Source organism: Rhinolophus sinicus, linkage group LG15 (assembly GCF_036562045.2).
Source record: "Rhinolophus sinicus isolate RSC01 linkage group LG15, ASM3656204v1, whole genome shotgun sequence".
NCBI classification, from domain to species: domain Eukaryota; kingdom Metazoa; phylum Chordata; class Mammalia; order Chiroptera; family Rhinolophidae; genus Rhinolophus; species Rhinolophus sinicus.
This window is the reverse complement of record NC_133764.1, coordinates 19,297,802-19,359,635: the sequence shown is the minus strand read 5'-3', so window position 1 is coordinate 19,359,635 and position 61,834 is coordinate 19,297,802. Positions and strand designations below refer to the sequence as shown.

General features: G+C 40.8%; 2 protein-coding genes and 1 long non-coding RNA gene across 4 annotated transcripts; all 3 read left to right on the top strand.

Annotated features, from left to right (window-relative positions):
* Positions 1 to 1,477: 1,477 nt before the first annotated feature.
* On the top strand, positions 1,478 to 25,424 carry UTP6 (UTP6 small subunit processome component). The gene is made up of 19 exons (XM_019750725.2): positions 1,478 to 1,683; positions 2,907 to 2,991; positions 5,978 to 6,019; positions 6,261 to 6,353; positions 7,021 to 7,068; positions 7,524 to 7,587; positions 8,929 to 9,047; positions 11,724 to 11,801; positions 12,996 to 13,077; positions 13,598 to 13,679; positions 14,516 to 14,697; positions 15,265 to 15,344; positions 15,708 to 15,785; positions 18,105 to 18,284; positions 19,250 to 19,330; positions 19,600 to 19,709; positions 20,594 to 20,660; positions 23,092 to 23,164; positions 23,939 to 25,424. Exons 1-19 carry the CDS (start codon positions 1,592 to 1,594, stop codon positions 24,094 to 24,096), a joined length of 1,794 nt encoding a protein of 597 aa, XP_019606284.2. The 5' UTR covers positions 1,478 to 1,591; the 3' UTR covers positions 24,097 to 25,424.
* A 1,987-nt stretch (positions 25,425 to 27,411) lies between these two features.
* Positions 27,412 to 33,903, top strand: COPRS (coordinator of PRMT5 and differentiation stimulator). 2 transcript variants are annotated; one of them, XM_074319466.1, is made up of 4 exons: positions 27,412 to 27,636; positions 29,989 to 30,059; positions 32,747 to 32,961; positions 33,469 to 33,903. In XM_074319466.1, exons 1-4 carry the CDS (start codon positions 27,538 to 27,540, stop codon positions 33,636 to 33,638), a joined length of 555 nt encoding a protein of 184 aa, XP_074175567.1. In that variant the 5' UTR covers positions 27,412 to 27,537; the 3' UTR covers positions 33,639 to 33,903. The 2 variants fall into 2 exon arrangements, with proteins under 2 accessions (XP_074175567.1, XP_019606285.2); XM_019750726.2 differs by having other exon boundaries at positions 27,432 to 27,636; positions 29,989 to 30,055; positions 32,743 to 32,961; positions 33,469 to 33,770.
* Positions 33,904 to 36,712: 2,809 nt separating this feature from the next.
* LOC141568856 (uncharacterized) lies at positions 36,713 to 52,227 on the top strand. The gene is made up of 2 exons (XR_012492090.1): positions 36,713 to 39,230; positions 39,423 to 52,227. It is a non-coding gene; the product is annotated as an uncharacterized LOC141568856 (long non-coding RNA).
* Positions 52,228 to 61,834: the final 9,607 nt, after the last annotated feature.

Sequence of the window (61,834 nt, the reverse complement as noted above, 5' to 3'; positions counted from 1 at the left end):
CAACCGGTTAACACCTCCAAAACCTGCCTTAACAGTCTCAGACCCGCCTAGGGTTATTTCAGGGAAAATCTAGGTGTTCCTCCAGAGGCTAGTGAAGGTTCCTGGGGGTCTGCATGGAGCCTTCCCTCTGGCAATGTGATTCTCTGGTGGGATGGCAACCCAGGAACAATGATGGGAGTAGCCTACCTAGTAGTGGGATCTATAAGCCTAAGGGTATTAACCACAAGTTTCAGGGTAATTTTTTAAAACAGGGAACTGGGTGGGACGGGACATTCCGACCTCAAGCCCACAGGGGGATGATCTATTGTTAGGTCAAGGAAAGGTGAGAGGCCTCTATTCTGTGTGTGCCAACCAGGCCCTGCTTCAGTGTCCCCACTCTTACTGTTAACACAGGCCCCAGAGATTTTCCTATTACAAACAAATGATTTCTTTCCACTTCCCTCATGTCTTAAAGTTGAGGGAATCAGGAAATGATGAAGCTAAAGCCAACCTTTGCCTCAATTCTGAGACCAGTGGGGTAAAATGTGAAAGGGGAAAAAAAAGAAAGGAAAAGGCACAGAGGTGGAATGTGTTTAATTGCTAAAGCCTATTACCCTTCCATAAATCACACAGAAGAACAAGGTGCTAATGCGAATGTTGAAATAAACAGGTCTAGCAAGAACTCCTGCTTTGGTTTTTTTTTTAACTTTCTTTCAGGACTTAAAAATAACTGAGCCATGTAGTTATCATTTTAGGTTTACTAATTGCACCAATAATGTCGCTTCCAAGCTGGGTTGTCTGACGGTTCTCTTAGAAATGCTAAGTTGCTCGGGCAGTGGTTTAAGGAGGGTCTGTATCTATTGATTTACTTCCGTAACTCACAAACTTTTCAATATAGTTTCTGATATCCACCCAGGGCCCTTGTGTTTTGAAAGATGTCTTCAAAGCCAGGATAATTATTTAAATGTCTCCCCATTTAAAAATTAATCTGCCAATTAGAGATTCTAATTGGCACCTGAAAAAATACCAAATCTAGCCGAAAGCAAAGACCTTGTGTTTTGGACCGCCTGGTCAGTTTTAGCGCCCCCTACGATCTTCCTTATTGACTTTTTGAAATGTTTACTATAATTATAGGAAATCCTCTAGCCTTCCATTTGCTTTTTAAAAATTTTTTTTTTGTTCTTGGTGTCGCAAAGCGAGGATGTGGGATGGGAGCAGAATAAAAGGAGACACTATTCTGCAAAACATGCGTTTCGTGCTACTTTCACGTAACCTCTACAGACCCGACGACGCTTTTCCGCCCCCAGCCCTCGTCTAACGTTGCTCGGCCTCGGCCCCGCCCCTCCACCCCAGTCCACTTGGGTCCTCCGGAGAGGGAGGGACCCTCGCTGCAACCCCACAGTCAGCCACAGGGAGGTGACAGCGGCCGCAAGAACCAGAAGGCCTTCTCCAACAGCGGAGGCGGCGGAAGCGGAAAAGGCGGGACCTAAGGCGCACGTTACGTCAGCACGTGCGAGCGTAAGCGCCAGGTCTTGGGAATAGATGGTGGGTCCCTTCGGCGCGTGCTGGCGGCTAAGAGGCTTTCTCGGTTGGGTTCTGCAGTGTTGACCTCATGGCGGAGATAATTCAGGAACGCATAGAAGATCGACTTCCTGAATTGGAACAGCTGGAGCGCATTGGACTGTTCAGTCATGCGGAAATTAAGTGAGTTTGCTGAGGAAGAGCTGGGGCGGGCTGAGGGGAGTTGCGGCGTGTGTGTGGCTGGGAGAGGGATGGGGAGCCCTTGAGTTGTGTTTATTTTTTCCTCACATGACGGAAGCCCACTTTCAGATTTTGATGATGTCCAAAATCAATTTTTCATTTATTGCAAGGTGATCCGTCCATTTATTCACCAAAAATACTGACAGCTCTTCAAGGGGCCAGGTCTTGGGGCAGTAAGGATGATAAAACCGGGATTTCTGCCCCTCAAGAGCTAACTGCCTTGTATATGATGGGAGAGACAGACTAATTAAACATTTTGATTATAGTGCGGTGTACTGTAAGTTGATTATAGTAGAGTGTACTGTCTAGAGATGCGAAGAGAAGGCTGTGGGAGCCCAGGAGGGGTAGAGAAATCTTTATAACAAGACTTAAAGATGGGGAATCATTTAATTGAATTTCGCATTTTTACCCCAGAGCTTAGCCAACAACGTCTGGCATAAAGTTGGCATTCACTAATTTGCTAAAATTAAGTTGAATAATTTTTTATGGTTTTCTCTATTTCTTAATTTTCAATGACTGTGAATGTAGTAAAGTAACTATGGGAGTCTTAAAGTAAACCTTTGTTAAACACAACACAACAGTGTAAATGTTATTAACTAGAGACAATTATTGGTCTTGCACAACTTGCGTTAAATTCTCCTAATATGCACATGTTGTGTGTTCATTCCTTAGCTAAATACAATGAGTGATTCTTCTCCCGTAAGTCCTTTGTAGTAGTAATAAACTTTTCTAAGTAAAAACAGTCTGGGTTGTTTTTTTTTAATCTGCATGGTGAAAACTCGGGAGAGGAATTTAGGAAAGAGATTTGATTATTATTAAAGCCTAAGTGACCCGAATTTGGAGGAAAGGAAATCTTTACTAATACCGTATATAAATAATATAAAGTACTTAATATTATTTGCTTTGCTGGTGCGAATGTTAGTGGTCCTGGCAATTGATTAGGATGATTTTTATGAAAGTTTTAAAATACATCCTGATGCCTTTAAGGACACAGAAGTAATATATAAGAGAATACTTACTTATGAAAGATAATAATTTGGGAATTATATGTTTTGGTAAATATGTGTTTTAAATATATTAAAAATAAAGAAACTTAACAAAAACCCTAAAGTTACTTAACTTTTGCTCTTTCTTAAGTGTTACATTTTAAGTGGCTTTCTCCTCAGGGCTATCATTAAGAAGGCCTCGGATCTAGAATACAGAATACAGCGAAGAGCTCTTTGTAAGGAAGACTTTATCAATTATGTTCAAGTAAGTGAGTAATTTTATTACCTTTTAATCTTAGAAATTTTAAATCAATTATAGAACGGAGAGCTTGATGTCAATTTTCTACAATACTCTAGAATTGATGATTAGACAGGTAATTTTTGAACAAGTGCAGAGATGATTTGGGAGTAGCATTGCTCCACTAAGTCTTTAGTCCTTGGCAAACTGAACTTTTTTTTTTCTTTTATGGGGTTAATGGATCAGAGACTGCCAAAGACACAGTGTATCAGGATTTTAGCAAGAGATTTGATAGACTACCTCTTGTGGGGGAAAGATAAAGGAGAGTGAGTTTGATGATAGTAGCTGGTTGGAAAGTTAATAATTACGTGTCTATAAGTCTGTCAACTTAGAGATGTCCTGCAAGGTTCTTCAGTCCTTTATTGAATGGACCATTTCAGTGAAGATAAAATATACATGCTAGACCTGTTTTCAGGTGGGGGAAGAATAGCTAATATATTGGATGACAAAATGAGGATTCAGAAAGAACCCAATAACAAGATGAAATGTTATAAGACTAAAGTTTCTGAGCTTAGATTTAAAAAAAAAAAAATCAACAAACAATATATGAGACCTAGCTAAGAATCTTGTATTTGGAAGAGGTCCTAGGGCTCATAGTAGATTGCTCTTTTAAAATGAGCTGAGAACATATGTCAAAAATATAATCTAATTGACTATATTAACTAAAGTAGGGTGTTAGGTAAGTTAGCTGAGGAGAGGACATGGCAAACAGTAGGCCCTCAGATGTTGGTTTGAAAACAGTTTTGCACTTATTAGACCATGTCTAGAGCACTGTGTTAGGCTCAAGACTACATTTTAAGGACTTTGAGAGGTTGGTTGGGAGGCAGCCAGCACGGAAACCTTGTTCTAAGAGGAATCATTAAAGGAAATAGGGATATTTAACCTTAAGGAGACTTAAGTGGCAAATAATTTCCTTCTTCAAATATTTAGGAGTCACGTGCAGATTAGATTGATTTGTTTAGTTTTAGAGAGCATAACTGAAATAAGATTAAAAACATGTACATGCACATACTCTTACATATGTATTCCCCTGCCTGCATACAACCATGTAAACTTGCTGTGAGACATAAGTAGCATTTTAAACCAGTGAGGTCCTGGTTATCCATATTATAAAAGTAAAATTAGATCCCTTCCTCACATAACACAGAAAAATTCCTGCTGCATCAAAAGGCTGAATGTGGGGGGAAAGCTTTAAATCTTCTACAAAAAATACGAAAGAATGACTTCAGTTAGGGAGAGATTACTTAAAATCAATGAGACTGTGAAATCACAAACCATGAAAAGAAGATTGATTTGACTATGTTAAAAGTAAAAATTTCTGTACAGACAAGACACCATGAATAATGTAACAAGACAAGTCACATGATGGGAGAAAATTGGGGAAGGGGTTATTACTTTGTGAGGGGTATAAATGTCTTGTTTTGTACACCTGAAACAAACAAACAAACAAAATATTTGGGACACATGTAATTAGGCTCTAGATTATATAAAGAACTGCAAATCAAGAAAATGAAAACAACTGGAAAAATGTGAACATGTAAATCACAAAGGGGAAACATTATTTGTTGATAAACTTATGAAAAGATGTTGGCCTCATTAGTAATCAGGTAAATACAGAGTAAAACCAGGATGCAGAGCTACTTTATATCCATCATATATTAACAGATGTTTTAAAGGTTGACATTATCAGTATATAATTGGTACAACCACCTTGCAGAGTAATTTGGTAATATCCCATAAAGTTAAAAATACGTATACTCTGTGACCCAGCAATTTCATTCAGTCATACAGTAAATATTGAGTACCTACTATGGTACTGATTCATTCTGATGGGGTTACACCAATAAATTAAACAGACAAAAATCATTCCTTCAGGAACTTACATATTAGTGGTGGAAGTCTGTATATACTTTGGAAAATTCCTGGATATGTCCACAAGAAAAGTACAAGAATATTAATTGCAGCCTTTTGTAATAGAAAAATTGGAAACAAATGTCAGCAGAAGAAAGAATAGGTAACTTGCACATTCATTCAGTGAACTGTACAGCCGTTAAAACGAATGGACTTAAATTTTCGTGTGCTAACGGATATATCTGAAGTCATAATGTTGAATAAAAATATGGAGTGATGGGTACAATATGATGCCATTTATAATATAAAGTTTAAAAGCATTCAAGCAGCATTATAATAAAGTTCAAAGTCATGCTTGAGAGTGATACAGTCAAGATAGTCATTTCCTCTGGGGAGGGAGAAGAGTGGAATCAGATATGGCAATAGGGGGCTTCACTTGTATTTCAAACGCTTTCTAACAAAGCTTTGAAGCAAGTAAAGTAAATGTAGGCTTTGATGTAGCAATGTAGGAGCTAGTTTCACGAGTGTTCTGTGTGCTTAAAATATTTAATGAGGAGTTTTAAAATGAAGCATGCAGTCTTGTGAGGTCCTGAGCTTTCTGTCTCTAATAGTCTATGCTGAGGTTTAGACAGGAATTATATAGTAGTGGGTTTTAGAGAGCCTTAGAGGTTCTAAGTGGTTCTTTAGAGAGGAAGGAAGGGAAAGCCAATTAGGCACCCTGTTGCAGCCAGTACAGAGCTATTATCTGCTTTATTTGCTTGTACATTAGCTAAAAATTTTGAATGGTTAATTTACTAAAAGTTTGAATACACTTGTAGACTAGAAAGTTAGATTGGTATTATACATCTTATAAGTTTGTATCTAAGATGTTTATGTGTATATATTGCTAATGTATATATTTGTGAATTTTACAGATATAAGGTGAATTTTCAGTGAGTGCTAGACATTTACTGTAAATTATGCTTTTTGATAGCAAATTATCTTGTTTTATATTCTTGACTTTTATTTGCTTTATGATTTTAAATGCATTTCCTGCATATTTAAAAGGTTATAATTTTTCTTGTCTTTTTTTTTTTTTTTTTTGTATGTTTTTCTTCCATAGTATGAAATTAATCTTTTGGAGCTGATCCAGAGAAGAAGAACTGTACGTAGATGATTTTCTGGAAGTTAGAAAAAATATAGAATTAAGTAGTGTGGCTCTATAGCTAGAACTTGTATTTGGGGAGCAGTTGGCATTGATAAATTGTGGGGTGATGTGCTTATAATGGATATTTGTAATTGTTTAGAGAGGAATTGCTTTATCAGTTATTTAATGACCTAGTAGGAATGCTTCTTTGGATAAATGTGAATAAGCTGAGGCTTTGTATTTTTATGTTCCTTTTTAGCGCATTGGGTATTCATTTAAGAAGGATGAGATTGAGAATTCTATTGTACACCGGGTACAAGGTGTCTTCCGACGTGCTTCAGCAAAGTGGAAAGTAAGTGATCAGAGAATCATCAACTGAAGATATATATTATACATATTATGAGTTGGATATTCAAATGTATGGTTGTATATTCTTACCTTGGGTGTCTTAGTACTTATTCTAATGATGGAATCAGTATCATTACTTGAAACCAGTTATCAAACCGTTAAGAAAATTGATCTCATTATTCTTTGAGGATGATGTTGAAAAGAGGGGATTTGATACATAATTAAGGATAAAAAAATTGGGATTTGTTTGGATATATCTCTAAGTAAAGTACACCAAAGATTTGGAGGGGGAAGATAAATGGTTAGAGTAGGGACAGTACCTTAATGACTTGATTTTCTTCAAGTTCGGTGCTGGGACGGGGACAGTATGATATGGGAAGTAGTTTGGGTTCCTGGGAATGACACATTTTGGGTTGCTACCCTTTATTGAGATCATTTAACAACGCCATTGAACAAATTGGATAGACCACAGATTTTGTCTTGGAGCATAGTAGGTGGGAGTGGGGGAACAGATTGAGTTATAGTTAAGAGAGCTCAGGGCATGATGAGGAAGAACCTAATAGGCTGAGGGGTGTTGTAACACAGTGGATATTCTGAAATCTGCCTGTTTCAAAGGTGTATTATGTATACAATTCAAATTCAGGCAGCTTACTACATTGCTTTTCTTGCAGGATGATGTTCAACTTTGGCTATCCTATGTTGTCTTTTGTAAGAAATGGGTGAGTATTTGGGCAGCCGTGTCTTGCTCTCTCTTTCCTTCTTTTGGTTAGTTGACTTTTTAAGCCCCACACTTGATTACTGAACTCCATGTTTTCTCCGAAGGTGTAGGGTTAACAAATGGGAAAAGAACCCAAGAAGGCTGAACTTCAGTGTAACAACATTAGCCTAGCTGAATCACTAAATGGTTTTCAAGTCAGTTGAAAAGAAAATGATCTTTATGTGCATTTGTTCATTAAAGTTGAATTTTTTTTTTTTAATATTTAGAATGTTTATGTAGGATGGTTTAGGTAGAAGAAAACTATGAGCACATACATATTTGTTTCTATGTCCCTAGCAATAGCAGATCTTGCCCCTTAGATTTTACAGTTGGTAAGCATATAGAACAGATCATTTAAGAGATTAATGACAATGATTTCGCTGTGTAGGAAGTAGAATTTTTCTTCCTCTTTTACAGGCTACCAAAGCTCAACTTAGCAAGGTATTCTCTGCCATGTTGGCCATTCATTCAAACAAGCCAGGTATGGTGAAATCCTTGTCAGGTCTTTTTTTTACCTTTTATGTAGACTCAAGCTCTTTTGGAATTTGGAATTTATTTTGCTTGATAAACCTAAAAGAAATTATTTTAAGAACTTGGCCTTCGCAGTTTTCGTTCCTGAATTTCTACATCTTAGTTCACCCCTGCCTGCTGTGTACTAGTTACTGTGTCAGTTGTTATGTGTGCAAAAAGGACTACGTTTCTTTTTAGTTGCTGGTAAAAAAACTTTTTTGGTCCTTTGAGGGACATTTTGTTTAGAGGCAGTCATATTTAAGGGATTTTAAAAACATAAGGGAAAAAGATTAATACAGATTTTACAAGAGTGACTGACACTGAGTAGGAACTCATGTTTTGTAAGAGAAAGACTTCTCTTGTGATACTGTCTGTGTGGTACATTATTTTACAGTGGAGGTACTCCATTGCCTATGCTCAAGTATCAGGCTCAATGAGACATTTTACACTACACAAGACTCAAATAGGCTACATTTGGCACCAGTTTGTTCAGAAAGATGCAGGATAGCATTAGGTGTGTTTCTTTAGTAGAGTACTCTTAGCAGTTCAGAAGGTAATGACAGTTCAGGTGTGAGGGGATGAGACCACATGAGTGGGTAGAAGAGCCACTCTGGCTTAGAAGACCCACGGATGAGTGTAGTTTCCAGGGATCCTAGAAAGGACCGTTCTCAATTTCAGGAGGCACATGCTCAAAAAAGCCCAAAGCGATGGCTCTCTACTATTTACAGCCCTCCTAGTCCAGATGTGATTACCAAACCATGGGTCATTTTTACCAAAAGCAGTCTTGCCTGGTAACATAGCTGACCATTGTTTCTAGGGAAATAGTTAGAATGCTACCTCAAGGTTAATTTCCCATGTCATAGGACAAAAAAAATTTCTTTTAAACCCTTTGTTCTCAACAAGTATAAAAATATTTTGAAAATTATGAGGCATTAAAAAAATTAGACTATTTTAAATAGAGAAAAGAGCAAAATAATTTTATTTCATTGATTCTAAGATGCACAATTTTTCCAGCATTTGAACACTTAAAATTTGTATGTGACTTACAATGATGTTGACCTTACATCTGATGAAATACAGTAATAGGCACATAAGTACTTTTAGATATTAACATTTACCTGTTTGCTTCAGAATACTCTTTTTTAATCTTAGACAAAGCAACAATACAGATAATCATTAGAAACTCCCTCATCCACTTCCTCTTTCAGTAGGATTAAAAAAAAATTCTTTGACTATTGAAATGGGAGCATTAGTCTTTTTTGTCTGACTTGATTAATTTATTGAAATGAAGCCTCGTGTTCCTCCTTTATAGCTTTGTGGATTATGGCTGCCAAATGGGAAATGGAAGATCGCTTGTCTTCAGAAAGTGCAAGACAACTATTTCTTCGAGCTCTGCGCTTTCATCCACAATGCCCGAAACTTTATCAAGAAGTGAGTGTGTAAAATAAAAATAAAATTGTCCCTTTAGAAGAAGAAAAAAGAAGTGAGTGGGTGTGCACATAACGTGAGAGAGTGATGTCTCGGTTTGGTCCTCTGGAGACATATTCAAGTTAAAAAAGACTTCGATTTATGGAGGCTAGGGATAAGTAGGGGAGCTGCTGGGGAAAGGGACCCAGCAGGGTATTTCTTGGCCAGTAGTAAGTCAGCTTTGACCTTATACATCTTCCAGGTTCATAGTGACAAATTGGAACTCCTACCTGTCCATTTGGTTCGGAGGGATAGGGAACTGGACCCTACCTTTTTTTTTTGTTGGGGGCCAGGGTTTAGCCATCCTTATACCTTTGTTCTTATGTTTTTTTCTTCTCCCTCTTTCTCTTTTTTTTCCCCTTCCCTCCCTCCCTCTTTTCTTTTTCCTCTCTCCCTTCCCTCCTTTGTCTTCTCTTCCCCTTTTTTCCCGTTCTCTTTGTTTCTTTTTCTTGAAATGGATACTTCCTTCCCCTCTTGGTGGATTTATTTCTGCTTGAAGGGATGTATTAGAAAAATGATGGCCATACATTTGATTAAAAAAATAAATTCTGGAAAAAGCCTAGGTGCTAAGGGGGAAAAAATACGGCTCTTCATGCAAATGGGTTTTGTAGCTGTCCCAACTGTATTTTTGGTCTTGTAGTAATTTAATGATGTTTTATATTGTAGTCTTGTATCCTTTTGTTATTGTATGGTGTTATTTATGGTTTTTGGAGGCTTTCATAAATGCCTATGGTTGTATTTTCCAAAATGGAAACAGATTTGCTTTTTCTTATGAAAAGTTATTAGAATTTATTATAAATAGTTCAGAGAAAATAGTTTAATGAAAAAGTAACAGAAAAAGTACTCATAATCTTATCACCCATACTTTTATGAATATTATAGATATTTAAACCAGGTTTTATTTCTGAAAAGTGGGATTTTGCTACATATTCCTGTGTTCTGTATTTTTACCTAACACATCATGAATGTAGTTTAGTGTTATAATAGTATATATATTGGTGGTGTTCATATTTTCTGGTCTTAGGACCTCCTTACGATCTTAAATTACTGAGGAACTCTAAAGATTTTTTGTTTGTGTGGGTTATATTTATCAGTTTTTAATTTTATTGAAAATTAAAGCCATGAAATCTAAAAATAATAATTTAAAAATAAATTTTACATGTTAATGTAGATTACTTATTTTTAAATGAAAATAACTCTAAAACAAAGTTTAAAGAGAAGAATCGCATTATACATTTCTGCTAATCTTTTGAATATCTGACTTAATCAGGGACAGCAGGGTTCTCAGATCTGCTTTTGCATTGATTGTGGGTGATAGCACCCATCATGTTGTTCTGAAAAACCTTGAACTCTTGACATAATAAGAATGAAAGGCAGATAACATACTAGTATTATTATGAGAATAATTTTGAAAGGGTGGCGGGATCACCCAGGTATCCCCAAGTTACATTGTGAGAACCTCTAATGTACATTAACTGTTCTAATAGTTGCTTTAAAAAACAACTAAATACTGGTTTTTATTTTAAAAGTAGTACGTATTTGTAGAAAGCCTTGGAGAAAAAAGAAGGAAAAATGTTTGATTAAGGACAAATGCTATTAACAAAATGGTGCATTTTTTTTTCTGTGTACATTTTTCCCATAGTGGTAATTGTGTTATATGTAAAAGTTTGTAGCCAGCTTTAAAAACAACGTAGAATAACATTAGAATTGTAGTGCACCATTACTAAATTGTTGTAACTATTTTATGACTGCATTAGCAGTCTGCTTCTTTTATAACCTATCTTACTGTTGTGGGGCGCTTAGATTGTTTCCAGTATTTGCTCTTACATCTTTGTGTGTGAAACTTTTAGGTATTTAGGATTATTTCCTTATGATAGATTCCTAGAATCAATATTGCTGGTTTAAAAGGTATCAACTTTTTTATTTTTTTTAATCTTTTATTTATTTAAGTGTGTTTTTCCAGGACCCATCAGCTCCAAGTCAAGTAGTTTCACGCTAATTGTGAAGGGTGCAGCTGACAGTGGCCCAAGCGGGGATCAAATGGCAATCTTGTTGTTAAGAGTACCGTACTCTAACCAATTGAACTAAGCGGCTGCCCCTAAACTTTCTTTTTAACTTGGCATTTTAATATGTCTTGTAATAGAATTCAAAGTAGTTATAAAAGTTGTGGGTAAGCCCAACTTTACAGTAGATGTTAATCATGCATTAGTTTCTGTTTATATAGCTTGATATAACATCGTTACCATGGATTTGTTTTTCCAAAATAGTTATAGATTCTCAGGAAGTTACTAAGATAATACAGTGAGGTCTGGTGTAGTATTTACTGTTTCTGATGGTTACATTTTATAAAGTTAAAATATTAAAGTCAGGAAATTGACATTGGTATAATGTGCAAATTGTTCACTGTCACTTTTTTCACGTGTAGGTTTGTGTAACCACCACAGCAATCAAAATACAGAACTGTTTACATGATCACAAATTTCTCCCTCCTTATCAATGTCAGCTGATTTTATAACAAATATACTACTCCCCCCAAACTTTCTCAGATCTGATATTTATGTGTAAAAAATGGCATCTTATGTATTTCTAATTTAAAAAATTATCTCCAAAGATTTTCAATTCATTATTTCCCTTCTGTAGTACTTCAGGATGGAGCTGATGCATGCTGAGAAATTGAGGAAGGAAAGGCAAGAATTTGAAAAAGCCAAAATGGATGTGGTAAGATCCTAATGTATTGTCACTTGTTAAAAATGTATAGTGTTTTGAGCCTGCTTAGGAGTAAGAGAAAATCTTTGAAATGTATTTTTTTAATGTTTTATTTTATTTTATTTTATTGGGGAATGTTGGGGAACAGTGTGTTTTTCCAGGGCCCGTCAACTCCAAGTCAAGTCATTGTACTTCAGTCTAGTTGTGGAGGGCACAGCTTAGCTCCAAGTCCAGTCGCCCTTTTCAATCTTTAGTTGCAGAGGGCACAGCCCACCATCCCATGCGGGAGTTGAACCGGCAACCTTGTTGTTAAGAGCTTACGCTCTAACCAACTGAGCCATCCAGATGCCTCTCCTGCAGCTTAGCGGCAGCTTGTTGTCTTCAATTTAGTTGTGGAGGGCGCAGCTCACTGGCCCATGTGGGAATTGAACCGGCAACCCCGTTGTTCAGCGCTCTCGCTCTAACCACCTGAGCCATCCAGCTGCCCCCACAATATATTTTTCTTCCAATTTAATGTCATAGTTTGAAACTTTTAAAGTGAGTCTAGGGTTGACTTAATTAAATGGGCTTAGTAATAAAAATGGAATTTTGTGCTTTAAAAATAGACATTTGGATTAGTTGATGTTGTCCTCAAAATCATTACTGATGGAATGGCCAAATGCTAGTCTTTTTTTTTTTTTCCCCAAATGCTGGTCTTTAATACTTTATGATTTTGTTAAATGACATAATGGGTTGAAGGAACTCAATAAAAGTTGTGAAATATGTGGTTTTTAGCCTCCTTTTTTATGTATTTTTTTTTACATGACAATAATTTTAAAGATGTTTTAGAATGTTAGAGCTGTAAAAGGATCTTTGCTATCATCTGTTATTGTGGTTTCCAGCTCTGGCCTTTTTTATCCAATTAAAGTCTTACACAGAAGGGTAAACAGGGCATGTAGAACCTGACCTGTTCTGGTCCAGATGCAGAGTAAGGCCTTAAGCCTTGTGCTCTTGCCACCACTCTAGGAGCCTGAGCGAATACAGTTCGAAGATCAGTGGTCTTGTTCAAGCTACACATTTTACAAGTAAGGCAACTGGCCCAGAGAGAGACGTGATTTGCCAGAGGTCAGGTGGCACAGGTAGCCTCGGACTGTTCATTTTGATTCTAGTGCTTTTTCTACTTACTGGCACTATCTGTTAAGTGATATTTAATATGACATTCTTTAGGGACACCTTGATTATCCTGAAGAAATCCTTACAGGCGAATTGGCACGGATCATCTACAAAAATTCTGTAAGCATAATTAAAGGTAGGTATCTTTTGAAAGTTTATTTATGGTGAGAAAGTGAAACTATAATGAGGAATACCTTTAAATAATTTTGAAAAATTTCTGTTAGAAATTCTGTTAGAATGTGTATAAAACCCTGATGGTAGGAATAGTGTCTTATTTCTTTCAGAAAAGACATATTTCTCCTTAGGGTATACTTCAACATTTCAGTAAGTTTTTATTGAGTACTTAATTCATGTGGGGAGTGGAAAAGAAATAGATGATTTAATACATTCCTTTATGCCCTTAGGAAGTGTAGAATAAAAGTTAGAATAAAAGTTACGAATACTCCAAAATAATAATAATAATAATATTAATAATATGGCTTTGCTTGTGTAATGGAACTATGGGTGTTTTTTTTTCTTCCCTATTTTGTCCTGTCTTCCAATTAAAAACAAAAAAAAACAAAAAAACTAAGTTCAGTACATCAAGAAGGTGGTACATTTAGAGTAAAGTGATACTTTTAGAGTCTTACTTCCCTCCCCCACTTTTTAAATTTTAGGTGCAGAGTTTCATGTGTCACTGCTTTCAATTGCACAGCTATTCGACTTTGCCAAAGATCTGCAAAGAGAAATTTATGAAGAGTAAGTAAAATAGTGGAAAGATGAATATGTCTGTTTCTGATCTTGTGATAAGGGTTTGAGGTTGATTATTTAGAAAGTGGGAAAGAAGATACCACACTAAATCTTTGGCAGAAAGCTAAGTTTTAGGACTATTGTGTCATAGTAAATTATATAAAAAATATATTCCTAGAGAAGTTTTTTGACTCACTATTGGCTTCCCTTGGGAAATATTTTCCCTTTATTCAATCACAAATAAATCCTATAGTTTATAGAAAAATCTATATTTCTGCTTTCCCGGCATGTCTTTTGTCCATAAAATGAGAGTTGCACACATGAATGCACTTTGGAATGTTCATAGTGAATGCTGTAGGTGTATTTATTCTTTAATGTCTGATTATATGGTTTGAGAATTATTTGTAGCCTACCTCGTGGGTACCTTACTCGTAGGTAGCACCTCTTACTTTCATAGGAGATAAAATAGAAGTTGGATCAGTTTGCTCTTTGGATATCTTCAGGATTTTGGTAGAGGATTAGGTTGTACTTTGCCTCTATTACAGAATAAGGTTCTCCAGGGCTTGAGGACGATTTACTTTTGAGAGCTAACTTGAAAGTCAACTTTGTGAATAATGTCTGCAACATTTTGGAACCTAATAAATGTGTGACAACTCTGATTCACTGGCAAAATTTAAATAGTGACTGTGAAGATACCTGAAGAGCCTATTGGGAAATGACTCTTCCAGTACTGGGATTGTTAAAAGGATGTCCTGGGTACCCTTTTAGAGCTAGGGAACTGTCTCTTTGGTATTCTGAGTTAGTCTCATGTCATAGGGCTGATACCAGTAACCTGTATTTTTCAGCCTCCAAGTACTGCACACAGATGACCCTCTCACTTGGGATTATGTGGCACGGAGAGAATTAGAGATCCAAGCGCAGCCAGAAGAGCAGCCGGCCACGAAACATGCCAAAGCGGTGGAGATGGGCCGGAAGGAGGAGCGGTGCTGTGCTGTATATGAAGAGGCAGTAAAGACTCTCCCTACAGGTAAACTTCACCACCCATGGTGTGCTGGAGAAGTGATGGTATTCATGAATGTGAAACTGAAACTCCTGTTCCCATGACCAAAATCGATTTCAGGAAACTTCTGCGGTAGTTTACAGTGTACCTGGCTTTCCAACTTGTTCTTTCTCTAGTGGTGAAAGATGAGCTTTTATGATCTTCCTTGATAGTAGTGGTATTTGCATTCATTTATTTGGGGGAAATGATACTCAGGAAATGATAACGCAGAAGGTTGTTTATTCCTTAATTATCTTTTGATATAAATTTACTTTTAAATTTTGGAATACTGGAGTATTAAGGTAGAGGGGATGTATAACATGGATAAGGCTTTTAATTTTTATATTTATGTCATTACTCAGTACTTTTTCCCCACTACTGAAGATGTTTGGTTGTAATCAGAACAGCTTTTTTTTTCAGAATAACTTTTTTTTTTAAAAACCAGACTAGTTGAAACTCTTCTTCAGAGGAATTTTTCCTTCAAAGAAAGGATATATGATTGGTAAACTGAGAGAATTGGTGATCTGATCATTGTAATCTTTCTGACTTTTTCAGAGGCCATGTGGAAGTGTTACATCAACTTTTGCTTGGAAAGGTTTAGTAAGAAGACAAATAGCCCGTCCCTCAGAGCGAAGGTAAGGACTTACATGTCATGGGTATAGTGGGTAACTAGAAAGGGACTGTCTTCTGAGAGAAGGACAGACTTTTGGGGCCTGGGACAGTTTCCAAGAACTTAGTGCTTAACTGCTCTTTCTCCTTGTGAGTGACCTGTCATCCTGAAGGTCTGAGTCTGCTTTGCCCTTGTACTGGCCACCATGTTAGGAGGTGCTCTCTTACTGGGCTGTGTTTGGTGCAGCTGTCTCACTCTAATCATAAGTGAAACCACCTCAGTCCCTGCTCTCAGCACTCAGAAGGATGCAGAACTGCTTTTGTTCCTGTCAGGCCAAACACCTCTGCTGGGATCTTTGTAATGAACTGAGGGATTTTTCTGATTTCAGAGGCTGGAAAGAACCATGATTGCATTCAGGAAGGCACATGAACTCAAACTTCTACCAGAATGCCAATACAAGCAGTGGGTAAGGACACGAACACATTCACTGCCTATTACATGTACTTAATTCCGGTTGCTTTGTGCTGGTGTCATCTGTTTTAATATATATAGTTACGTGACTAAGCCCATTATTTAGTTTGGTATGGTAGATGTAGAGAGCAGTTACATTTGGCTCTCAGTATTTGGTATATGCCAAAAACGAAATCTGTACCAGTAAAAGGAGGAATATTATTTAGCAGAAAACACTCAAACAAGGAGTCACAATTTGGGTTTATTTTGTTTGTCCACCCATCCATCTTTTACTGAACAGCCTTTTCCTGAAGTTTCAATCTAACTGTCTGGCCCAGATTAACCATTGGTACAACAAAAACAGGTTAGATGTGTTCCCTGTGTCTCAGAAGTTGACATTCTAGTAAGAGGCGTATTAACCCATCCTTACCCCAGGAGTGGGTAAGGACTGTCATAGAGACCGGAGTAATGCGATGTGGGAGTAGGTACATAGCTCTAGATGGGGTTTGCCATTTAATAGCTAGGTGACTTGGGCGAGTCACTTAACCTTTCTGAGTTTGTTTACCTGATTTTAAAATACTGATAGTGATCCTTGTTGTTGCCACCTCACAGACTTGTTGAGAGCATTACCTGAGACAATGGATGTGTTAGTGCACTTAAATACTTTCTTCATAGGGTAAAACAAGTATCAAAATCTTTATATTTGTTGAGTGCCTTTAATTTGTGTGACTCCTGATTCATATCTTCATGCAATTTTTATATAATTACAATTAATTTTGTGCTATTTTGTATTTTCTTTATATTAACATTTAAAAAGTACTTTTTCCTATATATGTTCATAATATCCATACTGTACACTAGTCTATTGTATTATACCTTCTCCCACTATAGCATTGTCTGGCAAAAATCCCAGATCTGGATGAGTTCAGCTGCCTCCGTTGGAGTTATTGAATGTCAGCAAGGCAGTTACATCCTGTGCGTCCAGATGGGCTTTGCTTTGAGTATTGCCTTGGTGGTCCTGCTCTCTTGCCATTATTGCTTATTTTGCCATTTGCCACTCTGGCCATTTCAAACATCCTCTGCTCTCCAAATCTCTCAGGCTATCCTTCTTAAGCCTGCCACTTCATCACTCATTTCGTGACCTTGACTTTAATGAAGAGTCCCTCAACATATTGCAGCTAAACTTAAAAAACTGCTGATTTCTACATCTATCTTTTCTCCAGATTATTCTCCACAGAATGATCTTTTAAAATTGATTATCGGATTAATTTGTGGCTTCCCACTGTCCTTTGTATAAAGCTACTCAGTCTCATTAATTTGGCTCCTGCCTGTATTTCAAGCCTCATGTGCCAGTTCTCTCCAGTTTACATCCTACCCCTCCAACCATTGTGAACTTGGATTTCCTTTCACATCCAAGCTCTCACTCATCTTCAGCTTTTTGCGCATGCTGTTTGGAGAGCCTTCTCTTTTCCTGTGGATTTCTGCTTCCGCCTGACTAATGTGTGCTCTTCCTTAAGTCTTAGCTTAAATGGCACTTCCTTTCTGGGAGTCCTTTCTCCTCACTGCCATAGACCCTGTTGGGTGCTTGTACTTTGTACTCTGATAGCATATTGGAGGCTCTGGGTGCTAGAGAATGTACCTGTTGTCCTCATTTTTTAATCTGCTGTATATAGTGTACAACAAAAATGCTTGCTGAATCACTGATTTTATACTGCCATTTATTCTTTTTCACAATTTTGTAAAATTGAATTGGCTTTATGTTTTTCCCCATAAAAGAGTGTGTATAAAAGTATTTTGAACAGATAAGATTTCCTTCTGTTGATGTACTCGTTGGGTCATATTTGTTAAAATAAAATTCCCAAGTTTAAGATAGAAGCATTTTATTACTCTTGTTTCATAGTGTCAAATTATATTTCAGAAAAATTGTATCAGTTTATAGTGTGCCCAGTTGTGTTTGAATGAATTAACTTATTTCCTTACCACCCCAGAAATACTGGTTTTATCTTTACTGATTTTTATATTCTGTTTGGTGGGTGTGGGTTTTATTATAGTGAACTATTTTATTAAAAACTTAACTTTCAATCTGTATTATTTAGGTCCTCTAATGTTTACCTCCTCCCCTGCTCCCCCTTTGTTTTGTAGCCTTGGGAATAGGAGCAGGGAATGGAGGAGGAATTCCAATTGTTCACGTTGTGCCTGTTTGGCAGCCATGGTAAAGGCTTAGTGGAAAGGCATTTGAAGTTGTTGCCTCATATGAGCTCTGTATTTGTCACGCATTACATAGGGCATTTCGCTTTCAGTAGTTAATGTTCCAGTGATACTTTGTCTTACCTAGATTGAGTTGTTGCTGCGCCATGACTTCTTGAAGGAAGCGCTGCAGGTGGCGGTAGCTGGCACTGCATTGTTCAGAGACTCCGTAATGATGTGGCAGATGCGGCTGCAGGTGCTGATAGACTCAAAGAGCCCGGATGTAGCCAGGCTTTTTCAAGAAGCCTTTGTGCACCTGAAGCCCCAGGTCTGTGTGTTGGGTCTTTTATGTTTCATTTTGTTTGGCAAATGTTTGAAGACTTCAGCCAAAGCTCATGTGGGGTGTCCTTGTGTGATGCGAGCTGGCCCCAAAGTGCATTCGTGATGATGGGTCAAGGCTCAAGAGTAGAAGAACTTCCATTTAATGGCCTATTTCTAATTCTTTATGTGAAAATTGACTAAGTTGTATAAACTTTGTGTTCCATCTAGGTATCTTACCAGTGAGAAATATTAATAGAATATTGTTCTCAGTTGGCTTCTAAAGCTGAACTTAAAACACACATATATTTCTAAACCTTAAAGTTTAAAAGCCTAAACCTTAAATCTTTGCAGTGAATCTTTTTTTTATATTAGTAGGAAAAAAGTATTCCAGAAGTTAAAGTGGGAAAAAAAAATCTTTTTTTTTTCCCCCATGGGAAAAAATAATCTTAATTGTTTTACTGCTCATTTGTGTGTGACTCTGAGACATGAGTGAAGATCAGCTATTTCAGCCTAGATTAATTATAATGTGTGTTGTGGTTCCTAGAGAGCAGAGATATGATCTGGGTTGCTATGGGTCTGACTAGCTATGTGCTGTTAATTACTTAATTAACTAATAGCTTATTGATGGTAATAACTATAGCCAGCATCCTCCAGTAGAAGGGAACTATTGGGTTGGTGCAAAAGTAATTGCGGTTTAAAAGGTTAAAAATAATTGCAAAAACCGCAATTACTTTTGCACCAACCTAATAGCATTAGCAGGAGAGTATTGCTTTGGGTGATGTGGTCAGATGGCTGGCCGTGTTCTGGCATGCCATTCCTCTGGGCACCGAGGATTCTGTCACACTGAGGACAGGCTGGGAGTGAATTAATGTTTTACATATTGATTATCGTAGGAGGAACCTGTCTTTATAGTGATAGTTTTCAGAGCACAGTGCTAAGCTTTCATTTTGTAACTTTTTTTATTGTAAGCAGGTTTGTCTGCCATTGTGGATTTCTTGGGCAGAGTGGAGTGAAGGTGCCAAAAGCCAAGAAGACACTGAAGCCATCTATAAGGTATAGGCACGATGTTCTAAGTTTCGTGTGTGGGGAATGAGCAGATAGGTTCACTAGTTGGCTAACTTTCTATAGCAGCTGTTCCTAACGCACTATTACTAGGTTGGTGCAAAAGTAATTGCAGTTTAAAAGGTTAAAAATAATTGCAAAAACTGCAGTCACTTTTGCACCAGCCTAGTAATTGAGCAGCCTGGGATGGTGCTGGGAGAATTTGTTTTGATGTTTATAAATTTCCTCATGCAGCTTATCGTTTTCCTTTTACATTGTAGAAAGCTATCGTAGCTGTCATTGGTGCTGACTCAGTCACCCTGAAGGAAAAGTACCTGGATTGGGCCTATCGAAGTGGTGGCTACAAAAAGGCCAGAGCTGTGTTTAAAAGGTACTCCCAAATGTTCATAGCTCGTCCTGTCTCTCCACTCCATACTTAGCCCCTGGTACCCCCGAGGTTTTATATGTCTCACAGACAGTATCTGAGGAAGTAATCCAAGAGACTTTTTAAAAAAGTTTTCTTTTTGGAACAGTAAAAGCAGTTCATACTCATTGTGGAAAAATTTTATTGAAGAGATAACTAATAATTTATTGTAATCTCATCAAGAGTAAAAACCATGTTACTATATCATTTTAAAATTTGTTTTTCACGTATTTGAGATTTTACTATAACCACTTTTTTTTGGTGTCTTTTTTAAATGTTTATTGGGGTGACAATTGTTAGTAAAGTTACGTAGGTTTCAATATAATCACATTTTCTATACCACTTTTATTGGTGAACATTAGACTGGCCTTTTCCCTATCAGTAACATTTCTTCATAAATATCATTTATTAAAAATAGCTGTATGATATACCACTTTGTGGATGTGCCATGATTTTTTTGGCACAGTAATACTACTTTGATGAACATTTCTGCACAAATATTATTTGACCATGTTGGAATTGTTCCTTAGAATGTATTCTTAGAAGTGGAATTATTGTTCTCCTTTAGAAAGACCTTGAGATGTAAATAGTAGAGGGAACTTAAAACTCTGAAAGTGAGAAAGAACAGAACAGGAAGAAAACTGGATAGGAAAGAATTTGGTGGTGAAGAGAAAGTCATTGGAGATTGAAAGCGTTGAGAGTGACTGGTGGTCAGGTCGAGTCCTTGTATTGAATTGTGGCCAGGTCTTCATTAAACCAAGTGTTGTGGAGGCTCTGACATAGGCATTTGTATTCATGAGATGTGAGAGGCTCTGTCATTGTGAAAGATAACAGTTCTCCCCTCCTTTTAGTTTACAGGAAAGCCGTCCATTTTCAGTTGACTTTTTCAGGAAAATAATCCAGTTTGAAAAGGAGCAAGTAAGTGTTCTGTGTATACATTTCTTGTCTGGGAAAATGGATTAGTGCTTACTAATCAGTTGCAGCATTTTGACATTTGAAAAGCTCTCATTGTAAAACTATGTATTTCTGGTCCCTTTGTTCAACCCCTTTTTCCATAGAGATGGTTTAGGAATGGTAATCATGTGAAGAAGAGAAAGTACATGTCTGGAAAATAGAAAACTTAGATGTCACCTCTAATAGGAAGTGCTCCCTGCCAGGCTGGGTGAAGCGCTGCTTCTCTGTCTCCACAGCATCCTGTTTGTGTCTTGTATTGGGCTGTGAGGTAAAGAGTAGGCAGGCAGTAACTGTTTCTGGTGTTTTTAACTGAACACGTGAGTGAGGAAAAATACAGGAAAGTCTCAGTTAAAATAATACCCAAAAATCCAAATGATCTGTAATCCCACCACAGTAACACAACCAACCATATTTCATTTATTTTTATAGTTTTGTTTACTTACATACACACGGTTTTGTACTGTTTTATTTCTGACTTCTGTGCCATACGGAGAGTCTCTTTCTCGCTCTTTCACCTAACATTTTGTAAACACATTCCTGTGTTTTTACATGGTTATTTTTTTTAGTGATTGTAGTATTAGTCTTAAACCCATAATTTTCTTAACCATTCCGTTACATGTAGGTTGTTTCCAGATTTTTTGATATAGAAAACAAAGAGTGCTGTAAGCATTTTGTTTATATTTATATAGTATTGCTTTCTTTTGAGTTATTTTCTTGAGATAAATTTCTAGGACTGGAGATACTAGTATTTTTTATAGTTGTTTATATATTACCAGATAGTTTTCCAAAATAGTTGTACTTATTTATAGTGATAATTAGCAGATATATCAGTATACTTACTTCCACCTCCAAGTATTCAGTTTTGCTTTTTCTCCTTATTTTGGTGTTTTTTTTGTTTTGTTTTGTTTTTAAAGATTTTATTGGGAAAGGGGAACAGGACTTTATTGGGGAACAGTGTGTACTTCCAAGACTTTTTCCAAGTCAAGTTGTTGTCCTTTGAATCTTAATTGTGGAGGGTGCCGTTCAGCTTCAAGTTGTCCTTTCAGTCTTAGTTATGGAGGGTGCAGCTCAGCTCCAGGTCCAGTTGCCGTTGCTAGTTGCAGGGGGCACTGCCCACCATCCTTTGCAGGACTTGAGGAATTGAACTGGCACCCTTGTGGTTGAGAGCCCACTGGCCCATGTGGGAATCGAACCGGCAGCCTTCAGAGTTAGGAGCTTGGAGTTCTGACTGCCTGAGCCACCGGGCCGGCCTATTTTGGTGTTTTGATTGCTGTTTATTTCTTTGAATTTTGAAAAGCTAGAGCAGTTCAACTCTTATTTTCATAGTTTTGATCATTGAGTGGGTAAATTATCTGTTCTTGTCCTAAAGTGTAAGAGATAGTATAGCATAATAATTAATAGCCAGGCTTTGGATCGATAACATAATAGTTATGTGTCTTGGGCAACTCACTTAATTCTAAGCCTTGGCATCCTTATCTTAAAGGAGGTCATCGTACCTTTTCAGGGGTGTGAGGGTTATAAGACCAGAGGGAATACTGGGTCGAAAGGAATTTGCAGTACAATGGGCATTATGAGTCTTAACAAGGTGTGATTCTGGTTTTCATGTATATGTAAGCTATGAGGTTAAATTCACTTCTATGAAATAATAGTCTTAGTGAAGAAAAATTTGAATTAGGAAACAGTTATTTGACTATATAAAAATATTTTTAAACTGAAGATGTTAGTCTGCCTTGTAAAGGAAACAAAAGAATACATTTAAATGGAAGTAGAGGTAAAGAATGAACATTCATTGATTGTAAAGTTAATACCAGCTGTTATTGGCTAGGTACATAATTAGTCAGCATTCTAATTTAATCCTTGTAGTTACTTTTGAGATGTCATCCTTGTGTTATGAGTAAGGACACTTAGAAGGTCAGAGGGTTTAAAAAATTTGCTGAAGGTCATATAACTAGTATTTATATACTTTGCCTTGATACGAAATGTTTTAAGGTGGACATAGCTAATATGTGCCAGAGCCCAGATAACTCAAAAGGAAGAAATCCCTAGCCATAGGGAGTAGAACCTCCCGCATTTATTTATTTATTTCAATCCTACTTCTCCCTCAGGGCTTTCAAACATACTTTCCTGTGAAGCTGCCCATGTTCCTCCAAGAATTTATTAGGCTTTTTCCATGCTACCATAGCAAAGTGCTTTTTATCACTGTTTGACACTTACTTCGCTCTGGAAGTAAATGCATATGACTTCTCTCAGGGTAAGTTGAAAGCCAGGCTGTGTTCATCTTAAGCCACAACCCTCCTCTCCTTAAAATACCTAATAGATGATAGCTGTTAACAGTGTGGTTGAAAGGAATTTATGACATTATAAATTAGTCTTAAGATTGTCTGATTATTTTTAGGAATCTTGCAAGATGGCGAACTTAAGAGAATATTATGAGAGGGCTTTGAGAGAGTTTGGATCTACAGATTCTGGTGAGTAAACTTCAGTTATAGACATATCAGTCTGTTTGCATGTGTGGTCTGGAACTTTTCAGTACGGTTAGAACAGTGTTTCTTTACTGGGTCGTGGCCCTTTTGGAGAATAAAATTTGTGTCCTTCTCCTACCTCTTCCCTTACTTTGTGCATAAATAAATACTTGGAGATGTAATTTTGCTTATAATTTAAAGTTCATAAGCTCAAGAGTCCATGGGTCTTCTATTAAGAACGCTGGGTTAGAGAAAGATTTGCTTGATTTGGTTCTCTAAAACATATGGTATTTGTCAGGGAAAGGTTAATAATGTAGGTCAGAACAAAGAGGAGTGGGAATTACAGCAAAGGATAGTGGGACGTTAATTGACATTAGTTGTCATTGACTACTGTCACATTGTCCACATTTATAGGCCTTGTAAAACATACTTCTGGGCACTAGGTATGTCACCTAAAATCTGTTTTTAGGCACTCAAAAACTGACATGTATTTGTTAAACTCATATTTAAAAAACAGATCTTCTGATGAAATGAATGAAAATGGCATTTTGACTAACCCAAGTAAATTTTGTTTAGCATGGTAACAAGGTTATGGTGAACTCATTTTGATATACTTCAGTGTAAGGAAGCTGAGAGAGGTATTGTTTCACATAGTTTTCTGTGGAAATAAGTTCCTTAGAAATCTTGTGTTGAATCGATATTAAATAATTAAGCTTACCTATTGAAGCCTTGTCAGTTACATATTATATGTCCACAGTAATTTTTTTGTTCCCGTTAAAGATCTTTGGATGGATTATATCAAAGAAGAATTGAACCACCCCCTTGGTAGACCTGAGAACTGCGGACAAATCTACTGGCGAGCCATGAAAATGTTGCAGGGAGAGTCAGCAGAGGTGTTTGTAACTAAACATGCTATGCATCAAGCCGGCCATTTGTGAAAAGAGGAAGAACAAGCCAACTTTGTGAAATAGTATTGTAAGCCTTCTGGGTAGATTGGTGTTAGGAGTTCATCTACAATTTGCTTAGAGATGGCAGACAAGATGGCTGTCTGATTTTGAGATATGCTTTAATTTTGTTAATACATTATTCTTTAATTCCAGAAGAGAACTGCTGTTCAGTGGCCAGAGGCTACTTGTTGGCGCTGGATCTACTATAGATCCTGAATGTTGTCCAAAATAATGTGGAAATCATACAACTGAAGTTTCTTTTATTACTCCCGGGGTTAAGGATGAATATCTCTAGACCTAGGGGCCAATTAAAATGGAGGAGAAAGTACAGTTCTGTTAGTTTATTCTTCCCTTATTATAAAAGTATGCATGGTGTGCATTTGATGTAGAAAATATGGTGGGAGTAGAATAAGGAGAAGAAAATAAAAGCATCCTGTAATATCATCTGGAGTTAAACTCAGTAATTTGATTTCCTTTACCAGAATTGGATTTATCCTGTTAGATCATTTACTCATTCATTCATTGAGTGCCCATCATAAGCAGGAAGGAAGGGAAGCTTTTTTGGATGGAGGTAGGGGTTAGAGGAACAGAGCTGAATGTCCTGAAAACTGGTTGAAGGAGCAGAGAAGGATGCTGGGTATTGGGGAAAAAGTTGTTGTTTAAGAAGATCAGGATGTTATACAGGTATCTTTTATCTCTGGGACTGATCTGCAAAGTAGTGTTTATAGTGGGCAGGGCTGCCAACAAAAGAAGGGCAGGGATAGGGAGCATATTAGAGAAAGGCTTCAGAGCCCATGATGGAGGATGGCTTAAAGCACAGAAGGGCATTCTGGGAGTAGGGGAGGCAGTTTTTGAATTTTATATCCTTTAACATAATGTTATGATGTCACTAGGAGAAGCATTCAGTACAGTTTATTGATGTTTCACTTAATATTAGGTTGGTGCAAAAGTAATTGCGGTTTTTGCAATTTTTCAACTTTTTAAACTGCAATTACTTTTGCACCAACCTAATATTATGTTGTTTTTCCATGTCATTAAAAAGCCTTAAACACATTTAATGAATTTATAACATTCCCTGTAAAATTCATAACATTCTGTGGTTGGACCTTGTCGGTTAGACCTTGTTATTTCTAATTTTTTCTTACTATAAATGCTGTTGATGATTTTTGTAAATCTTTGTTCACATCCCTGGTTATTTCTTTAGGAGACTGACATCTGACAGAATTGTTGGATTAAAGGATATAACTTTTTAAAGGAGTATATATATTGCCAATTTGTAATGTATAAAAAGACTTTCAAGAAATGTATGAAAATGTCAACACCTTTACCTGTGGTGGATACTTTATATACACACACACACACACGTTGTTTTTTTTTTAAATTTTAATTGGGGAATATTGGGGAACAGTGTGTTTTCTAGGACCCATCAGCTCCAAGTCAAGTCATTGTCCTTCAATCTAGTTGTGGAGGGCGCAGCTCAACTCCAAGTCCAGTTGCCGTTTTTCAAGCTAGTTGGGGGGGGTGGGGGTGCAGCCCCCTGGCCCATGTGGGAATCGAACCGGCAACCTTGGTGAGAGCTCGTGCTCTAACCAACAGCCATCCGGCTGCCCCAGATATTATATTTTTTATTTATGCCATTTTAATGGGTTAAAAGTGATACATCATTGTTTTAATGTGTATTTCTTTGGCATTAATGAAGTTAATGTGGTTTTCCTGGTTCTCTTTTCATGTTTTGATTTTTGTAAAACTCATTTCTTACTAATTTATAAGAGTTTTTTTATGGGGGGCGTGGAAATACTGGGGAACAGTGTGTTTCTCCAGGGCCCATCATCTCCAAGTCAAGTCATCGTCCTTCAGTCAAGTTGTGGAGGGCGCAGCTCAGCTCCAAGTCCAGTCGTCGTTTTCAGTCTTAGTTGCAGACGGCGCAGCCCACCATCCCATGTAGGAATTGAACCGGCAACCTTGGTATTATGAGCACTGTGCTCTAACCACTGAACCATCCATCCATCCTGTTATTTGATTTAAAATAAAAATAATTTCCTCTTTTCCCTCCTTTAAGTCCCAGGAAGTTTAACATGCTAAACCCTTATGTGGCATTTTTATTTTAGGAAAGAGATACATGTTGCATGCAAGAGGAGAGGAAAGGGGGTGGTGGTTGGCTTCTTATAGCAAGGCTATGAAGGTGGGTCCCCTGGGTCCCACTTGTATCTAGTTCTCACTATTGCAGGTTATGAAAATGCATCTAGCTAGTTCACCTAGAGCTGTACCGTTAGTATGGTAGTTTCTAGTTAATGTATGGCCATTTAAATTTATTAAAATTAATTTGATTTTTCATTTATACTGGCCACATGTTTACCATATTGGACAGCACAGATAAATAGAACTTTCATTCCCACCATCACAGAAGATTCTGTTGGACATTGTTGACCTAGATAGATCCAATTAGATTTGGTGAAACTGACTCATGGGTCAGAACAGCACACATTAATTGATCACATTCTCTTCTCTGTAGGAAAGTCTATAAGTCGTGAAAAAGAAAACAAATATTATTTATTGTTACACTAAAATTTTTCAAATGTGTTATACAGTTTACAAAATATACATTCTTGGAAGGAGATGAAGGACTAGGTAGGCTCTGTAATCTCCCAAAAATTGTCATAAGGTGGCCGGGTGAGCAAAGGACTCCCAGCTTCCACCTTTTCTGCTACTTACATGTTAAGGTGAGCACGTTCAGGAAGTGTGGGGAAAGGCAATGAAGGCAGCCTCTGCCTGTTTTCTGCCACCTCCACAAAGGAGCTTTTCTCGGGTAGGACCACCATGAGACATGGAACGTCTAGGGTTAATGACATAACCTGTACGGTGTCCAGCACGTTGTAGAAATTTTGGTCCTATGCCCTGGTTTCTAATGGATTCACTAAGAACTATCGTTAATTTAAGGGGGAGAATCACTGGGGTACTGAGTTGTCTCATTCATCTGTGGGTGAGTTATAGTCCAATTCCAGCCTGAGTTCTAGGGAAGTTTGTGAGATCAAGAGTGAAATGTGGTTGGTGAGCTACAATTGTACTAAAAGTTTTGAGAGCTGAGCTTTATACACTATCATGTAGACTCGGGTAATAGGAATTGGAGGTTTTTAAGCTGCGAAGGGATAACACTTGACATTCCAGACCAAGCTAGTCCCGCCTTGCCTGCACTAGTTGGGGCTACAAATATCAGATTTGGGACCAGTAGGTGGGCTTTCGCTGTCGGGCGCGCCCCGCCCCTCCTGCGGCGCCCCGCCCCCGCCTTCCTCGTGACGCCCCTGGTCCCGCCCCCCCCTCGTGCTGGAGCACCCCCCGGCTGATTGGCCCCTCTGCGGCGTATCCTCGGGCTGGCAGCCAGGCGGGCGCGTCACGTGGCCGATCAGCGTTCAGGGCACCGAGCAGCGGCTGGGCATGGACCCTCAGACCGCTGGGGCCCAGGCGTTGGGGACCGCGGAGTTGCCTCGGGGTCCACCGTTGCCCTACGCGCGGAAGGCGTCCCCCAGCTCAGGGGTGAGCGCCGCGCTGGGGCCCGGCGCAGCCACCACCTGCGGCCGGGTCGGGAAGCTGCAGGGGCCGCGGAGCCGGGGAAGCGCCTCGGGCCCGCTTGGGGCCTCCCGGTGAACGCAGAGCGCCGTTTGGGCGCGTGCTCGAGCTGGAAACCGCCGGGCCGAGGGGCCGCGGGGTGTGGGGATGCGGGGCGGGGCACCTCGAAGGCGTGGGTGGACGCGCCTGGCGGGGAAGAAAGGCTGCGGGTCCCCGGGGTCGCCTCTGCGTACTTGCTAAATGGGAGGTGATGCTGATGACCGAGAGCTGGGGGCCTGGACAGGGGCCAGGTGAGGGCGCGCGAGGAGAGCGACTTTCCCTGAAGGACCTGTGTCTACTGGTGAGGATGCTCAGCTGACCCTGAGCACCCGATGATGTCTCATGCGCGCTCCTTTTCTAGTTAATGAAACCCAAAGGCCGGGTTTGACGCAGGTTTTCCAGAAACTTGTTTTCATTTGCGCTCCGGACGGCTCCTGGTTTTTTAAAGACCGTTGTTACAGCCATCACCTGCCCTTATTTACAGTCAGTAATCTGTTAGCTGGTGAGCTCCTCGAGGGTAGGAACCTTCTGTTCACTGCTGTTAACCGGGCACCTAGCGTAGTGCCTGGCACGGTAGACATGCTTTTTGGCTGGAGGAATGGCGTGCTTGTTGAAGCACCAAAGATACTACGTAACCAAAGTAAGAAGGAAAATATGGAGTGATAGACTTACAAAGAAAATTACTTTGGCGTGCAGATAGGATGAGCCTCGTTTTGTCAGGGCATAGCAGAAAGGTATGTGCACTACCTCTCCAAGGTGAGAGGGTGGTGGTGCTTGCAGAGGCCTGGAGAGGTGGGAATGCAGGGCAAATGCTTGGGGACTTGGGCCTCAGAGCTTGGAGAGAGAAAGATGCTCAACAGGTTGATGGCTTGTGAGGGGCATGTGTGAATGCGATGGCTAATTCTGTACTCCTGCAGTGGAGCTGAAGGTTTTTGAGGCGAGCATTGATTAACCCTGTAAGGCTGGGCAGGGTGGGAGAGTGGGGAGACAGAGATCTCGGGCAGTGGTCAAAGTGAGAGGTCCAGCAGTAGTCACCAACGGTTGTCACTGACTACAGGAGGTGGAATTGACACTTTAAATCCAGGTATGACTTGGGGGCAGCCTGTTAGCTCAGTCGGTTAGAGCGTGATGCTCTTAACAACAAGGTTGCCAGTTCGATCCCCACATGGGCCACTGTGAGCTGCGCCCTCCACAACTAGATTGAAACAACTACTTGACTTGGAGCTGATAGATCTTGGAAAAACACACTTAAATAAATAAAAGTTAAAAAAAAAATCCAGGTATGACTAGACCATAAGCTAATTGGGGCCGGTGCCAAGAGCAGTTTAGATGTAGCCACAAAGAAGGTGGATTTAAATTAAATGGTACTAGTGTTTTCATAAATGTTATCTCATCATAAGCCCCCTGCAAGGTCAAAACAATCATTCTCAATTTCCTGAGAGAGAAACCCAGACACAGTGGTTGAAGTTCAAGGTCACACCCTGAATGAATGGCAGAGCTGGAATTGAAATCAGGTCTTTTCATGCAGGCTGTGGACATTCCTTGTTCCGTTTAGGAAGAGGTCTTACAGGTGATAGGATTTCAGGAACTTTTGAGTGATGAGAGCAGGGAAGCATATGGTTGGCTGTGGGGGAAGAAGATTTCCCTCATCATCGCAGAGGAACTAAACTTCTGTTCCTTCCAGTGTATCAGCCAGGAGACAGAATTGGACAGAAAGAGCTGTTAACTAGCTAAGAAGTTAAGTAACCGACAAGTTAAAAAGTGAACATGGAGGTAGGAACGGGCAAGAAACAGCTACCAACCCTAGGGAACCAAGGGATGAGGTTGGAATGGTTCAAATTTACGTGCTTAGAGGAGCGGCTTTGGGGAGCTGAAATTCCACCCTCTGAGGAGAGGGTGCTGTCCCAGCTCTGAGCCTGGAGGAGGAGTCCTGAGAGCCTGGGCGTCAGACCTCTGAAGAGAGGGCTGGATGATGAGGCTGGCTCTGCAAGTTTTGGCAAACTGTAAGCTGGGTTCAGCAGCCGCTATGGGAAGACGCGCCAGCTGCCAGGGTGAAGTGTCGCTGGGGTGATGCCTGCAGGAACAGGAAGGAGCCAAGGCCCTTCTCCCGCTAGCTTTGCTGACTTCATAGGACAAAGCACAAATACCGGTTGTAGGGTCCCAGCCCCACTCACAAATATGGGGAGTATGGAAGGGTGGGGTTGCGTCTGAGAACCTAGAGCTTAATACTGGGCTACCCCAGACATCCAAGTCCTGGGTAATTGTTTTTTCTTCCCGCAGGCTTGCTTTGCCCCAGATGACCACTCCGGTCAGGACAGCGAGATTGAGAAGGCCCCAGATGGACTAGGCAAGTAGACGGCAGAGACTGGGGTGGATGCTGGAAGAGACTGAGGGAGCGACAGGGACGGTCCCTATGTGTCTTACCACCTTCTCTTCTAGCGAGTCCTCCTTTTCGCTGCCGCGTTGCCTTTTCTGCCTAGGGTTTCAACAGTGCCCTTGTTTGGAAGCCCTACTGGAGCATCCCTAAGGGAAGTCCTGACCTTAGGTCCAAACCCATCCTGTTTACAGAGAAAGACAGTGTAGGACAGCAGGAAGAATATAAGCTTTGGAGCCAGGCAAAATTGTTTTCACTGTCAGCTCCACGTCAGCGTCCTGGGCTCGAGTTTTGTGGTCTTAGATAAATCACTTAATCCTTTCTTTAAAATGGGGATAATCATACTTACCTCTCAGAGGGTTGTTCTGAGGATTTGGTGAGCAGATGTAGAACTGTAATTGCCACTAGCTACTGGTGCTATTTAAATTTAAGTTAATTACAATGAAATGAAATGAAACAATTCAGATCCTGTTGCAGTAGCCATATGTCAAATGCTCGGCAGTTATACATGGCTAATGCTAGCCTGCCAGACAGCAGAGATGATAGAAAGTTCTGTTGGGTAATACTGGCCTAGAGAAAGCACCAAGCATGTAAGTATAGTCATAACAACTAACACTTATTGAGTACTCACTCTGTGCCAGGCACAATTCTAAGTGATTATTTTCCTTTTTAAAAACAAAACAAAACAAAAAAAAACAAACTCAACAATACTGCCTCCATTTTACAGATGTGGAAACTAAGGCACAGAGCAAATTTAAAAAAAATTGTGGTAAAAGACATACAATTTGCCATTTAATGATTTTAAAGCATACAATTCAGTGGTGTTTAGCACAGTTACAATTGTGCTGTATAACCACCACTACTTTTATTTAGTTCCAGAACATTTTCATCACCCCAAAAGGAACCCTTGTGCCCTGTAAGTAGCCACACTCCATTCCCCACTTCCTTGTGGCCCTGGTGGCCACTAATCTGCTTTCTGTCTCTGTGGGTTTACCTATGCTGGACAGGCAAATGTGAGTTACGTATAAATGGAATCATACGCCATGTGGCCTTCTGTGTCTGGCTTCTTTCACTCAGTGTATTTTCAAGGTTCATTCATGTAGCATGTATCAATGCAGGCATACCCTGCAGATATTGTGGGTTCGGTTCCAGGCCACTATAATAAAGCAAGTATCCCAATAAAGCAAGTCGTAATCTTTTTGCTGATGGAGGGTCTTGCCTTCAGTTTGCAAAAGAAAACCCCACAACATCTGTGAAGTGCAATAAAACGAAGCATGCCTACGCTTCATTCCTTTTTTATGGCTGAATAATTCTGTCATGTATATATCACATTTCGCGTATTACCCATTCATCAGTTGATAGGCACTTGGGTGGTTTTCATCTTTTGGTGATTGTGAATCGTGCTGCTGTGAACATTTTTGTACAAGTTTTGTTTGCACACCTGTTTCCAATTCTTTTGGGTATACATTTAGGAGTGGGTTGTGGGGTAATTCTGTGTTCAAGCTATTGAGGAATCGGTCAAGTACATTTCAGCTCCATCACACATTTAGTAATTGGCAGAAGTGGGATTTGGACTCAGGCAGTTTGGCTCCAGAGCCCCTGCCCTGAACTATTTCTTTATTGCTTATAGCTGTCATCAAACTGTGTTAACAGCATGGCTGTTTTTAGGCTGATTCATTTCCTAACTCTGACCTGGCATCACCGTAGCACTTTGTGGGGACAGAGTCCCAGAGAGCAGTTTCCATGCTTTTGACCTCTTGTGGAAAGGTGCTGGCTCGGGTAGTAGATGGCCATCAGCTGTTACCGGTTAGCCATTAGCCACAAATATAACTGCCATGACTATGCCAGCAAGTGGGGTTGGTTGGTTGGCAGAGAAGCAGACTGCGGATTGCGACTAGCAAGTGGAGCTAGCAAGTGTGGATGGTGGATTGTGTGGCTCCTGCTTCCTGTGTCTCGCCCGGCCGCCAGCGAGAGTATAGTGGTATGACTCCCCTGTCTATGGCTCCGTGGGTGTTCCTTTTTGGCCTCACCATATCCTGCGTTCTTGTGTGGGACGCAGGACCAGAGTCCCTGCATGATATACTTATATGCTTGGAGGTCCATTGTTTTTCCCATACTTGTCTTCCATTATTTTGAGACCCTTTTGAAAATGTACCTTCCAGCCCTTCCAGATTTCAGGAGGAGCAGCCATGGTGGCTATCCAGTCTGACTAGATGGGTTCTGACCTTCTCCCTGCTTTTCTCCCACTCCCCCCCCTTGTCCTGTGCTCACCTGTAACATGCTCTTTGAGGATGAAGGGAGGAACAGAAGAGCAAAAATTCAATTCACCTGTAGTATGAAAGTTTCTCATTTGCCTCAATGACATATAAATGACCTGAAAATGTAAACTGTGCCTGGCTCCCTGTGTGAATTGCATGACAGGGTAATTGGTGGTCTTTTTCAAGGCAAAACGTCTTATTGCAAATAATCGATCAACCCTACTTCTAAAAATGTTGATGAAACTTTATTTTTTAAAGTGCTCAGGTAGCTAAAGAACTCTGGTACACTTGTGTTACTGCTGGCCTCTTAGTAAGTCTGCCCAACATTTTCCAAGCACACAGGTAGGCCCTCTCTGGTTTGTCAGTTGTTTTAAGACCTTCTTCCTTCTGTCGATTTCTTAGTCAGTGAAGTGCGGAGCGTCCCTAACGATAGTCCTGCTGGTGGTGAGGGCACCCGTCCTGAAGAAGGCGGCTTTGCCGTGGATGACGATTCTGATGGGGAACTCAATGCCTGGGAGCTGTCAGAAGGGGTGTCCAGCTGTCCGCCCAAGGAACAGGCTGATGATCTCTTTCATGAGGACTGGGACTTGGAATTGAAAACAGATCAAGGGAATCCGTATGGTAGGTATGGAATTTCTGGGTCCTAGGCCAAGGTTCGAGACTCTCCTCCCAGATTACCCCCAAAGGCAGACAGTTTGGAAGAGGGACCCACACCTGTGAGCTTCGCCTGATACCTGTTAGATCTGGGATGTCTGTGACAGCTTCTCTTTCAGATTGAGAAAAAACAAAACAAAAAAACATGGAAATGTTGCATTTGACTCCGTAATGTATCAGTTTTAACACTGGCATAGTGTTACTCTCTCCAAATATCTCTGTGTAAATTGAGAAGCTGCAGACAGAAGTGCTCTGTTATCCAGCTGCTTCCTCTGCACTGAGAATGTTTTGGCTGAGCCGCACAGCTATGGGTTGCCTCAGAAAACATGCTTGCAATCCTTCAGGAAAGGAGGACTCAGTGTACTGTGAGTGTGTTTTTAAAACAAAGTGCAGTGTCTGTCCCCTAGACATTTGTTGGCTATTTGTTTTCACCTTCCCTCCTTCCATTCATCTGTCTTTTGAAACTGCCTGCAGATGCTGACGACATCCAGGGCTGCATTTCTCAAGAGGTGAAACCTCGGGTGTACTGCACCCCACAAGGAGATATGATCTATGACCCCAGTTGGCACCATCCACCTCCACTGATACCCCACTATTCCAAGATGGTCTTTGAAACGGGACAGTTTGATGATGCTGAAGACTGAGTGCAGCTTTGTGTTGCCTGGCAGGTGGGTGGGCCTACAGATCCAGGTCGCTGTTCCTGTCTGTGAGGTGCGGTGTCATATCTGAGGAAACATTCCCAGTGATCCCTGGGTCGGGCACACGGACTGATGTTAAATAAGGTCCCGCTGTCCCCGAGTTGTGTTGTTGTTGTTTTTAATGAGCTCCTTCTTGGATGTGTGAATGTTTGTGTCTGTGTCAGGAGGAGGACTTAAATGCTCTTTATAAATAAAGGTAGAAAAAAATCAATGTGCTTTTGTGTACTTCCCCGCCCCCCATTTAATTAGCTACTTCTGAGCAAAGCCTTACTCCTTCATTCAGAGTCCCTGACTTAACAATTTTAAGGACTGGAGTACTAGAGATTTAAACTACCCTGCGAAAGGAAATACTTTTTCAGTTCTGCTTCTGTAGGTCTGGCACTAGTAGCCACGGATTGAAATCCAAGAGCCATGGCTGACTTTGTGGCTGATTTCTCTTCCTGTCGATGGATAATTGACCTTGTACATAGTGACCAAGGACTTTCTATAGGCCGGAAAACTAAAGGGCAGATTAATTAAACCAGCAATTGTCTAACCCTCAATTGGCATGAAAGGATTTTAAAACTATTTTCCATTTAATGTTTTAATCGTTACAATGATATGAAGTCACTGTTTTTTTTTTTTTTTTTTAAATTTACCTCATTGTAGAGATGAGGAAAATAAGACTCCAAATGTTGACCTCTCCAAGATCACAGAGCCAGGAAATGGCAGAACTGGATCCTAAACCCACATGAGCCTCTGGATTCTCTCTCGGTTGGCCCCGCCTGTGTGATAGCCCAGAGGTGGGATCTGGGGGCCATGCCTGGGCAGGTCTGTGACGCATCAAACTAAGTCACCCTGGCCTTTTCGGTAGGCCGAGGGATTGCTTCTTACCTGCCTGCCTCCTCCTGGAAGCTGAATCGAGAAGAAGTTTCAGATCTGAAATCTGAGTCAATTCCATAGCAGTCAAGTGAACATTTAATCCTTGAAACTGTTTTTTCAGAGACCCTACAAAGTGTGTGAACAGGAAGGCAGTGGCTTTGGTTGTGCGGGACCTCATGGCCAGGCTGTCCTGGGGAGACGGAACGTTCCTTTCACTGTCCTTGCTGAAGGGACAGCTGTAGACCATCTATCACCACCCTGCTCTTTCTCTCCTCCTCCTACCGCCATAGCTGACAAGACTGGCATGAAGATGAGGATGTCTGGTGTGATAAGGTGAACTTGAGAAACTGAGCCAAGAAATGTTGGGGGCTTGAGGAGGATGGCTCGTGTGTGTAAGCTGAAACTGAGTAAAAGCAAGAGGCACAAGGTGGGGAGAGTCTGTACGTGTCCTGTGCTTACATAGCAGGAAAGGATGTTCACAAGATGCTGCTGCTGTGACCTGCAGAGCCGTTGTGCATCTGGGACTCTTGCTTTTTAGAAGGTCATCGTTCTGGTTATGCCTGGTTATTTCCAGCAAAGTGGGTGGGAGGGAAATAGGGTCTGCTGGAGCAAGGACATAGAAAACTATTTTCTTAGAGTTAAAAATAAAGACATTAGAACATTGGGTATGTCAGGATAACAAGAAAGGGGGGGGTGTAGCCAATTGTTCTGATTTAGATATTATTCTGGTGCCCCTCATAGGCTGGATCAAGCACAGAGAAAGATGTAGAAGAATAACTGCCCGCCCCGTGAACATTGGTTATCTCAAAGGGGTGAGCTGGGAGTAAGGAAAAAGGTAACGCAATGGAAAAATACTCATGGTATAATAGGTGAGAAAATAGACTGGAAAATTACTCTGATCATATTGCAAATATGAAAGAAATTACAGATGCAAGTGATAAGGATTAATATAGACAAATGGAAACAAATTGGTGAAATGGTGGAGGTGTAGGCCATTTTGATTTTATATATTTTTGTTATTTTAATAATAGATTTTGCAATGAGGTATTTAAAATAAAGACACGATGTTATTCAGAGACAGAGTTGCCTCCTCTGCCGAGTCTTCCCTGCTCTCCGACAAGACAAGCGACAAGGTCACAACATTTGCATCACTCTGCTGCAGTCACGGACTTCCTGGTCTGCCTCCCTCCTGAGGGTGAGAACTCTGAGGAGCACAGGGCCCCATCTCACTCCTCAGCAGTCCTGTTGCACAGCGTGGATGGAGCCCAGCATGAAATTGTTCAGTAAATATTGGCGCAAATTCAATTCGGTAATGGTGCAGTATTTGCCTTGGCTGTATTTGGGGTTGACTGATAACATCCCAGGCTGGTGATGAAAGAATAAGGCATTTGAAGAACCTTTAAAAAGTCTTTGTGCTGAACCAGGTTAGGATTTAGTTAGGATTGCTTTTCTATTAACTATTTTTTAAAAACACTGTATAGGAACAGAACAGAGAGAAATGCGTAGAAACTGAGCTTTGCAACCACGCTTTAATCTAAAAGTCTTCAACCACTGACCAAATACATTTTGTTCTCTAAAAACTAGAGTGTGTGTATGACAAATGAATTTGTCATACAGATTATTTATTTGATAAACAATACATCATGGTTATTAAAAAAAAAAATGAATGAAAAGGAACTATCACAGTGATTCCTAACCAGGGTCCTATAATGAAGAATTCAATGTTAGGTACTCAACAGAATGAAATAACAAAAGCAAAATCCTGTATATCCAAATCTCTGCATGCCTAGCTGGGAAGTATTAAGGGACAGAACATGGATATTGCTTGTTTGGGCCTTGTACTATGTGCAGGAATCCGCTCAGCCCACTTCCAGTCACAGGGAGCTCACAGCCTCAAAAAGGACCCATCCATAGCTGGCTAGTGCTATTGGTCAGAACATTCTCCTTTGTATTAAATTGAAATCTATCCATCTGGTCCTGGTCCGCTCTGCGATCCTGACATTCTTTTCAAATATAGGACATTAGCCATCTATCCTATCCTGGCTTATTGTTTTCTAGACTAAACAGTCACCAGACATATATGTGTCTGGAATCAGAAAAGGAGAGGAGGAAGAAGAGGAGGAGGAGGGAGGAGGGGGGGGAGGGAAAAGGATGGTTTCGGGAATTTTTTGAGATTTTGGTAGGACTTGCAAAATTGAGAGGGGTTGAGATTGTTCACTGAGGGCATGTAAAGTGAGAAGAGGGCTGAGGACAGAAACTTGGGGAGCGTTAGCAATCAGAGGCTAGATGGAAGGATCAGATCCCAAGGGCAGGCTGTGGCAGTGGAGGACGACAACCAGGGGAGTGCTGCTCAAGCCAGATCTAAAAAGAGAGTTTTAAGGAAGAAGGAGTGGCCATCTTTGGTAGAAGCCAAGTCAGATGATGGCTAAAAACGGTAGTTTTGGATGTGGGAGTTAGAAAGTGATCACATGGGCCAGGTGCAGGGATAAGGGGCATGGGCGTTGCAGGCTAACACCGTTTTAGGGATGTGTGTGGCCTCCTGAGCTGCTGCCTTTGGCTCTACTTGTTTCTCTTGACGGGGTGGGCAATGGTGGCTTCTGGCCAGCTTCTCCGACTGTGTGAGCCAGGCTTGGAAGTAGCAGTGATGGGAGAAAAAAGGAGGGAATGGAGGAACAGATGTGGACAGAGGCTGCTGGAGAAATAGAGGTACTAAGGGAGGAACAAAAGAGAAACTTATTCTGACATTACTTTCGACTAATATCATTTACCAAGAAAGAAATCACAACTGACCACAGCAAAAATCTTGTGTGAAAGAGTAAAAATGTGTTTATCAAGTGTGGCTGGATGACATTTGAGATACACACTGGTTTCTCTCATGCCCTCTCTCCGTGAGAGCAGGCAGTTGGCCCTCTGCTCTTTGTCTTAGTGGGATGCTTAAGCGTCAAAGGAAGGGTTAAAAACAGCCAAGAAGTATTTCTAGCTTTTGTTTCACAAAAAGAGATTTTTTGGGGGGAGTGGGATAAAGAGGCAAGGGGATTTTGAACCAACAGATTATGTTTCTTGAAGAAATAGGGCAAGAATTTTCCCCAGGCCCCCTCAAAAAAAAAAAAAAAAAAAGATCTTTGGGTTGTGAGAAGATAGATTCGGAGACGTGAGAGATCGGGGTGTGCTAAGAGCAGATGGAATGTGAGCCCTGCTTCCTGGTTTGTCCCTGGGAAGTCAAGTCCTCAGAGAGTGATAGATGTTGGTGCTTCTAGGTAGTCAAGACCGTCTTGCAAAAGATGCCCTTGCCTGAGCCTGCAGAAAACCTGATGGACGCAGAGGGGGCATGGCACAGGGAGGACTTTTGGAAGACAGACATTGGATGACCTGATGCCCACCCCCCACTTGTTTTGGAGCTGCATGAGGAAGTGAGGAGAACCCCAGAAGTCCCGGAAGGAAGCTCAGGGTCAGAAATTGGGATGGTCAGGGAAAATGACACTTGTTTCTTGAACCCCCAAGATATAAGAGATGGGAAGTTAACAGAATCCTGGAGGAGAACAAGTTACTGCTGGAGGCTGGGGGCCAGACATCATCAGCTAGATAAAGGTGATGTATTTAAAGTATTATCATGGGTTGATTAATATCAGACTGCTGACTATGTTTTCTTTGTTTTTATTTTCTATCTGGATGAAACACTTGCAATGTTTGTACTGTGGCTGAAGAAGCAGAATCGTGCCATTCACAATTTGTCTAGGTAATTTTGTGTATTTTCGATGGCTCCAGCGTGTTTCTGTCTGTTATACCTCTCTTCCCTGTGGGAAATTCTGGGAGAAATGAGCCCTTTTATCCCACCCCTAAATGAGTTTGGTGCTATGTTTACAGTGGGGACTGGTTTGGTCATCCTGAGACCCTAGGAGGGTATGGTGGGTGGTACTTCCCCAAGTTTTGTTCTCAGGTGCCTGAGTGGCTGGTGGGTTCCCTGTAGAGGCTGCAAAAACCACTCTTTATGCCCAGAAGCAACTGGCTGGACTCAGCAAAGCTCCGCTGCCCTGAGGAAATCTGAGCCTGTATTCCAGGGAGACGGAAGCACACTCATTGGCTAAGTAAACGTCTTGGCAACTGCACTGCCCTTGGTGTTCCGGAGTTTGCTTTCTTGGGCCCAACTTTCACAGGATGGTTGGAATCTGGAGAACAGAGAAAAAATTAAAAAAGCACCCCAAATCCTGGCTGTAGCCCATATGGATTCTGCCTCCCAGTTCTCCCAGAGCAGATTCCCTCCCAAGTAACAGAATGCTGAAGCTAGAGGACTGTGTGTGTGTGTGCACGCACATGTGTGTGAGTGTGGCAGGCCAGGGAGATGTTGGAGGGTTTAACAGGAAGGCATGCGGCAAGGCTGGCTCCCGCTTTGTTGATTTAGCGAGTCTGGCTGCAAAGCCAAGGCCTTTGGAAAGAAAGGCCTCCCTGCTTCCGGCAGTTTCTACTGAGCTGTTCCGGGACTGAGTGAGACCCTGCAGGTGTTTATGTTCAGTTCGGTTCCAAGGTACCAAGATTTGGAGAATTCTACCAGAATTTTACTTGATGATGGCCCGGGAACTAAAACACAGCCATGGTTTCAGAAGGTGGTATTTCTATCCACCTTACAGTGTTCTCCGGTCATTCCCAGGAGGCCCGCTTCCACTTTCTGACCATTGCAAGGTACAGTTGGTTTTCCTTTTTCTTTTTCTTTTTTCTGATGAGGTGATTTTGATTTCAAAAGCAATTTCCTCTGACAACTTCTCATTAGCTGTTGAACAAATGTGGCAGATATAAGTTAGGGCCATGTGTTTGGCAACTCAGCAGGCGCCAGAATTTCTGGCTGCTGCCTGTGGCCTTATTCTGTTCCTCCAGCAGGTGGCAGTAAAGACCTATTGACTGCTGTCTCCTGTGTGAGCCCAGGAAAGAGTGAGGGGCCCTGGAGGAGAAGCTGAGCTGGCTCAGGGTGGCCTTCCTGTTAATGGGCTTCCTGCTGGTTGCCAAATTCACCTGTGAATTCGTGAGTAGGATTTACTTTTGATTTCACATTTGAATTTTCTCAGAAAAGGTTACTGTGAAATCTAGGATAAGGGTCCTCATTGTTACCAGTCAATACCTACCCAATAGTCTGGCTCAGTAAGTGTTTAGTAGACGCTTGCTGACTTCAACCAAAGTGTGCATATGAGCAAAGGAAAGTAAAATACGTTGTGTTGCACGTCTCTGCCAGATGATATGTTAGGTGGTTTTTCTTATGAAGTAAGGCTTATAATTCTAATTGTATAGAAAGACATGGAGGCCGAGGGAGGTAAGGTAACCGGCCAAAGGTCACAAAGGTAAGATGTCATCCAAGTCATCTGATGGCAAGCTCTTGGGCTAGTATGCTCGCTCTACTGGGGCAGGAGACCTCCAGATTTAACAAAAGTGGAGGATGAATTTTGTTTTAGAAAAAGCAAGGGAATCAGTGTAGGTTTGATCTTTCTTCATCAATTTGTTTCTGAATATCTGCTATAAACTGTGTACTCAGCATGGAGAGGTGGAGAACCTGGTTCCTGCTTTCAGGGAGCTCCGAGTCTAGGGGGAAGGTGATGGCAGACAAGAGAAGCCCCACAAGAGAACTCCATAAGCCCAGGGTGCGGTGGGAACCCCAAAGGAGGGGTAAGAAGTCAAGGAAACCCCTCAGAGGAGACAGTCTTGAAGCTGAGTCCTATAGGACTTGGCCAGGAAAGGGGTGGTGGAGGATCACCCAGGCCAAGGGCGCTGTGGGTACAAAGGCCTCCAGGTGTGAGAGGACTTGCATATTTGGGGAACTGGTGCAGGACCAGGTGAGGGAGGAAGTCAGGTAAGCAAGGGACCTCGAAAGCTATGAAGGGGCTTGAAGAGTTTTTAGCAGGAATGTGACACGGGCAGATTTTCATTTTCAGAAGATCCTTCTATTTCCTGGTGGAGAGTGGTGGGAAGAAGCTGAGACTGAAGCCAGGAAGGCCGGTGTGGGGATTGTAATCTAGTCAGAGATGGTGAACTAAACTAGGGTAATAGCACAGGAGATGGAGGGAGACAGACAGACTGGAACTGTGTATAGAAGGTAGAGCTGGCAAGAGTGGGGACAGCATGCCTACAGGGAAGGGTGAAGGAGAGGAAGGAGTCTGGGATGAACTTGAGGTCCATCGTGGCTTGGACAACGAGGTGGATGGAATGGTCTTTTAAGTGTGAATCTTTCGAGTTCATAAGAACTTTCACACTTACTGTTTCAAGGTGTTCCATGTTCCAGATATTCAGCTTTGTTCTCAGGGTTTGGGGGATGCACCAGGGCTGTGTAGCTCTGCACCTTGGACATGTGAGGGTCCCACCTTTCAGGTAGCCTCTGTCTTCCCTTTGCTCTCCTCTCTCAGAGAGCAGATGGTCAGGATACGGTACCTTTCTAGAACAGGGTGTCTGGGGTGGACACTCTGGTTGCCTCTCCGACATCCATTTCCCTCCTCTTGATGACCACCCCTTTCTTGTACAGCTTGTGGACCTTGCGAAAAGCTAGCCCCACCCTGGACATAGGGGCAGGGGATGGGGTTCAGGCCTAAGTTGACCTAATAACTGTATTTCTTGTCCTCTGTATTAGTCTCCTAGGTCTGCCTAACAAATTACTATGAATTTGGTGGCTTAAGACAACAAAAATTAGTTTTCTCACAGTTTTGGAGTGCAGAAGTTCCAAACCAAGTTATCAGCAGGGCTCTATGGGAGAGTCTCCCTCCCAAAGCTCTATGGGAGATTCTGGTCCTTGACTCTTTGAGCTTCTGGTGACTGCTGGCCATCCTTGGCTTGTGTTATAGCTGCTTCCCCTAGTCACTGCCTCGTCTTCACAAGGCTTGTCTCTCTGTGGCTGTCTCCTCTTCTGTCTTTTATAGGAATACTTGTCGTTGGATTTAGGGTGCACACAGATAACTTAGAATGATCTCAAGATCACAAGATCCTTAATTACATCTGCAAAGACCCTTTTTCCAAATAAGGTCACATTCACAGGTTCCAGGGGTTAGGAGGGAGACGTATCTTTTTTAGGGGGACCGTGGCAGGGGAACTGCCATTCAATATTCAACCCACTACAGCCTTTGTAGATGGCAAGACACAATGAAATTGGGACCATGATGACACCATTGAACCCCTATCTCCAACCTGGAAGCCTGCCGGCTTCAGGACTTCCAGTTATGTCCTTCGATGGGTCCTCCTCATTGGTTGGAGACAGTTTGACATGACTTCTTCCCTGTTGCTTGCTGCTGAATGCACCCTGACGAATACATGTGCCCATCTGGAGCCCTGCATACAGGCAGTCAGTTGGGTGTGGGGCAGAGATCACAGCGACTGGAATTCTCCACTGCTGGGCTCTATTGTTTTCACTCTGTGTGACCTTGGGCAAGCCGCAGCCTTGCTGACCATCAGTGTGAATATATAAATGAGGCCCTTGTCCCTGCAAAAGCCTTTTCAAAATGGAAGCCACTGTGGTTTGTGTTGCTGTGGCCTCTGCATTCCAAGAAAGACGTAATAGAACTGGAAAAGGGCCAGACAATGGAGAGATGAAGGGCTTTTACCATCAGGGCAAGCTCCCCCATTAGGATTCTTCAGCCTGGAAAGATGGAGTCTGTGGAGGAATGTAATTACAGTCCTTCGTGTGATAAGGTGTATCCTTCATGTGATAAGGCGGTAAAATGAGAACAGACTTGTTCCTCAAATCTCAGAATCTTGAGAAGCCTAGGGGGCTACGCCTAAAAGTTTGAGAAATAGTTTCGGGGAAAGTGATAGAAAGTGAGTGCTCCTTTACTCAGTGCAGAGGTGACCTTGAGGCCCTTGGGCAGCTTGGCATTGTGGCCCTGGAGTCCGGAAGCCCTAGGTTCCACTCCTGGCTCCAGCTGTGTGAGCGTGAGCAATCCTCTCTTCTTCAAGTCTCAGATTATTCACTGGTAAATTGGGGGCAAAAAACCTGGTAGTAAACCAACCAGGAGTGAACTTCCACAGACTATCCATTAGCTACCCACCCACCAGCACCCATGTGATCAGCTTCCCCCTCCTTATTAGATGGGCTAACTACAGATCCCCTACCCATGCATTCAGTCTCTCCCTTACTCGAGGACCACTGAAGCACTTCTCTGCTACCTTTCCGACACCATCTGTTTCCCCCTCTCTACTAGATCATTCTCCCTTGCACAAAAACCACTATCATTTCTCCCATCTGAAAAGAACCCTCCCTGCATTTCACTTCTGCCTCTAGCTCCTGCCCACTTTCTCAGCTCCATTTTGCAACAAAATTCCGTGAAAGAATTGTCTATAGTTGTCTCTTCTAGCGCAACGAATCTTTACAAAACAAACACACTCATGTAACTACTATCCAGGTTAAAAAAAAAAAAAAAAAAAGGAATATTACCAGCACCCCAGAAGCTCTGTCTGCCTCTCAGTCACTGACCTCTCTCTACACTCCAAGGTAACCACTATCCTGACTTATAAACATAGATTAGTTTTGTATTTTTAGCTTTATTGTAGTAAAATACATATAAAATAAAATTTCCTATTTTGACCATTTGAAAGCATACAATTCAGTGGTGTTTAGTACATGCACCGTGTTGTGCAACCATCACCATTACCTAGTTCCAGAACTTTTTCATCACTTCAGAAGGAAACCCTGTACTCATTAGCATTCACTTTCTCATTCCACATTCTCATCAGTCCCTGGCAGCCATTACTCTGCCTTTTGTTTCTGTGGACTTGCCTATTTTGGACATTTCACATAAATGGAATCATACCATGTGTTGCCTTTTGTGACTGGCTTATTTCACTTAGCATAACGTTTCCAAGGTTCATCCATATGGTAGCATGTGTCAGTACTTTATTCTTTTTTCTTTTTTTTAATTTTATTGGAGTGACAATGGTTAGTAAAATTGCATAGGTTTCAAGTGTACAATTCTATACTACATTATCTGTATATCACATTGTGTGCTTACTACCCGAAGTCACCTCTCCTTCCATCGCCATATATTTAAACTTCATTCTTTTTATGGCTGAGTAATAGTCCAGTGTATGGCTGTACCACATTTCTTTACCCATCCACCAGTTGATGGACATTTGGGTTGTTGCTGCCTTTTGGCTGCCATGAATAGTGCTGCCACGAACATTCATGTACAAGTTTTGTTTGAACACCAGTTTTACCTGTTTTTGAACTTTAAATTGGCCACATGACTTATATATCCTTTTTCTGTCTGACTTACTCTCTGTGGAGATTATGTTCTATAACGTGAGATCCATCATATTACTGTATAGCAGCAGTAGCTTGCACGTTTGCATTGTTGGGCAATATGTCGTGACTATATCACCATTTATCTAATCTATTGTTGATGGGTTATGTCCATTTTGGGGTTATTATGAAGAATTCTGCTTTCAGCTCTCTTTCTAATAGTAATACAAATTGCTATTAGACATATACCTAGAATGGAATTGCAGGGTCATAGATAATGTATACATTTAGCTTTACAGATACTGCCAAAGGGTTTTCCAAGGTCATTCCAATTTTCACTCCCCTAGGAGTGTGTGCAAGTTCCAGTTGCTCCATATCTTCACCAGTACTTGACATTTCCACTTGAATGTTTAACAGACGTCTCCAAGTCAGCAATTCCCAAACTTCTTTTGTTCTCCTCTAAATCTGTTCCCTATTCAGTCGATGGCAGTTTTGTCCCTCCAGTTGCTCAGGCCAGAAATCTCAGAGTCATCACGGTCTTCCCTTTTCTGATCCCTTACCTCAAATGACAGGAAACTATTTGGCTCTTCCTTCCAACACATCTGAAATATAACCTCATCCCTTACCCTGCTACCATCCTTGCTGGCTCCATCATCATTTTCCACCAAGATTACTGGAATGCCTTCCTGTTTGTTCTTCCAGCTTCCATTCCACATATTCTTAGCACAGCAGCCAGGGTGATCATTCTTTTAAAAATTGTGGTAAAATATAGATAACATAAAATTTATCATGTTAATGCGTACAGTTCAGTGGCTTTCACGTTGTTGTGCAGCCATCACCACAGCGGGATCCCTTTAATAGGGATCCTTTTTAACCCCTTTTGCCAGTTAGGTCATCTTACTTCTCTACTCAAACTCCTCCCATGGCTCTGCATTTCAGAGGAAGAGTGCAAGGTTTTACCACAGCACACCAGGCCTTGCCCAACCTGGTCTTCTGTTATTTCTGTGACTTCATCCCCTCCTACTTCTCCTTGGCTCTCTCCACTCCAGCCCCTTAGGCCTTCTTGTGTTCCTGGAACATGCCAGGCATGACTGTGCCATAGGGCCTTTGAGTTGGCTATTGCCTCTGCCTACCTGGAGTGTTCTGCCGCCACTTACTCTTATGGCTAGCTTTCTTGCCCCCTGAAAGCCTTTTTTTTGCCCGCTACCTGTGAATTTAAATATAAGAGCTGGCTTGTGTTTAAAGAATTCTCAGGGTAAAAGTGTTTTTTCTTTCCACCCACTTCCAGTGTTTACCATGGGCAATTTTCTTTGCTCCTCTGTGGGGAGCCCGAGTTTATTTCTAGCCCTCTCTTGTCCTGGAGATGGGGCCCAGCTTTACAGGAAGTCCTCCATTAGCATCTCCGCCTTGACTGGGCTTGGGCTTGTCTCCTCCCTCATGCACTCGACCAGGCCTTGAAAACTAAAGCTCATGACCACTTGGCTTTGGCATATTTCCTCAGGGAGAAAGCCAACTTCCACATCCTCTCCGGCTTCCTGCTTTCCCTTCTTTTTTGGCCTTTTTAACCCTTTTTGCCAGCTTACTAGGTGTCTTTACAGGATGGAAAACATTTTTCTCCAGGGTTTTTAATGTTTCATCAGGAAGTAGTTCAGAGTGTCTTGTCTGCCCTGTTGCCAGAAACAGAAGTCCATTAAATATCAGCTCTATGAAGGCAGCATAGTATAGAAGACAAGGTTTCAGGAATCCTTGGTCCCAATCCCAGCCCTACTTGCAACTAGCTTGATTTTAGACAAGTCACATGGACCCTCTGGGCCTCAGCTTTGTATATTGATTCTTCTGTGCCAGGTGCTAAGGATTCAGAGATAAAAGCCTAGAGGCTTAGTTTATGCTCATTTTACAGATGGCGTTTAATCTCAGAGAATTTAAATTACTTGTCCAGGGTCATGCAGTCAGTCAATGGCAAAGGTGGGATTTGAACTCATCCTTCTGACTTCAGTCCTGCCCTTCCTCCTCCACACTCCCTTCTCTAGGCTGACCAGAGCCTGTACCCCACCCCTCTTCTTGGGGCATTCACAATCAGTGGGGCCTGGTCAGAGCTGGGCAGGCTGCCAAGTGCTGGGCTGCCTCCACTGAGCAAGCAGCGGCTCCCCACTCAGATTTTAATTAAGGTTTGTGTTTTTTTTTTAATTTGAAATGTTTTATATATGCACACATGAGTGTATATAATGCATGGGGTCAGTTTAAAGATTGATAATACCCTTGTACTCAGCACCTAACTTAGGGCAGTGTTTCCAATACTTTTTAACCCCTCTGTGCACTCCCTTCAAATTCCAACCTTTTCCCCTCACCCCTTGCAAATAATCATCCTAAATTTTGTGTTTGTCATTCTCTCACTTGTATAGTTTTACCAGATAGGCTCTGGTCCCTAATCAATACATTGTTTAGTCTGGAGATTTTTTTGGATTTCTATTAAATGAAATCACACTGTATATATTGTGATTTGCTTTATTCATTCAACATTGTGTTTATGGGATTCATTCATGAAGTTGTAGCTTATTCATTTTCATAGCCTACATATATTTTTAATGCATTCTCATGTCCCTGGGTGTTTGGGCTATTTGCAATTTTTATGAACAATGCTTCCATGAATATTCTGGGGCCCGCATGTTGGGAGATTTTCTCTAGGTAAAGTTATGACAAGTAGAAGTATTTCCTGGGTCATAGCACACGTGTGTACTAGATAATGCCAAACTCTTTTCTAAAGGCTTGAGTCCATCCATAGTCCTACTAGCGTGTATGAGGGTCCCCAACACTTTAAATCCTACAACTTTCTTCTGAGCTGGTTTGTCTTCTACTCAGCTGTGTCCACGTCTCAGGTCTGTACTCAGGTCTCACTTGGCCTGTGGCTTGAGTATCTCTGGCTTGGTCACCTCCAGGCTGACCTGGACTTCCTGCTTTTCTGAGAGTCTGCGCCCTTGCTTGTACTGTTGGCTCAGCCTCTGGGAGCTCTCAGCACAGAGCTTCAGCCTTCGCTCTGGGTTTGGGGCCCTATGGTTCTGGGGCTCAGTCTCTTTCTCTTGCCAAGCCCGGTGGTGTTGGAATTTTCTCCCATGGAGAAGGCAGTGTCATCTCCCCACATCGCCAGACCAGGATTCCTTAAAGAGAGCTTGAACAGCTTTTCTTAAGGCCTTTTGGCAGGGTAACACCAGCTCTGTCAGTGCTGGCAGGAGGATGTGACATCTGTACTGGCCATAGGCCAGGCCACATGGCCGTCTCTGTGCACAGCGCCAGCTCGTCCAGCCCAGGGCCTCAGGTGTGTGAGTGTACACAGAGCTGACCCCACCCAGCCAGGACAGCCCTGGGTGCCCACTTCCTATTGCATTCACCTGCTGCCCAGATGCTTCTTTTTTTTTGACAGTGGCAGTGCCAGGAATGGTGCCAGCTGTCTTAGGCTCAGAGTGTGTGGGTTTTCCTTGTCATGGGAAGTTTTGTGATAATAGTGGAAAGAACTGGGTTTGAAGCGAGAAGGACCTGGGTTTGACTCCTGATGCTATCACTGTACCTTAATGCTAGCCTGCATTTTTCAGATGCCTTCTGGCAAATAGCTCTTGCTATAGATAATGCTAATCGTTAGAGGAATTCTGCTTTAGGCTTTGGAAGAGCAGCCCCTTGCCGGAAGGTACCGCTCCTGAAGAGATGGGGAAATATGTACAAAAATAATGATTGTTTATCAAAGATTTGCAGTAGCCTCAAGACCAGATCCGCAGGGGTCAACAAACCAGGAACAAAGAGATTTAGAGATTTTGGATTCTTCCTCGGATCCCTGTTGGCGCCTAGATGCCTATGGTTGTCAGTTACCTTTCACCCTGCTCATTCCCCCTTCCCTTGACCTAAAAGAAGCCTGAATTCTGGGCTCTCTTCACAAGGATTTGTGGAAGCCCTAAGTCGCCCCCATGCTTGTCTAGCTTGCACCATCTCTATCAATAAACCTTGCCTTACTCCAAACTCTGATATTTTGCATATTGGCTTTTGAAGTGTCGGCACGTAGATGGGGAACTGGTAACATCACCTCTTAGTTGTGTCATTGGGACTGTCCGAGCCTACATTTTCCCCACCTGCAAAATGTTAATAAGAATTTTTACTTCATTGGATTCATCAAACTAAAATAAGAGCTTGGCAGAAAATGGTTGCTCAATAAATATCCGTGACTGTTGTTATTACATGAGATGGGGCTTTATTTTCACTAAAGGGAAATAGAGACATAGTGATACAGACAGTAATTATTTCCTTTGGAACAGCCCAGACTTCAAATTTTCAAATATTTATAAACATATTATTTTTTTTTTTAAAGAATACATTATAAGTATTTTGGAAATGAGAAAAGAAGAAGAAAACCCAAAAAACTCCCCTAAGATCCCACCACCTGAACACAAGCGCTGTGAACATGTTGGTGTACTTCCTTCCAGGACTTTTTCACCGCATTTTATTAAGTGGTTGTAACTGTAGGATATACACCATTCTGTATTCTTTTTCTTTTACTTTACACTGCGTCGTAAACATTTTCCCATGTTGCTACATGCTATTCATAATAGTAAATTTTTATGGTTGCATACCACTCTTAATTAAGACTTTTGTACATAAAGTTCTCCAGTATTTCAGGTTTTTCCCTTAGGATTCCAGAAGTCAAATAACTAGGTCATAGGGCATAAACACTTTTTATAGCTTCAGATTTATATTGCCAAATGGCTTTCCAAAAAGGTGGTATCAATTTGCAATGCAGTAATGTCTGATAAAGCTCATCCAACTGCATATTCATTGGTATTGGGTATTATAAATATATTTTTCTTTTGGCTGATTTATGAACTGTGTCTTGTCTTTATTGGCAGCAGTTGCCAAGCCGGAAAAAGTAAAAAGGAGTCAAGAAACCATAACAAACTTCATTAATGCAGAATCATGGAGCTGAAAAGAACTTCAGTGGTGTGTTAACTTCTTGTCTCCCTGATTTTACCATCTGCATTTGGACTATAAAGATAGATGGATACTGTATTTTAATTTAACATAATTTTTTTAAGTTTATTTTTTCTATCATAAGAGTAAAATGTGATTATTAAAGACATCTTGGAAACTACAGAAAAAGTCAAAAGATAAATCACTCTGAGTCCCACGGTTAACATTTTGGTACATTTCCTTGTTTGTTTCCCAATTTTTTTTTCTCTAAACATTTTTTTTCTCCTTTCACATAATTGTGAATATACGATTATGAATAATTTTTAAATTATCTTTTTTCACTTAACAGTATAATATAGGTATTTATATGACTATAAACATACATAGATATCCTTTTTATAGCCCATGTATTTCATTTAGGGTTTTTTTTGAGAAAGAAATACATACTCATGATTTTAAAAAATTTGAATAGTGCAGTGTGTACAGTAAAGGGTGGTATTCCCACCCTTGAACCCCAGTCACCTTCCCCAGAGGAATGGTTGTCACCATTTTCTTAGGTATTCAGAGAAGTGCCTATTTAACATAAATAAGCTTTTCTATGCAAATAGTAGAAAACCAGCCATATTGTTTCTCACCTTGCTTTCTTGTCTTTTCCACTTACTATATCTTGGCAATCATCCCACAAGCACACATATGGTTTTGACATGCTCCTTCTTTTTAACAGCTAACAATATATATTGCATGGATATACCATAATGTATTTTCCAGTTTCCTCTGGAAGACTGTTCCTTTCTTTTATTCCTATAGACAGTCTTCCAAGAAACAGGTTTCCTTAGAGTCAGTGGAACTGGAACAGCTGTATACGATGTCAGAGGGGTAGTAGATTGGAGGAGGGGGATTATCACTTTGTGAAGAGTATAAATGTCTATTACATTGTTTTGTACACTTGATAATTAAGAAAAAACAAAACAAAACAGGTTTCCCTTCACGCACATGTGTTAGTCATAACTGTAAGATAAATTACTAGCCGTGATAATGTTGCTAGGTCAGCAGATGCATTTTAAAATGTACACTTTACATTTTGATAGATACCATCAGACTGCCGTCTGCAGGAGTTGTATCCGTTTAAACTCTACCCAATAATATATAAAATTACCTGTTTCCCTATACCATCGCTAATACAGTGTTAACAATGTCTTTGATTTTTGACAAATGGAAAGGTAAAAATAGTATTCCAATTTTGTTTTAATACAAATTTTTCTCGTAGGAAAGGCTGAATAACCTTTCAAAGCCACTTCTATTTTGTCTTCTGTGAACTGACTAGACATCATTTTTAATTGCTGAAAAATATCCCATGGGGAGGGCTTAATGTATCTTACCATTTCTTTGTCATTTCTAAATCTGTCACTGTTACAAATAATACCGCAGTGAGCATCTTTTTTTTGTGTAAAGCGTTTTCAGCATTTTGTGTTGTATTCTTGGAATAGATTCTTGGAAATGAAGTTTATGTGTCAAAGGGCATTGGCATTTTAAAGACACAATTGCCAAGTTGCTCTTGGAAAGGCTTGTACTAGTTTACAACCCACCGACAATGTACCTGTGTGCCCAGGTCACTTACCCATTGCCAGCATTGGCTTACCATATCCAAAGAATCTCCCTGGTTACAGTTTCTGCAGATTTTTGTGCTCTAATCCAGCATGAGCCTACCTTGTAAAGCCAGGAGACTTTCCCCATTTGTGTGGCAAACCAAATCCTTCCTGTCAAATGGAGGCTCAGCGTTGTTCTGGAAGGACTTAGAGTTCTGCATCAGAGGTGTCAATGTCGATTTTCCTTTCTTTGTAAAACCCCACAGCCAAGTTGGTGTGAATCATTGTAGAAAAAAAAGATATCACCATTGTTCCAAGAAGTGCTCAGATGCTTCTCTGCTGGATTATCTATTGGGATAGATTACCTGTGGCCCTGGAGGTGTAGGGCAGCATGTGATGCTGGGCTCTATTTAGGTAGGTGCCGTTCCATTGACTCTTGCTGGGATGCCGCAAAATCAGGGAGGGTGACCCTGGGGAAGGTGCCCTGTGTGCTGGGCTGCAGCAGAGCAGGTGGCATCTGGGAGAGGAGGCATTTGCTTTGATCTGTTCAACATGTCTTTCCTCTTCTGGTAATAGGGGCTTCTCTTGCAAACTACCATATTGTGCCTTAGCCCTGGCCTAATAGAATCCCCTTTTGTCTTGGCCAGAGTGACTGACTCGTGAGCAGACACTTGACCCAAGAAAGACCAGTTATAGTCCTTCCTGGAATCTGACATATGGATGCCAGAAGGAAGAAACTTTGTTTTCCCATGAAGTCTGATAAACGGGGATGATTTAGGCTTCAGGCTGCTGGCAGTGCTCTCTTCCTCCATGTGGAAGATGCTGTCTGCAATAGAAGCCTGGGAGTACAGAGCTAAGGAAAGACAGCAATGAGAGGCAGGAGAGGTAGAAAAAGGCTGTCCTCACATCCGCCACTTGAGTGCTTCTCTGAACTGGATTTCTTTCTGCAGTCATATCAGAGAAACTGTAGTTCACCTGGAGAGGTCAGAGAACTTGCATCTGAGAGGTTCAGAGCAGAGAGTTCTAGAAAGGGAGCTGAGGGCTGGTACGAGAGGAAAATGTCAGTTGTCTGATTCAAGTGTCGCAGATGTTTGAGATGATAGTCAGGATGGGGTAAGGTAAAAATCAGTGGCTGGGAATATCAGAAGCGAATCAGAAAGTACAAAGCCAGAGGAGGTAAGGGAGTCCTCTGCATTCATCCGGGAACACTATCTTGAGCCATATCGGTGGTGGGAAGGGTAAAGAAAAAGAAGCAATGGTTGCAAGGAGAATTGTAAAGGAAGAATCAACAGGACTTGGTGACTGACGGGCTAGCTGTATTAGTCTGCTCGGGCTGTCATAAACAAACTACCACAGACTGGGTGGTTTGGAAATGTACTTTCTCACAGTTCTGGAGGCTGAAAGTCCAAGCTCAAGGTGCCAGGAGTATTGGTTCCTGGTGAGGATCCTCTTCTCAGCCTGGAAATGGCGCCCTCTTGCTGTATGCTCACATGGCCTTTTCTTTGTGTGAGTGTGGACAGAGAGAGCACTCTGACGTCTCTTCCGCTTTTTATAAAGTCACCAGTCCTATTGGATTAGGGCCCTACCCTTAGGACCTCATTTAACTTTAATTCTCTTCTTAAAGGTTCTATCTCCAAATACAGTTATATTGGGAGTGAGGGCTTCAACATATGAAATACCTCTCATCGGGCTGGCCCCCCACGAGGAAGGAGCCCATGACAGAAATACAAAAGGATGCCCATATTACCATCTGTGCAATTTTTTTGAAAGTTATTAATCAATCTAACAAAGTGTTCAATACGTCCCGTCCCTCTGTCTTGACTAATGTACCCTTGCAATGACAACAAAAAAATGTGTAAATAAATATCTGTAAAAATATGTGCACAGCTATGTAATTCCTACTACCGAAATTGGCAAGATAGTAAACATGACTGAATTTAATCATAATTGTTTCTGTCTGGTTACTCTGTAGATGGGCCAGCAATAGTTGAATGGATATAATAAAAACATTAAAAATTAAAATTGTTTTTATATGTCTTTTCAAGGAGTTAATTTTGAATATTTGGGAAGAAATGTAGTATATTAAAATTAAAAGGTATCCGTGATCCTCCCCATTTATTTAGATCTTCTTTAATGTTTTTCAAGAGTTTTAAAATTTCCTCCATAAAGCACTTACATAGCTTTTATTTTATAGATTTATTCATTTCACTTTACAATTTTTGGCATGATTTCTTTTTAAAAATTAATTTTTAATTTGTTGCTGATTGTAGAAATTCTTTGACTTGTACATTGATTTTTAAATTAAGCAACCTTGCTAAACTCTCTTATTAAAACTAATAATTTCTCTATAGATTTTTGTTTTCCATGTAGCTGGTAATACATATGCAAAATGAAAGTTTTATTTCTTGTTTCCAATCCTTATACCTTTATTTCTCTTCTCTTCAATACAGTATTGAATGTAAATGTTATAAGTGGGCACTCTTCTTTATCTCAAAGGAAAAACATTCAAGGTTTCACCATTAAATTTTTGCTGTTAATTTTTTGTGGATACACTTTAGGAGGTTACAGAAATTCTACGTCTAGCTTTCTAAGGATTTCTTTTTATATTTATTTTTATTGTGAATGGATATTTAAGTTTATCAAAAGTTTTTTCATTTACTGAGATGAGCACATGGTATTTCTCTTTTAATCAGTGTGAATTATATTAATTGGTTTTCTAACATTAAAACAATCTTGTGTTCCTGTGATAAACTCAATTTGGTCATGATTCTTTTATCATTGCTAGCATTAGTTTGCTAATTTTTTTTTTAACTTTTATTTATTTTAAGTTTGTTTTTCCAGGACCCATCAGCTCCAAGTCAAGTAGTTGTTTCAATCTAGTTGTGGAGGATGCAGCTCACTGGCCCTGCGGGGATCAAACTGGCAACCCTGGTGTTATGAGCATTGTGTTCTAACCAACTGAGCTAACAGCCGCCCCTCGTTTGCTAATTTTTAAAAAGAGTTTTGCACTTATGTTCGTTAGTGAAATTGTCTCATAAATGCCTTTGTCATTTTTGCTATTAATTTTATGCTTGCCTCATAAAATGAATTGGGGAGTGTTAGAGTTTATGTAATATTGGAGTTATTTGTTTCTTAAATGATTGGTAGAACTTACTACTGTGTTTCCCCGAAAATAAGACCTAGCCAGACCATCAGCTCTAATGTGTCTTTTGGAGCAAAAATTAATAGAAGACCTGGTCTTATTTTACTAGAAGACCCAGTATAATATAATATGTAATATAATATAATATAATATCGGGTCTTATATTAATTTTTGCTCCAAAAGATGCATTAGAGCTGATGGTCTGGCTAGGTCTTATTTTCGGGGAAACAGGGTAGTAAAAGCACCTGGACCTGGTGTTTGTAGCAAGATTTTAAACCACTGATTCAATTTCTTTAATGGTGGTAGGACTGTTCAGATTTTAAATTTCTGCTTGAGTCAGCATATTTTTCTAGGAATTTGTCCATGTTTTTCTAAGTTTCCAAATTCATTAGCATAAAGTTGTTTATAATATTTTCTATTCCATCTATGTGGCATCTTCAGGTTAATACGATTTTTCATTCCTAATTTTATGCCTTTTGTTATTTTTTCTAGATCAATCTTGCCGTAGTTTTGTTAGTAGTATTAATCTTTTAAAGAACCAAATTTTGGTTTTGTTAATCCTTTTATGTATATTTATTTTCTATTTCATTATTCTGTGCTTTTATTTTTATCATTTCCTTCCTTACAACTTTCTTTGGGTTTGTCTTACTATTAGCTTTTCTATCTATTTTTTAACTTATATAATAGAAACATATAAAAGTATAAATTTCTCACTAGCATAATAATGCTTTAGGTAAACTCTGCATTTTAACGTATAATAAGTACTGTTGTTATTGTAGAATTCTAAATATTTCTAAATTTCTCCTGATTTATTATTTAACCCATGACTTTTAAAAATGTGCTTCTTAATTTCCAGACACTTGAGGGTTTTTTTTCCTAGTTTTCTGTTTGTAATTGACTTCAAATTTTATTGTATTGTGGTAAGAAAAAGTAGTCTATAAGATACCAATCTTTTGATATTTGTTGAGACATGAATGTAATTAAATTTCTTAAATGTTCCATGTATTTTCAAAAAATATATATTCTAAAATAGTTGGGACCAGTAGTATATATAACTAAAAAAAAATTAGCATCTTACATATAAGAAAACTTGCAAACTGCTTTCCAAAAAGGCAATCATTTTATATCTTCACCAGAAGTGTATGTGAGTTCCAATTGCTCCACATCCTTGCCAACATTGGGGACACTCAGTCTTTCAAATTTTAGCTATTCTAGTGGTGTGTAACAGACCTAGTAATTGCAGTTTTAATTTGAATTTCCCTACTGACCAGTGATGTCGAGCATCTTTTTATATACTTATTTGCCATCTGTATATCTTCTTTGATGAGGTGTCCGTTCAAATCTTTTGCCCAATTTCTAACTCAATTGTTTGTCTTATTGAGTTATAAGAGTTCTTTATATAGTGTTTATATATTCTGGGTTTAAATTTGAGCTATATATCCTGGATATGTACATATAATATATTATTAAATATATATACACATACATATTTTATATATTCTAGACACAAGAACTTTGTAGAACTTGGTCAAATATATTTTTTCGCAACTATTTTCTCCCAGTCTTGCCTCCACTGTGGTCATGTGATGCATTCTCATCAGTGACACGTGAGTGAAAGTGATGTATGCTGCTCCTGGGTCAACTTTTAAGAAGCAATGAAGCGTCTCCACATTTTTGTTATCTTTCTGCTCACTGTAAAGAGGCCCCAGGAGATGGGATGGTAGAGCAGCAAGATGGAAGGAGCTTGAGTCCCTGAATCACCATATGGAGAAAAGCTACCTGTCCACCAGCAACCCTGAAATTACCTATAATGAGAAATAAATTTCTATTGTGTTCAGTCACTGACATTCTGGGGTTCATATGTTACAGCAAGGAGTGTTCCCACAATATACCCATTTTCTTTGATAGAATGGGAGACTAAAAATAAATTTCTAATCAAAATGGTATATGTGATTCTGTTCAACAAATTTTTGTGTCAAGAGGCTACTGAAGCTATTTTCAGAATCTGTTCTTCTAACCAGGTCAGTTTATTTGTTGAGGAATGACTGATAATCTGGTTTGGGGAAATACATATGTAAACCCTTTTTAAAGTCAAGTATTCATAATATTAAAATAATTTCAGTGAGTTACTCACATGAGTTCACAACCAAGTCCACAATGGAAAGGTGTTCAGTATTTGTTGGTTGGTTGGTGTTCAGTATTTGTTGGTTGGACCTATCAAGTTGCTTCTGGGGCTTTGGGAGGGCTGTGTATCTGTGCCAAGCACTTTACATGGATTTTCTCTCAGGCATCATAACACCATCAAGAGGTAGGTAATATTATTCCCATTTTAAAGCTAAGGAAATTGAGACTGAGGTAAAGGAGGTCACTTGCTTAAGGTTGCACTAAGACTCACCGCTGGGTGTCTCCAGCCCCAAACTTGCAGTATGCTGTCCTTGGGAGTCAAACTGAATAGGAGGATACAGTTTCACCTCATTTTTTCCCAGAGCACTAGGTCCTGGGCTCCCTGCAGAGTGTCTCAATCATAAGCCAGATTGCTCTCACCTACAGGGCCTGGGGCTGCCTCCCCCTCCCTTACCAGCTCTACCTTTGCATGTACCAGAGGTATGATGCATCCCACCCTGGGGGAAGTATGGCTGAGTGTCCCAAGAGAAATCATAGTGTCCATCTTAACTCTGTGCATTGCCAAAGGGGATTCCAGAAGCCATTTTTGGGATTTGTCTTCAGACCCCACAATGTCCCAACGCTATGATTATAACTAGGTTTAAATCATTAAAACTATGATTATAAGTAGGTTTAAAAAACAAAAAACTCTGGTAAAGAAAAAAACAAAATGGAGTTATAAATTTTTTCTTTATTTTCAAAATTTTACATAATGTGGTTATTTTTATAATGAAAAGTTATGAAAAATGCAATGAATTGTACAAGCTCTATTTTGCTTCTTTATGTAGGGAACACCTGTAGGTAGCTCAGCTTTGCTTCCTACAAAGTGGTATTACTGCATCACCGAGGAGTTTTTAAAAATTTTTTAATTATTTTGGTAAAATATACATAACATGAAATTTACCATTTTAATTATTTTAAGTGTACAGTTCAGTGCCATTAAGTACAATCACATTGTGCAACCATCACCATCACCTCCAGAACTTTTTTATCGTCCCGTATCCATTAAACGGTAACGCCCCATCCTTCGCCCCCCATCCCCCCAGCCCCTGGTAACTTCTACTTTCTACATCTATGAATTTGACAAGTCTAAGTACCTCATATAGTGGAATCATACAATATTCTTCCTTTTGTGTGACTTATTCGCTTAGTGTGTCTTCAGGGTTCTTCCATGTAGCATATATACGCATTTTCTTTTCAACGCTGAATAATATTCCACAGTATGTACACACCACGTTTTGTTTGCCCATGGATGTTTCCACTTTTTGTCTATTGTGATAATGCTGCAATGAATGTGGGTGTACACGCATCTCTTCAAGTCCCTGCTTTCAATATATTTTTGGGTGTAGACATAGAAGTGGAATTGCTACTAAGGAGGTTTTCAGAATGCATTTTTGGGACTTTTCTAGGACATTATTTTGAAAGTCCTTAGCAAGGCCACTCTTTGTCCTTTGAATGTGGGTTTGAGTTTTAGGAACTTCCAGCAGTTTTGTAGGAGTATCAAAATAGATTGGTAACCAGTGAAATGTCCTCTGACTCTAGCTTACTCCCAGCCTGCATTTCTCCCGTGGCCTTTAGGCTAATAGCTCCAGCTATAGATAACGCTAATTAACTAGAGAAATTTTGCTTGAGGCTTGGGTATTTTGCAAAAACAGCCCCTTGTCAGAAGATGCCTCTTCTGAAGAGGTTGAGAAATATGTACAAAATAATGACTGTTTATCAAAGATTTACAGGAGCTTCAAGAGCTGACTCAGATCAGCAGGGGTCAACAGACCAGGAGCAAAGAGATTTAGAGATTTCTTGCTCTTCTTTGGATTCCTGTCAGTGCCTAGTTGCCCTCTTACCCTACCCCTCCTCCCTTCCCTTGACATAAAATATGCCTGAATTTGGGAGGCTCTTAAGATGGCAAGAGCATTAAGGCTCCCCATCTTTTTGAGCAAGCACCTTCCCTATCAATAAATGTTTCATTATTCCAAACTCGGATGTTTTGGATATTGGACTTTGAAGCATTGGGCACAGGAAACTTGAACCAGTAACACTAAGGGTTGGTCTGTGGCTTGAGGGCTTACACACTCTGCATCTTCTAATAAAGCAATGCTGAGAAGTCGAGTCGTGTCTTCCTTTCCAGATGAGGGAACTGAGGCCAAGGGAGGGTAAGAGCCTGCCCAGTGTACAGAGTAGTAGTCACAGGGCCGGGGTTCAAGCTCAGATCTGTCTGAGCCCCAAGCTTGGTCTATTACCATGTTCTCTTACTTTGAACCTATTGTTGGACTATCACGTTGTGTATTACCATTTTGGATCAAAAAGGTACGATTATGGAGACTGATTGCAGGATATTCATACATTTTTTTCCAATCAAAAAGAAAATAAATTATCATTGTCTAAAATTTGGAATATAGAGAAAAGCAGAAAGAAAAATAGTTAACCCATGGTTCTACCCCTGACTGTCAGTCAATCGTATCTTCATATAAAATGTTTAATTGCATTTCCTCCACAGTTCAGCTGGGCATGGCATTCACTTGATCACTCCAGGCCAAGAAGAGACAAGCATTTAGAAACCTTAATGAAGCTGTGTCTTTTCATTTATAAAGGTTTACATTGTCAGGAGATGTCAGGGGCATAGCAGCTGCAGAGAAGCAAGCAAGAACTTGTGAAGTGCTTTCTGCTGGGAGAATGCCATTAGCAGATAGCCTCCAGCTGCAGCATTTGAGCCAGCTTCGTGCTTTTCCCAGGCAGCTCTCAAGCCAATGACTGAGTGTGGTGGAGGCAGTGGCACCCACCATTTCTGCCCAGTGCGGAACAACTCAAACAGGCAACTTTGCTCGGCTCCCCAGGTTGCCCAAGATCTTGAATAATGTGCACTGTGGTCTGAGACGTTCCCTGCCCTATTTTTCTTCCTCCTCTGTCTCTTTTCACAGGATCAGATCTGCATGGCACTCTGAAGGCTTTCCCTGTCCTGTCCTGCCTCCTCCCTCTTTATCTTTCATAGTTAGTGTCCCCCAACAAACCTCTCACTCCTAACTCCAGCTCTGCATCTGCTAACTCCGAACGCCACCATCTGCTTCCTGGAGCACCCATATCAGACCTAGGTGGTAACTTGAGGAGAAGCTCTGTGCATGTTTCTGAGTTTTTGTTTAGTCTTTGAAAATCTAAGTTCAGAATTTCTCCAAGTAATGTTCAACATACCACCAATTTTGTACTGAATACAGCCCATAAAAATATGTACTTATAAAAATTGTTTTCTATTTTCCCTACTCAAATAATCTTAAATCTTAATATTTTAAGTGCAAAATGGTAGAACAATAGGAGAAACCATAGAAGAAACACTGGAAAGAGAATGCAACATGGAAAGCAAACCCTACAATAACAAAGATGGACAGATAACACTGAAAAATGAGGGGAATTATTGGACATAAGACGACTGCTCTCTAGAAGTCCCAGTTGTGAGTAATCGATAAAGCCTGATTAATGTGGAAGAACATAACGTAGTAAAAATGTGTTACAGCTGAGTGTCTTGTAATGCAAGCTAGTGTGAATTAAGTGCTAAACACATAAAATAAACATATAAAACCAGTTGTATCTGCTGTAACTCACACCACTGCAGGGGCTTTTAAGAGCTGCTAATAAAATAGTAATGCATTTTATTTTTCTGACTTTGTGTTTGGAGATGCAACAGACCGTTTCCAGGTGGCCATGCTTCTTGTCTCCCACAGTCAGGAAGGCCAGTCCGTACCTGTAGTCACACCTTCCTTTTCCATGTATCCTAGTGAGCAGTTCCTGTAATGAAGGTGGAGTCTCAAGCTGATGGAAACATTTTCATCCTGACGAGGTTGGAGCTCTTGGCCTGTCACATCGGCAGCGGCCCGCTGGGAGGGAGGGGCTCCATCCTGCTCCTGTCATGAGTGCCTGGGTCTTGTGTCTGGGGCTGGAGAGATCACAGTTCTGGGCATTTTCCTTGTTGCTCCATTGATTTCCCTGACACAAAACCCACCCCCTCAATCTCCCTCCTCCCTCATACTCTTTCCTCCCGCATGTCCCAGTTGGCCCAGAACTTCGTCTTTGCCTAACTTGAGGGTTCTCACCCTGGCTGCCCATTCACTAATGCCCAGGCTGCACCCCTAACCACTTTACTCAGAAGCTCGGGGATCAGGTGGCAGCAATTTTAAAGCTTCCCAGGTGATGACAATGTAGAGCCAAGGCTAAGAATCACTGGCTTAGCTAAACCCATTTCCCCGATGGAAGGAGAAAGGAAAGGACTCCCTTTACAAACTTTGTACCAGCTCCATTTCCCTGGCCACACCACTGCCCTTGAGGACAGAGCTGGGTCACCCTTGTCTTGTCCTGTTCTTCGGTGCCCGCCCCATGTCTTTACGCAGAGTAGCTGCACACAGTCTGGTCCTCAATGAATGCAACAAAATGGAATTCCTTGCAGAGTCCCCTTGGATTTGGTCCTCTCCACACTCCCACCCAGATCCTCAAATGAGCCAGACGTGTGGAATTTGGGATAAAAACCCAGTGTCGAGATCTGTCTTTGATAGCAAATGGACGTGTGGCCCTGGTCCTGTGCCTTGGCTCCTCTGAGGCTGAGATTTTCCATTTGAAAATGGGGATAGTACTTTTGCTCATTGATCCTTTCTTGGGAGCCTGACATCGAGTCCAGGCTTGATGTACATCATTTCCAATCCTCTCAACAACGCTGTTAGGTAGGCCTTTTTGTTACCTCTCTACCTGTGGAAAACAGACTCAGTGAGCTAAACTAACTTGTTAGGGTTACACAGCTAGTTATCGTCAGAGCAGGCATCTGCCACCATTTCTGGTGACTAAGGGGTAGGCTTTGGAATTACACTAGGTCAAATCCCCGTTCCAGCTCTTGCTAGCTGGGGAATCTCGGGCACGCTATTTAACCACTCCAATCTTTAATTTCACTTATAATCCTAAGAATGTTCTGTTTTACTTCCAAACCTTTTTTGGGCAGGCTCTGGCTGGGCAGTCGCAGGGGACGAGAGAACGGCGGAAGCAGCAGTCTACTACAGCTGCCCAACCCAAACTGGGGCAGCGAACTTCTCCCCTTTTCTAATCTGGGGCTTCCTCCAGGCAGAGGTGCCAGGGAGAAGAAGGTGTGAGACCGTTTGCATAAACCAGCACACGACTGACCAGTCACGTAGACTTTGACCAACCTCAGTGGGAGCGGCAACAGGTATGGGATATACCCACAGTTCCCTTGAGTGCACAGTTTCAAGATAATCTTTGGTTCTGCATAATTCAGATGATACCTCCCACGACCTCGATTCATACTGTGGCATACACTACACTCAAACTCCTCTCCAGAATGTTCCCTAAGGTGGAGCCAGCTGGACTCTATGTGGCCCCGTGTGGACTGTGTACTTTGTGTGCACGTGACTTTTCTCATTATAGCCTCATACCACAAGGTGGGGGGCCTGTGGCCGGTGCTACCGGACGTAGGGCATATGCCCATTTAGCCTTTGCTGAGCGGTGGCCCCATTGTGTTAAGCTCCCCCTGTGTTCCAGGCTCTTGTAGGCTCCTCACCTCTGTGGTCACAAAAACATAAACATGTTGAAGTATCTCTCTCCTTATTTTCTCTGGTTCTCTACTGGTTCTTCTGGATCTTTACCTTACCCTGAATTCACCGACTTCCCATTTTATTTCTGTTGACTTATTCTGCCATTGTCCCTGCCTCCAGGGTAATAAATGATTCCCTCTGAGCAATCCAGCCCCCCAACATCCATCTCACAGGTTATTGTGAGGAATCGTTGAGATAACACATGCAAGCACCAGGCACATTGTAAATACTTATACAAATTAGCTGTCGTTATATAAACAACAGTCCTCCTGTGCGGCATGAGCGATGAGAGCAGGAAGTACAAGGTACACGAAAAATGCTCAGTGAACTGAGAAATGTTAAACAGTGACGGGTTACAACTACTGTGTGTCTGGGAGCCCAGGGTCTCCACCTACTACCTTTATTTGCTTATTCACCAAACATTTATTGAGATCAGCAGTGGCCATTTGTCATATTCACAGCTGCCCCTGTCTCTTTTTTTTCAGTCGTTAACTTAAAAAAAAAAATTTTAAATTGTGGTAAAATACACATAACATAAAATTTACCACTTTTAACTCTTTTAAATGCTGTACAGTTCAGTGGCATTAAGTACATTCACATTGCTTATGCGCCCGTCACCACCATCTTTCCACAGAACCCTTATCGTCTTGCAGTGTCCT

Bases quoted from the DNA above. Each gene is read 5' to 3' on its own strand.
- UTP6 (XM_019750725.2), top strand. From the start codon at position 1,592: ATGGCGGAGATAATTCAGGAACGCATAGAAGATCGACTTCCTGAATTG. The intron at 15,786-18,104 runs GTAAGGACACGA...TGTCTTACCTAG, and splicing joins AATGCCAATACAAGCAGTGG to ATTGAGTTGTTGCTGCGCCA. The intron at 19,331-19,599 runs GTATAGGCACGA...TTTACATTGTAG, and splicing joins ACACTGAAGCCATCTATAAG to AAAGCTATCGTAGCTGTCAT.
- COPRS (XM_074319466.1), top strand. From the start codon at position 27,538: ATGGACCCTCAGACCGCTGGGGCCCAGGCGTTGGGGACCGCGGAGTTG. The intron at 27,637-29,988 runs GTGAGCGCCGCG...TTCTTCCCGCAG, and splicing joins AGGCGTCCCCCAGCTCAGGG to GCTTGCTTTGCCCCAGATGA. The intron at 32,962-33,468 runs GTAGGTATGGAA...AACTGCCTGCAG, and splicing joins AGATCAAGGGAATCCGTATG to ATGCTGACGACATCCAGGGC.